A 69,280-nucleotide genomic window follows, 5' to 3' on the forward strand; every position below is an offset into this window, starting at 1 on the left:
TTATTGTGAAGAAAACAATACTGTATATCAATTTCACGGATGTTTTTGCAGGTGTAATAATGTTTTAATAATGATGATTATAATTACATTGAAAAAAATAAAAATGATATTTTACGAATGCAAAACAAAACAGTTTTTCAAAACAAGATATACAATTGAAAATAATTATAATTTAGTCGAAATTTGGGAATGTGAATATTTAAAAGATAAAAATATTAGTGAAATAAAAAAGTAGAAAGAGGAATTTTAATGTATTACCGTTGCATCCACGTGATGCATTATATAGTGGTAGAACATCACCTTCATGTTTATATTATGAAGCGAAAGGAAAATGAAAAGGTTAAATATGTTGACTTTAAAGTCATTATAACCATATTGTTCAAAAAGTATGAATATCCTTTAAATCATCGAAATATATTTAAGAGGAAGAATGTTTAAATATTGATGTCGGAAGTGTGTTTGGGTTAATTAAATATTTATATTACCCCTACTACACTTTTATTTCCTGTTTACCCTTACGCATTGATAATAAATTAATATTTACACTATGTTACACTTGTGTATGGAAAAAAAAATCCCGAAAATGTAATCATAATGATGAGAAGAGCATTAAGGGGTACATGGACTAGTGTTGAAATAAATAAAAGCTATGAATGTGGTTATAGAATAATTAAAATATATGAAATTTATCATTATAAAAACAGAATTAAAATTTTCGGAGGGTTTGTAGGAGCAATTTTATGAAAATAAAACAAAGAAAATAGTGAGTATTCCTAAAAATGTTATAATGAAACTGAGGATGAAACTGTTAATGAGGATGAAAAAAACTGTTAATGAAGAAAAATTAAATGAATTTATATTAGATTATTATGAACACGAAGGAATTCAATTAGATAGAAGTAATATTAAGAAAAATATATGTATTCGTACCATTATGAAAATGATTTTAAATTCATTATGGGAAAGTTTGCACAAAATGATAATGTAGTTACAGTATCATTTATCAATAACATATGATCTACTGTATTTAGCAAACAATCATACTAACAGATTAACTTCTTTAAATATCGTGTCTTCGGATATTTTAAGAACAACACATAAAAATGAAACATGTTCGTCAATTTTACCCAATCGTAATGTTGTTATTGCTTCTTTGTAACAAGTTATGCAAGATTAGAGCTTTTAAATGTATTACATAAGCTGCAAGACAAAGTTTTATATTATGATACCGATTCAATAATTTACATTAGTGTTGATGGAAATGATATTAAAACAGGTAATTACCTAGGTGACCTTACTAACGAATTAAAAATGGTGAATATATTAAATCATTTTTGTTCTACAGGACCAAAAGTTATTCTTTTAAAACAGATAAAAATAATGAAATAGTGCATGCAAAAGGATTTTCCTTAAAGGGTGATGGGAAAAGAAAAACAACATTTGATTCGATAAATGAGTGTGTAAAAGATAATGAAAAAATAATTGAAGTAATTTATAAAGAAAAAATATCACGTGATAACCAACAAAATGTATTTTTAAACGAAGAAGTGAAAAAGTTTGCATTCCTATTAGATAATTTTTTTACAATTCCTTATGGTTATTTTTTAGATTGAAAATATGATATATAAACCAGTTGTAAAATTTCAACATCCTTTTATGATGACTATTTGTGGACCATCACAATGTGGAAAAACACATTTTATAAAAGAATTGATAAAATTTAATGATGAAATCTTTGAACCCCTTTTTACAAAACTTTTATATTATTACTCGTCTAGTTATCAAGAAATGTTTGACGAAATAAAATCTATTATTAATGAACAAAAAAATACAGCCCTGCAAAATTACGAATTTAGCAAATGCAAATTACACATACCTTCTGTAACTGACATAAAACAAAAATTAGGAAATCAAACATTAATAATACTGGACGATTTGATGATTAATGCAACGGATAATAAAGACAATACAAAAAAATTGGATGAAATTGCTACACGAGACTGTCATCATGAGGATTTTTCTATCATATTTACATGTCAAAATTTAAATTACGGTAATACAAAATTAAGAACAGTTAGAACAAATAGTCAATACATTATTGTATTCAATAATGTAGGAGATAATAGGAATTTAAAAACATTATTGTTTAATAAGGGTTTATCAAAAAATTTCATGGAATGTTTAATAGACGATATGAATGAGAATGATCATGGCTATATTGTTTTCGACAATCATATAAATATTAAACATAATGTAAGAATTAGGAAAGATATTTTTCCCAATGAACTGACAACAATATATGATGTAAATATTTAATTTTATTTCTGAAATATATTTTTTATTAAATAAAGATAGTTCTTTTCGCTAAATGACTTGTATAAATAGAGAGTAAATTTTCAAATTATGTATAATACTTCTAACGAAAACATCTTATTTAAAAAAATGATTGTAACTTTTTGAGCATAATTACACTATACCCATTTTCAATTTTGGTGTGAATTTGATGTGTTTGAAGATATAGTAAGTAATATAGGAAAAGAAAATGTAGAAGTCCCATTTGTCAATGAAAGGGACGAAGAGATATATATTGATGAAAACTTTGTCACGACAGTTTGGAGGTACTTTCTTAAAATTCATTGATTCCTGAACGAGGTAAACATTTTGTTTAAATGTGATGAAAAGATTTGAATTGCTTTCTTAAATATTTATTTTTCTAAAGTTCTAAGCAAGCCTGATTTAAGATTACCGAACTTCGTGTTTCATATAAAGATTTTGAAGAAGAAGAAAAGAAAAGTGATGGTTGTCATAGTATTTTACAAGAACGATTATGAAAAATACGTTTTACATTGGATGAAGTTGTATTCTCGCTATTTATCAGAGTATTCATGATGCATCCCGATTTCAATGATTATACAATTGATGAACTTTATGTTATGAAAGAGTTTGTTGAAAAGTTTTGGGACTTATGTATTAGACATGGATATGTAAGCAAAGATATTGATGTAATTCCTGATAAAATGACAACAACATAATTTTACTTTTTAAATATATTTTATAACTACAACATATTTGAGTATTTTTCTTCTCATTTTTACATTTTCTTGCATACACTTTTTAATTCTTGGAAAAACATTTTAGATAAACTTAACAATTTTTATCATTATCTAAAGTCGAATTATGATTAATTACATTTAAAATATTCATTTTAAACATTTTGTAACAAAAAACAAACACCAAACCCCACAAGTGGTTGTATTAATATTTTGACGTCTTTTATAAGAAAATATTTCAAAATTTAATTTTTTATCAGTTGCAAATTTTTTCCATCTTTTATTTTTATAATGTTCTGGAGTTAATCCAAAACTATCAAAAAAATATAAATTTTTCCCATTTTTCCACGCTGCTACCCAATGTTGACCTGGTTTATCGCTAGTATCTGTATTCCATATCCATCCACCTTCTTTAAAATCTATTTTCGGGTAATAATCAGCTGGAAAAACACCTTTGAATTTTTTTTTTATAATTTTATTATTACCCACCAAATTTATTAAATTATCAGTTGTCAAAAACTTTCCCAACATACATTTTATATCCATTTTTTATATATCAAATGTTTGATTTTCTCTTAATGTTTTTCGTCTTGAAAATCTAGAAAAACGATGGGGGGTAGAACTCCCTAAATTTAAAGATGGATCAGGAGTTAATAATGGAGGTATACGTGTAGATGACGATGTCGAAGCAGACGATAGTGGTGATGAAGGAGTAGATAAAATAGGTATTTGTGAACTTTGTCTTCTAGTATTGCTTGCATTAGAATTTATATACATCTCCTTAATTTTATTATTTTTAATATATGAAACTGGCATTCCTTTTCTTTTTAACTCAGGTAAAATAGATCTTAATTCATGTTCTTTGAGATTTAATGTTTTTCTATTAGATATTAAATCATTTACTAAATCAAAGTAGGTAAAATTAAATTTCTTCCCATTTATTTTTAAGTCTTTTTTGTGATGTTGTGCTTTTGACCCCCTCGTTATTATTGGTGTTTTAAAGGGAGTACCACCACCATCTATATTTAAAGTATCACTATCATCCATTATATCATCTGTATCTACAACGTCCTCGTTTTCACTACGTCTTAAATCACTCGCTTTATTCAAAAAATTAATTAAATTTCCTTTTCTTTTATTTTTCTTTCTTTTTTTTAATATATTATATGCTTTTATTACTTCATGTCTTTTTGTATTATTAGTTATCCCATTAATTAAATCATCTTCCTCACGTCTTCTCTTCAATTCTGCTAATAATTTATTTATTTGACTTGTGTCAACAAGACCAAATTTCTCAACACTATCATTTACCATTATTTTTAATTATGTTATAAGCATCTTCTAATAAGTACCCCGTTTGAACATCTTCACATAATAAATGTTTTATATCGTCACTATGTTTTTGTTTTAAACTTCTTAATAACATTTTCTTATGAAATGGATTTATTTCTTCATGCAAAATTATTTTATCATTTAAAATATTTTTTAAAATAAAAATCAAATTTTTAAATATATTCTTATTTTTAATTAATTTTATTCTATTTTCTACTCTAGAATTAATAAATAATTTCAAACTTGGAATAATGTTATTTTTTTCACTTTTTTTCTTTTGTTTTGAAAATTCGACTAATTTGACAATTGCTTTTAAAACCTCTTCATTTAAAATATTTTCTTCACCATCATCATCTTCATCATCATTATCATCGTTATCATCATCAAATTCATATTCATCATCATCAGAATCAGAATCAAATTTTTCTTCATCAAATTTATTTTTTTCTTTAATTAAATTCTCTTCGTCTTTAACAATTTTTTCCGCATTTTCTTTATTATCTTCATTTTCCATATCATATTTTCCCCATTCATTTACATTTTCTTTATCATCCATTATAAATAATTAGGGTTTATTACTGGATCAACGTGTATAATTTGTTTTTTTAATGGAAAATCAATATCAATTACTTTTAAAGTTTTTCTTTTTAAATTTTTTTTCTTTCTCTTTAATTTATATAATTTTTTTGTTCTTCTCATGTTGAATACACAACAATAATAACAAAATTAAAATCGATATTCAAAATATATAGGGATTTTATATCCATAATTCATTTGATTTCTAAATTCTCCAAAAATATCATCGTATGTGCTTCAGTTAATGCTTTTTAAATTAATATCAAATCCAAAATCCCTGTATTCTGACCCGATAAAACTTCGGTGAAACTATCTTGATTAGGAGATAAATCAAACCCGATAATTCCACATTCAGACTTAAATCGTGCGTAATCAAAATTCATTTTTCATTTTTTATTTAAAATTTTCTTTAAATTCCAATATGCTTCTTTTCGACCGTAATACTCATGTGTTACTGCACGGTTAGTACGTGCACAACAATAACGGAAATTCAATAAATTATATAAGTGACAATTGAGTTGATGTGATCCATTAAATCTTGTTGTTTTTGAAAACTATAAAACTCTTGATGGTAAACCCCAGTGAATACATCATAACAGTTGATTGCTTGGGATCCAATAGGAAGAGTTTTTGTAACAACTCTCATATTATTTACAAAATAATGACATTCTTTATTTTCTTGTATCAGTTTATTATTTTTGGCTCTACTCAATTGTTCATTTGGTTTAAACATTCTAGTATTTATCTTAAAATCTTTAAGATGAATATCATAATTTTGAGGATTATCACCAGCTAACCCCATCAAATAATTTGTTTTATCTGCTCTTGCAAATTGAAATTTCAAATCACTAGCTGATGTAATCCATGTTGTTTTACCATAACCATTTATCAAAGTCATATCAAGTTGGTCTATAATTTTGCAAGTCTTATTATTTATAAGCTTACTCGTGCATTTTCCCATTTACATCAGCTCGATCATTATTATTGTATTATCCGCAATTTTATTTACTACATCCATTTTCCACTCCCATCCAATATATCTAGATTTACAGCCCTAAATCGCCACGTGATTCATATGGTGTATATAAAATATTTTTAAATACGAAATTCTATTATACTGATTAGTAATGTTATTTACTAAAACATCATTAATATATAAATTTATATTACACCACATGTTAGTTAGAGGTCTTGGATAAACGCATATGTTTAAATCATTAAATAAAGTCCCACCAGCCATTAATTTTATTCTACCACTCATATCAAAGTCATCAGTTCTCAATAAACCATATTCGGATTTTGACATTATACATTCGAATTTTTTGCATAAGGTTCGTCAGGTTCGGGATTTAAATAAATAGGTCTAAATTCTAAAATGTGTGATTTCGAGGAACTGGTTGAAATAAATTTAAATTACTGCTTACAACATGATCATTTTATCAATTTCATTTTCACTAACGCTTGCCATTTTTTATTATTTTTGTTAGTTAGAAGTTCACACTACCAACAAAAGATATAAAATGAAATGATAATTTTTAATAGCTTATAAATATATATATATTTACAAGAAATTTAATTTATTTCTGCAAAAATTCAATAAATCATCATCAATTCTCTTTCTTTTCTCTTTGGAAAATCTTTTTATTTTCCTTTTCTTTTTCTTTTACAGTATATTCTGATAATTGTTTTTTAATAAATTATTAAGTGCGACATCAGTTAAACCCGTAGGTGGACAAATTCCTTTTTTTTCAGTAATAGAAGTAGATTTATATTTTATATAATTAAAATGTGGATTACAATATTTCATTCCATTACCCTCTAATACATTTTCATAATATTTATACAAATCATTTTTCTTTCTTCATTCATTTTTTCTTCAAATTTTAAGTCCAGAAATATATCTAGTTCTTCGTCGGTGATATAGTTATTATCTGAATCATCGTACTCCAATTCAAATAATATATATTTTGAAAATAGAATCGAAGGAGCTTTTTCATATTCCATTATTTGCATTGATTGCAAATTAAAATTAGCAACAGCATCTAATTTGGCTAATCCTCCATTTAAATATAAAAAATTTTTATGCATTAATAAAAAATTTAATATTATTCGGTTCGTTATTAATATTTTTATACTATCTGGTATACAATTTTTCACATTAGTTAAATCACCAAGATCTGGTATTTTTGTACATTTCACTTGTATTAGTAAAAAAATCATATGGAATAACTGAATAAATATTTAATTTAAATCCTCCTTTTTTGAAATTTTTTGGTTTTAAACTCTTTATTCGATATAAAATTTTATTATTTTTACTAATTCCTGATAAATTAAATGGATATAATATATCTATATCTGGCCAAAAAAAATTTCGAGATAAAGCATGATTATGATTAGGTATTTTAATAGGTCGTAACTTAATTTCCATTTTTTTCAATCAATTTGGCATTCCAACGTTATATTTCCAGAATCAAACGGTATATAGTTGCCCTGATGATCCAACACTTTTATAGTTAAATCTTTAATAAATGAAGAAATTAATTGTTTTTTTATAATTGGAGGGTTGTACACAAACAAGTCGTCTCCACTTTCATCTGCATAATGTAAAGGGACAATACATAACAATTCACTTCTTGAATCACCAACAATTTCACTATCAATTTTATCACAATATATAAACATTTTATTTAACCCAATTGTCTCATCAGGAAGATATGGACAATGAAATAATTTAATTTTTTTTAAAAATTTACGTTCGCTAGAATCAAATCCAGAATCAAATGTATATTTTATTTCTTCTTTATCCAACCCCAACATAAAACTTAATTTTTTTGAAAAAGTCAATTTAAATTCCAAGGTATTATTTCCTGTAGCATAATCAATATATTCTATTTTGTTCATTACGGGTTGTGTCCAAATATAATTTTAAAATCATATTTTTACCATTTTTGATATAAGATTCTTTCCCCTGACCATAGTAACAAGTATATTCATTTGTTAAAATTATATTATTTTTCCATTTTATTATTAAAAAACATTAAAATCGTTTAAATAATCATTTAAAAGCGCTAAAATTTTTTTATTGTTATATATTCCAGATGGTATTTTAATTCTTGGTAAATTAAACTTCAAAATTGGATATAAACTTTTATCTATATTTTTAGTGGTATCATCCGTTTGAATAAAGTATTTTGAAAATTTTAATTCCAAATCACACCAGCATTCATCTTCATTAATATTTTTGCTGTTTTGGATAAAAACATTTAACACAGATATGTATTTTTATTATTTATTGCATCAATTTGACCTGGTAATGTTGTGGTAAAATGATTAATATAATTTTTTCACCATTTTATTATTAACATTACTAATTAATGTAATATTTTTCATTTTTAAACCTTTTTAATTCTTCACGATAAAACTTCCTTGAATTTCCTCACCGTTGTTATCACAAAGCTTATAAGTAACAGGATCCGTCAACAAAACTTTATTTATATAAAAATCTCATTAACCCACTGTCTTAAACTTTCCTTTTCAAAATATTATTTTTAATTCTTGAAATTTGCACTTTATCATTTTTTTAATATATTTAAATTTTTATCCCTTTTTGTTTAAAATATTAGACAGTCTTTTGATGTAATTTATTTTTTTCCACCTAAATAGACATCATATGGTGAAAGATTATCGGAAAGTAATCCACGATGAGGAGATTCGTTATATCTTTCCACAATTAAATGTAAGTATTTTTATAATTAAAATTTTTTTTCACTTCTCGTTTGCAACAAGTCAATAGTTCTTCTAATCATCTGTTTTATTGTTCGTATAAATCTTTCAGCATGAGTAGCTTTAATTTCACGATTATAGGTATTATAAATTGTAAAATTATATTTTTTTGATAATTCTTTTCGAATCCCTTGAAATTCACTTCCCTCGTCCGATACTATTTTTTAGGAAATTCATTTTCTTTCAATAAAATATCTTCAAATTTTTTCATAACATTTTTACTAGATTTATTTTGTAATAAACGAACAAATGCATATCTTGAATAAACATCGACTACACATAACAAATATCGCAAATTATCATTATATCTTGCCAAATCTTTCATTTCAGCTAAATCAATACTCCACAAATCATTTTTTTCCATATATTTATATTTAATCGATTATATTTTTCTTTTTCTTTTGATACAAATTATATATATTTTGTTCATTATCTTCTAAATGTTCACCTTTTAATAATCTTGCGGCTTTTTTTATAAAATCGTCATTAATTAAATTAGTCTTCTTCTTCGTTCTCCTCATCGTCATCATTTACAATCGTTGGAAGAGGATGGTGATAATCAAGCACTGAAAGAAAAATGTCATTATATATTCTTTCGATTTCATCATTTCCATATTTTTATAAATTTCTACAAAATCATATTTCTTTCCCATTTTTCCTCTAAAATTTCATTCATAATTTCACTATGATAAACAACGCAATCATATATTGAAATATCCAATTTATTAGAAAACTCTTTCAACATATAAATAGCTTCAATATCATTATCAATTTCAATGTCATTACCATTTTCAATATCATTTCCATTTTCATTCATTTTTTTTTTTTCTTGGTACAGTTTTCGTCTTTTCTTTTTACTTTTTTTCTTTAACTTCCTTTACTTTGGTTGTTTTCTTCTCTTCTTCACTTTTTAATAAATCACGACAAGATGCAACAAATTCTCGCAATTTTGTGATATAGATTTTAAGTCGTCATCTTTTCTGAAATACACTTTGTAAAATTCATCCGTCCAATCAATCATCGAAATATCATTTAGATTGCTTCGTTTGAAACATTCATCCCACTCATCATTATCATCATCAACACAAATAGTTACACTTTCATCAACAGTACGAGATGATTTTTGTGTTTTTAAAATAAGTTTTCCTGATTCACGTTCCAAAATAACACGTTTTCGTTAGATGAAAACAAAACTTCATACAAATCTTCACCTTCATCTTTATTAGCAATTTTATTCAACACGTTTGCTAATTTTTCACATGCTTGCAAATTCATTTGCAATTCGTCTTTAACACAACCCATCATTGTATGGAGAGTAAACAGATTTTGAAAAAACATAACTTACTAAAACGATTAAAACTGCATACTTTATTTCCAAGGATTGCTTTTCCATTAGTATAACTTTGTAAAACTGTTACCAAATCTCTAAAAGTTTTTTATAAATGGTAAACTCTTGAGCCATTTGTTTTATCTTTTCCTTAAAAACTTATATCGATGTGTTGTTTGAAAGTATATGAAATCAAATGATACAAAACATGAAAAATAAGATGAATATATACCCTACAAAAATCGACAATTTTTATTTTTACAAAAATCAACAAATTTTTTACAAAATTATCAACAAATGTTTTTCATTAATCCCATTCCATTTTGTTATATTAATATATGGTCCCTTAAAAAATATAATTCTTTACCAATATTTTTTCTATATATTTTGTTCATTTATATAAATATTATTATAGTCTCTGAGATATGATTTATATTTTAAAATAAAATTATAAATTTTTTTGATCAGTAATTTTCAACTCGTTATTCTTTGATAAAAGTCAACAATATAATTTTTAGAAAAATTTTTTAAAAATTTTCGTCGAATTGAAACAAATAAATTCCATTAAAATAACAATGAATTAAATTATTCCCATTCATCATCACCACCAATACAGATAGTTCCTTCTTCTAACAAATACGTATTTTCATAAGTTCCTTTATCTCCAGAATTTTCTTTTCTTGGTATTTTATCTTTTTCATAAATCCCTCTTCAATAATATAACAGTGATAACATATATACCATGATAAAATTATTGAAAAAAATAATATTGTAAAAAGAAATGTTATAACCAATTCATTTACAAGCACGTCCATCAAATAAAATTTTTAATTCCTTGATATTTTCTTCCAATATCTTTATCTTGCTATTAAAAAATTCCACTTTCGTTGAATGTATTTTGTTCAATTTAAGAAGAATACAACCAGATTTAAGTAAAAGACAAATGTAGGAATCATCCATTTCTCCGTTCTTATTACTCTTATTGCTCTTTATATAAACATCCAAACATAAATTAAAATAGTAAAAATAATACATAATATAAACAAAAGACAATTATAAATAGTATCACAATCATCATGATTATTTTCCATTTTCATTCAATATTTTTTTTCTTTCTTCTTCTATCAATTTCTCTAACTCCATAATTTTATTTTCTTTTTCTTTTATGATAATATCTTGCTCTTTAATCTTGTGGTTAAGAGTTTCAATATCTAATTTTAAAGCAGTCACTTCTTGAGATTTTTGTATGCAAAAAATAAAATATAATCCCCATAAAATTGTTGTTTATTCACATCCATCATCAATTGAATCGATAGTTATAAAATGTTCATAAGGAAAATTTTTCCAAATAAATTCATGATAAAATGATCATATTCCAAAACATCGATTCTTGCTTTATATGCTAGATTTAAAGTTATTAATTCACCATTTTCTTTTCTAATTTTTTAATCTTGAGACTAATAAATGGTTTTGTTCTTGAACTCTTCCACATTTTTCTGCATCATGTTCATAGTTTTGAATATAATGCAATTTTTTCTTAAAATTTATTTTCTTTTTGAATATCTTTACATAAATTTTTTAATGCAGCAAGCGTAAAACTTTCGTTAACATCATCCATATCAAATAAAAAATTATAATAAATTTTCTTCTTAATACAGTTATGAGTATATATATGTATTAATCGACTACTAAGACATCGTCTTTGTCTTCAAGTTTTTTTAACAATGATTTATTTATATCAATCAATTCATTTTTTTTCACATAAAGATTTATTTACTATTTTCATTTCTTCAATAGTTAGAAATAATGTTTCTTCTCTTTCCACAAAATCTTTATTCTTTTCTTCAGCAATTCGAAGTCTTTCTTGTAAATCCTTTATCTTTTGTTCTGCGATATTTTTTTCCAACACGTAATTTGTGATTTGAACTTGATTACCATAATTTTCAAGCAATATTTCAGCTATAATTTTTTTATCTTTTTCTCTTTCTATAACAGCTTCAAAATATTCGTCAAAAAAGCGTTGAATAGGCTCACGAAATAAATCAAAAAATCTATTCATATACATAATATTCTCACAAAACTCTCTTCATTATCCATATTTAAAATATTTTTATCTTCTCTAATAATTCCTTCACTGTATTTAAACCATGTCTTTTTGTTTACAAATCCAAGCGTTCTCTTTATATATACCAGTATCGTCTATAGATTGCATACATATTTTAAAATAATCATATTTTTCATCATTTTTATGGTAAATTCTATAAAAATATTCGTTGGTCAAAACACTATCTACAAGTAAAAAGTTCTCATCCATTTTTGTTCATGTTTTTATTTGGTTGTTGATCTTTATACGCGGGATCAGAAAACCCAAAAGGTAGATAAATTTGATTTTTTTCATTTTTCTTGAGTGTATTCACGTGCATTTGAGAATAACTTCCAACAATATTAGAGAATTTTAAATCCTCTCCATGCCATTTTTTTAAATCATTATATAAATCAGAAGAAACTAACGAATCGTTTAACAAATCAATATATCCATGAATTAATGAACATAAAGTAACTTCATTTTCTAACACCACTTCTTTTAAAAATGTTTTTCTCTCTCTTTCTTCTTCCTCGTAAGCTTTATTTATTCTTTCCAAAGTTTCTGGAGGGATAGATGCCATTGATATCTTTATATACAATATACAAACCAAAACTTCATGCAACGATACTATTGACATGATTGAATAGTAAATTTCACAACAAATGTTTATAACAACAACCAACCAAGTAAATAAATACTTCGTTATCTACGTTTTTCTTTAAAACAAATCGTGTTCATTTTCTTCATATTTATTCAAGTCGAAAACCACCTCTTCGTTTTTTCTTCATTATACCATGGTGTATTTCTTAAATCATTGTACAATTGTTCATTCTTCAAAATATATCTAATAATCCGAATATAATCATGAATAGAAGAAACCAATTTCTCATTACAAACAATCATATCTTTTAGAAAATCTTTCCTTTTTTTCAGGTATTTTTCCCATTCAGAAAGATATGTTTGTGCTCTTTTAAATTTTGTTCCATATTATATCAATAGAGTTAAGAGAACACACTTAAAATAAAATGGGTAAAAAGTGAAATAGGTAAAATTTATGAATTTTAACTGAATTTAACTGTAGTAAATGTATATATATATATTTTTACCAAATAATTATAAATATATAAGTGAATTATCTTTTAATGAATTTATTATTAACCATATAAATCATATTGAATACGAAAAAAAATAAATAAAAAATTCAAAAAGAATTTAAAAATGGAAAAAAAAAAACACTTTATATTATTACAAAACTATATAAAAGTCTGTAGTGTAAAATTTTAAAATCAAAAATAGATATGGCATATGAACACATCTATAAACTATACAACAAATTACATTATAAATATTGTTTTCTTGTACATCGTGCCAAAGTCATAAAATTAAGTTAATTTGCTTTTCATACACCATTATCAAATGAAGATGCTATCAAGTATCATGCAGAATTTTGTGTAAAAAGAAAATGAAAGAATTAAAGAAAAAGTTGAAGAAGAAATTAAATATATCAGAAGAAGAAAAAGAAAAAAGGAAAAAATAAAAAGAATATACAAGAAAGAACTTAAAGAAATAAAATGAAAAATTCCTATTTAAAACCTCATGTAAATTTTTTTAAAGAGAAAAGAAAATATAGATAGTTTGCTAATAGTAGTATTAAGTATTCATTACTAATAGACAGGTTATAAAACTTAAAATAAAATGTCTATTGCTAGCATAAATGCAATATATGAAATCTATTTTATAATTATTGCTTTTCTTGTAAAACGTGTCAAAAATATAAAAATTCATCATAATTTATACTCATTTCCAAGTCAATTACAACGTATTCATTTTCATTGACAATTGCTGCAGAAAACAAAGAGAAAAAAGAATATTTTGCAAAGAAACTAGAAATAGTTGATGAAAATATAAAGAAACTAAATTCTAATAGAAATAAATAAAATAATAACTATACCCTATGATCACATCTTTAAGCTCTACATCAAATTACATTATAAATATAGTTTAATTGTTCATTTTGTCAAACTCATAATATTAAATTATTGTGTTATGGACGTGCGCCATTAACAACTGAAGATTCTATCAAGCATCACGCAGAGTTTTGTTGTGAAGAAACGAAAATTAAAGAAAAAATTGAAAGAAAATTAATTTATCGAAAAAGAAAAGAAAGAAGGAAAAAAAATAAAAAGCATACAAAGAGAAATAGAAATTAAAAACATGATAGTTTATTGTATCATTAAATTATAAACTTTATTCATTTTCATACTAACATTTAGTGGAGAATAAGCTGATTTATTTTGGAAAAATGGATGAAATTAAAAAAATAGTATTGCAAATGAAAGATATAGAAATTATTTTACAAATATTGTTTTTATTGTAAGAATATCAAAGATATCAAATGGAGGCTTTATATAGTGCTTCATTACCAAAAATCCAACACATTGTGTTTTTCATCATTTGTATGTTTGCTGTAAAAGAAAAAAGAAATAAATTAGAAGAAATTAGTTTTATTGAAGAAGAAAGGAAAGAAAAACAAATGTCATATAAAACATACCATACAAGCAAAATCAATACAGAATACAGAAAATTGTTTTATAAATATTGTTATTATTACAAAATATGTTTGATTACGAAATTTATTTGAGTTTAAATTTATAACACCAACTAGAGCAGAAAGTATTGATTATCATGCAAACGTTTGCTGTAAAGACAAAAAAATTAAAAAGAAAAATTGAAGAAGAAATTCAATCGATAAAGAGAAGAAAAAAGAGGAAATAAAAGATAGATTAAGAAAGAACTTAAAGAAATAAAAAAAACATTATTCCTATTTTTTTTTTCTTTTTTTGAGAAATTTGAATTTTGAATGGAAAATAAAAAGTGATAATTTTCTTGAAAATGAAAGATATAAAAAATTATTTTATAAATATTGTTTTATTTAGTAAAAATGTCAAAATCTCAAAACTTTTAAATAACGCATCATTACCAGTTACCCATCAGTTGTATTTTTTTATCATACATATACTTGCTGTAAAGAAAAGAGAATTACAAAAATTGAAAAAGTTAATTTTATTCATAAAAGAAAAAGTATACAAGGTAAATATGATATTAACAAAACTCAAATGAGAATATATTCATTTTTAATCCAACTTTTGTTGTGTTACAGAAAGAAAATACAAAAAAGAAAAAATGAGATGATAAGGATATAAAAACAAGACTACAAGAAATATCTTTATTTATAAAAACAACAAATATGTTAGTGCAAAAAGAAATTAAAAGAAATAAAAGATATGATTACAAAATTGAGGAAGAAAATGTTTTATTACATTTGAAATTACTTGATAAAATTAATGTGTTAGAAAAAAATAACAATGTTGATGAAAATAATAAAACTGAAAAATCAACATTTGTTACACCTACTGGATTATTTGGAAAATCTACTGCTAAAAAAATCAAATTGATTTACTAAGTAGGAGGAAAATCCATTAGCATTTGATGCATCTTTTCAATCAAGATTTGGTGATGTACCATGGGTTCATTTATTAAAAGAAAAAACCACCAATCATTTGGTGAACCTAGTGGTTTATTTTAAAAACTTTTTTTAATATAACATTTAAATTGTAAAACATGTAATAAATTGTTTTTCTTGATTAAAATTGTTTTGCAATTTTTACATTTTTTCATTTTTACATTTTAAATTTATTTTTTCAATTTTTTCAACTTTTTCATTTTTACAATTTTCATTTTTACAATTTTCTCTATATTTATACTTTTTTATATATCTACTTGTATCATAAATATTCAGTCGCTCAAAGAGAGATGTCTTTCAAAAGTAGAATTAATTCAATTATTCAAGATCTGAAATTTTTTGGAAATATGATGGTCAATATCTTCATAATAGGTCTTCTTCATATTGGATTTCTTTTCTGTCTTCATAAAGCAACAACGTGTTTGGTTCAACCATTAATATGGTGTTTGTGATTAATTTTATCTCAATTTTTTGGTGCATATTTTTAATTTTTAATATTTATTAACATTATGACACTTACTTGTTTATCATCATTTTTTAGAAAGCGTAACAATTTGTATCATGAAATAAGTTGGACTTTGGACTCCATATTATCATTTTTAAAAATTGGACTTTGGACTTTCATCAATGTAATTATTTTATATTGTATTTGAAATATATATTTTTTATAAAATCTTCTTGTTTATATATTTTATATTACTCTATCAATATTCTAATATATATATGTATATATTATCACAGGCTCACCCTTCTCTATTTTGTGTTTACTACCGCTGACTGCCTCAAAACGATCCCCGGTTTTTTATTATAAGATATTATGACTATTTTTAGACATAATACATTTTATAATAAAAAACTTGAACTCACGATGATATATATATATATATATATATTAGTTAACTACTATTTTTCCCCTTTACAATTTCCAGCATGTCGCCTAAATGTACCGACAGCATCATTCCAATGACGAAAAGGTTAACGAAATAGATTCTTTATTCTCGAGCATTTACTGGGGAATTGATGTCCAAAAAGAACACATGATAAGCAATAAGCACCATCTTCTTTTGGTGAGTACTTACAGCCAGGTAAAATCTTTGAGCCATTTCATATTTAAAAGACCTTTTATTGTTTCTCCTCCAAAGGAGGAAAAAGTGTCATTTTCATCAGGTTTTAAAACATTTTAATAGCAGCAAACAAATATCAGACATTTTCAAACCATTAGCTCTTTTGTAGTAGGTGGCGCTACATCAAAATTGTGAATAAAGTTAGGCTTTACCTGTAAAATCTTCAATGGTTGTTCATTAACCCTAGCACAGAAACCTCACTTGTGATTTCTGGTTTTCCATTTTTGAAAAAAAATTACTGATATTCCCAGACTTTTTTTCAGCTTTTGCTTTTTTTGACGGCACTGGGCATATTGGACCAGAAATTGTCCTTTTAATTTTGCTAGGAAAAAAAACTAGAGGAACAAAATGATTAGGTTGGAAACATTGATCTGGTTTAACTATCCCTTTATAACAAAACAAAAGATGAATTGCATCGGCTGATTCTTTAACTATTCTTCTTGGACAAACAAAGAGAGTTGAATATGATTTAGGCTTTCTCTCTCACAATCTGGTAGTAAGTAAAATTTTGTCTCAACACAGAAGAAAGAGCTAAAAATGCAGAACGTGTGACTTATTCAAAAGGCCTTCTTTTGACAAGATCAACACCTACAAAAACCAGAATCTAGACAGTCTTGAGATACTGTCAAAGGTAAATATTCTTTGAGGTGTTGTTGAATTCTTTATGCTGTTCAACAATTGAAATACAAGGATGTTGGCAGTAAAAGTAGCATTCAAAACAACTCAAGTGAATGTTAACTGCCTCAAAATATACAATAAACTGTTATCACCTGCCAAAAGCAATGACTGAACTGTAGATAGGTTGCCCAGATACTTCTGATCTAAATTGAATAAATAAGTCATTGTTCCTATAAGTCCTCCAACAAAATTTAACTAACTGGCCAGGAAATAATCAACATAGCAACTGTAGTTACATGTAGAAGATAATTCAAAGTTCAAATATAAATTCACTATTCGCTGAATTTATGCCAATATTATAATAAAATTAAAGCCCAAGCCGTAGATCTTTGGTATACACTGCATTTAATGAAATCACCTTCATTAAATTTATACAACAGTCCAATAGACATAAACCACATCTCATAGTCGCATAAATTGATATTAATGGTTTGGATGCTTTAAAGCCATGCATACATTTCCTTGTCCTCGTGGCACGATTTGGGGATGTAAATTTCTGCTGAGAAACTCTCTGCTCAATGATGTTTCGTCTTTCAAAGCAATGATAAGGAATCCTCTCTCGACATTTTAGTGCCCACAATATTCCTCATTCAAACGCAATTTAAATTCATTCCAGAGATTTATCATTCTCTTGCGAGTGCGTCAGTCTGAACAGCAGCATACATATGTATTTAACATTGTAGTTTGTAAACGGTGCAAATAAATGCAATGAAACAGATTTTACAAACCACGCTATAGTGAATCACAACGTGATGATCTATCTCTGCCTCAGACACCACGCTTGACTATGTGTTAGCTCAGAAGGCTATCAGTCGAGAATCAGTCAAACCAATCACAATAAAACAAAATTCAAAATGAGCCAATTGTAAGATAGCAATTGGACTCTTATAGGTCCAGCCACCCCTATTATCGGTCAGAGATTATTCCAGACTGTCCACTGATCTGGACGTGACCAATAAAATAGCGTTTCTGGCGTTCATAGACTCCTCTATATGTCCAACCAGTCAAGCCACCCCGCTTATCAGTCAGTTATTCCAGGTCAATTAAAATTCAACTGATCTAGTTTACCAAAAGAATATTCATTGGATTAGTCATTAGTTTCAGCCAATAAATAAAGCTGGATTTTCATCACGAAGTAAATGCGATATTAAAGTAAGAATAATTAATGAATATTTCATTAATATGAATAGGTAATTTTTGAATTTCAAACATCAGTCGCGCGACGGATTTGACATACTCTAGATAAGCCCCTGGCCGTGGCCGCTGGTAAAAGGCAATTCGTGAGACAGCTACAGCAGCCAAAGAGGCTGTTATGTCGACTGCGAAAGAGCAGTTCTCGCCTGAAAACGTAAGCAGTCTTGTTGCCGATCTCGCCCGCTGAGAGTTTAAAGGAGTGGCAAGAAAAGCTAAATCACGTGCATCTAAAAGTTTCAGAATGTCATTGCTATTACATGTTATTTCATCAAAATGGACTACTGGATACTAAGTTTATAAAAGAGTCAATCAATCATGGAATATGGTGACTAACAATAGCATTTTTCAGCAATAGGATAAAGACAAATTTCCCACCTATGATATAGATTTTTGTCCACGTGCAGACACAATTATTTGTTCACTTGGACGAATATAAATTGGTTTGTTTTGAAACAGGCGCTGTAGTAATGCCCCATCAATGCCCTGTTGCCCAGGTGCCAAAGTTGGAGCAACCAAAGATGTATGCATGGACATCAGTATTTCGATATCAACACCTGGAGGAACCTTTCCATCAAATGCCCCCATTACGGTGATATCTACTTGTGCTGCATTCATTCCTCTAGTGAATCTACATCCTGATATCACATGCCCTTTCTCCATTAAATACAGACGCGCTCCCTGACGTGGGACAACAACTGTGGAAGGTCCGTCAAGCAGTACCAAGTCATGCATGAAGGTCCCGAAGGACGTTGTCCTTGAAAATTGTGTCTCTGTACAAAATTTCTGTTATTTGGATAGGTTGAATTTTGTCTTCCGGTTGCAAGCCTGGAAGACGATGCTTGTGATGTTGAAGAAGAAGTTCTTCTTCCAGTAAAAAGACGCCTGACCTCTCTTTCACCAATTTCTTGGGGAGAAATGCGCGAAGACAGTTCGTCCAGTCTTGTAAGAATATTTTCTACAATATTATTTGGAACGCCATTTTCTTCAGCCATTGTTTACTGAAGACCATGTTATGTTGTATGGATGACACAATGTATTATTAATATACGTTTTGCAACCGCTGTCCAGTTTGCCAGTCAGAAATCTCGACGTATGGTTGATTTTCTCAACACATGCTTGTTTTTCTCATGTCACTTATGATTCTCCACTAGTGGTTGGAATTCTCCATACACTTTTGTTATGTTTGGCGTGCCATAACGTACATCGGACTTACAGAAAACAAATTTAAGACTCGACACAGGAACCACACTGCCTCTTTTCGCCACAAAAAACTAAAAAACTCCACCGAACTCAACAAACACATATGGTTTTAAAAATAGCTAACATCATCACAATATCTCATGGAACATCATTGCTACAACAAACCATTGCAACAGCGTAATAAGATGCAACCTATGCCTGAAAGAACAATTCTTCATCACCAACCACAATATCATCACTCAACAAACGTAACGAACTCATCTCCTCTTGTCGCCATATAGACTACAGGCACTTTATCAATTTGTAATCGTACGCACTCAATATATTATGTAATTCTATCTTAATTTTTACCCTAACTTCCTCTTGTATATATAATCTAGCACATGCTTTTGTATTCATTTAATATTATCCCCTGAAGAGTGAGAAATCACGAAACAGGCTTGTCGGGATAAAATTGTAGTTTTTGTGTAATTTTTTCTTCTTATCAATATTTACGCTCTGCTCTTAAGCATCGAGCACTGTACTTACAGAGATTCAAATAAACAAAACTTCCTATACATATATATATGATAATGATAAGGATTCTCTGGATTTGTTTTAAATTTTTATTAAGCTTTCCAACTCGGTGTGAGCCTTCGTCAGAATCTTGATAATATATTATTTACAAAGATTTTGTAGGCGTTTTGGAGCGTCTGATTGGTTGGTTAGTAGTTGAGTTTTATATTATTGATGGTATAAGATGCGTTGTCATGGTTACAGGTGTATCGATTACGTTAATGAAATTCAGTGTTTTATTTTTAGTCATTTGTGTTATTAGTTTGTTGTTTTGGTTTGTCTTTAGTTGTGAATAGATGATGGGATGTCAATATGTCTGTTAATGTGTTTGTTGTCTTTGCTTGCTGTACCATGCCTCTTTGAATTCTCGTGCGTGTTTTGTCTGTGCGCGTCCTAGAAGTTGTGTTTGTCCTAGTCAAATGTGGGTTGGTATCGTAGGTATGTTCTGCTGGTAGTGATTTTTGGGTCTCGTCATTTGATGGCATTCTTGTGTTCAGTGAGTCTTGTTTCAATTTTCTTGGATGTTTGTCCTATGTACTGTTTGGGGCAATCTTTACATGGTATCATGTAGACCGCGTTGGTTGTGTCGAATGTCGTTGTTCGGTCCTTATGTTTAGTGAAGTATGATTTGAGTGTGTGTGTTGGTTTATGTGCGACGTTTATTTTGAATGGTCGGAGTAGTCTTGATGTCATTTCTGATGTTCCGTCTATATATGGTAATGTCACATATTGACATCCCCATCATCTATTCACAACTAAAGACAAAACCAAAACAACAAACTAATAACACAACGACTAAAATAAAACACTCGAATTTCATTAACGTAATCGATACACCTGAAACCATGACAACGCATCTTATACCATCATATAATATCAACTCAACTACTAACCAACCAATCAGACGCTCCAAATGCCTACAAAATCTTTGTAAATAATATATTGTCATATATTCTGACGAGGCTCAAGCTTGCCAGGTTGAAGCTTAATAAAAAATTTAAAACAAATCCAGAGAATCTTATCATTATCATAATGCCTGGGTTGCAATTTTCAAATACATATATATATATATATATATACAAAGTGTATAACAATGTTACTCCTCCGGCTATCACCATAGTAAAATGGTGACTCCTGCTGGGACACAGGACGTACGGTTACACATTGTATGGATTGGCAGTAGTAGAGTCACCAGAGCGCTCAAACCTATATGGGTGAGCAATGCATAAAGCGAATGCGGTGAACGTCTCTTTGGAGACTCTCTACGCAATCGAGACCGCTCAAACTGCGCAAGCGCAGTGAGCGTCTACACACTTATATATATATATATATACTATACAAAATTAATGTACAATGTGCCTCCGGCTATCACCAATATTAAAATGGCGGCTGCAATTGGGACACAGGACGTACGGTTACACATTATGGACTGTAATGTAGAGTCACCACAGTGCTCAAACCTATAAAGGTGAGCTTTGCATATCGCGAACACGGTGAACGTCTCCATATGAGACTCTCTACACAACCCGACAGTGCTCAAACTACGCACGCCCAGTGAGCGTAATATACAAAGTGTATTACAATGTGCCCTCCCGGCTATCACCATATTAAAATGGCGACTCCTGCACTTGGGACACAGGACGAAGTACAAAACTATAGCAATGAGTACGGACATCATATCTCCTGCACTTCGACTCTTTGACGAGCCTGTTGTGGATCGCACTATTTAGCGTCTTCAGTACACGGAAATTGCTCCCCGCGATCAAGATTACGACAAAAAACATGTTAATATAAACACGGAAGAGACTAACATGCTTCTGTGGTTTCACAAAGCCGTCCTTGAGGTTAGGGGTCATGTAGTAACAAGCGCTGACGCTGATTATAATAACGACGACAACGTCGCTCTAGCAAATGGTGGCTGGAGCCTGTTTCAAACGGTTCAGCTCCAAGATAACAACAAGACTGTTGAACAGCTAAATCAGTTTGCTCCAATTGCCAACACTATTATGCAGCTTGTGACGGTATCGAACGATTTGTCCAGGAGCACTGCTACAAGTGCTTTCTGGTACCGCGACACTGGGACTGGTGCACCTGATCCTAATAAGTGTGTGAACAAGAACCAAAAAGCGCTCAGGCAAAGCAGCTGCTGGGTATGCCTAATGTTACTGGTGTGACTGGCGCCCTCTTTCAGAGATCTTACTTTAACTTAGATCTTAACGCAACAGAATTAACTTTAACATTGGGTTTGCTGCTCGCCGTCAGCTTTGCGCCACAATTTAAAGACGATCCTGCTGATCTTCCTCCGACATCGGAGGCTTCGCAAAGACATTGACTCAGCTTTCTTGATGTAAAGTTTACTTTGAACCTTACTCGCGAGCTGCTGAAAACACACTTCATAGAGCAGATATGGTTGGTGCTGGAAAATTTAAGATGAATATCGCTTGGCTTGGGTTTCCTTTCATCAGGCCTTCAATCGAAGTGAGACTCGATAGAAAGCAAGTTGGTCGCTGGATACACACGCATGCTGTATTTCGAGCAAAGTCGTATTACCCAAACGATTTATTTCATCGACAATTGGATCGTGGTTTGTAACAACAAGCGGTAGTGAAGAGCTACCAACTCATTTTTTGTGGCTGTCCAAGACGCTGAACATTTTAACAATCAAGAACAAACTATACATGTATGCTTTGACCATGCTAAAATTTAGTCAAATTTATTTTGAGATCAACACTCAAAGTATCCTGATAAACCGCTTGATGTTGTTCACTGGCAGCAATTACAGCATAGCCTACATGATGTTCAAGACGCTGCGATGAAGTACAGCGATCAGATCAGGCTCAAGTAAGCTTAGGAGACTTTGCAAGCCTGTTTCCTTTACCATTTCGATGTAGTCATCATGCCGTGTTTTTAGAAAAAAAGAGGCAAACAGCCTAATTCGAACAGACTTCAACCAAGCTTTTCATGGTGTGGTGAGCAAACGCTAACATGTTCGCTTGGTGGCGAACATTTTGTTTGATGGGATGAACGGTAAAATGGATATAATCGTTTAGGCTGTTAGTCTGATGTGATATGTGATATGTTATTATTTAAGATTAAAAAAAAACAAAATTTTTTCGACTGTTTATCTTCGCAAATTGTTTTGCATGTGCAAAAAATGTCGGACATTGATAATATTCGTTAAAGCTCTCAGACCCGCCATGGAGCGAGTAATCACTCAGGAGTTTAAAGGCGCTGGTATTTATCTTCCTGGGTCAAGAAGTATAGAAGGTGGTGGCTTTATTGGCAATCTTGTTGGAAAACTCATACCTACGGTCACTAAACTCATACCAAAAGTTTTACCGTCTCTAGGCCTAGCAGCTGTATCAGGTGCTATCACCGGCAGCACGCAAAAAGCAGTAGCTGGTAGTGGTATAGTTAGAAGAAGAGGTATCACACCATTTAATGGACCTGAGTATAATAGCATTCTTCTTGGTTTTGGTAGTAGCTCTGGTAAGAAAGGTCGTTCTGGATACACAGTTCACGTTGTTAAACGTTCAAAAGATCAGAAAACTACCTTGGCAAAAGCAGTTAGGGACAAAAGTGGAGTAACTTTGCGAGTTACCAACAGCTCACTTGAAGGTCCTGATATGCTTAGGCTTACTAATACACAGATCAAGCGAATAATGGTGCAAGACCCAAAGGATCTGGAATCGATCTAAAATTGTCTAAGAGTCAGATTACAGCCATGACGCGCGCGCAAAAAGGTGGATTCCTTGGTTCTTTGCTTGCAGATATAGCTGCTCCCATCGTAGCGCCTGTCCTAGGAAAAATCTTTGGATTTGGAACGTCGGGAGAAGGAGTATTTCTCCCCAGGAGTGACGCGGGTGAGGAAGTGGAAGCCGCTATCAAACAAAGATATCAATCGTATGGTAAATGGTAATCTAAAAGCAGTAGCTAAAGGCTTTAGGGGGGTGTTCTCAAAAGACATGCTTCCTAAAGAGCCTCTTAAAGCTGAAGAAAGTGTTATAAGCAACTTACAAGACTTTCTCGATGGAGGTGGGACTCACTGGGTTTGCACCTTTGCTGATGAGTTCTATGTAGATTACTTTGACAGCTTCTGCCTTCCACCACCTGACATAGTTAAAAAGTGGATGGAACGGTCAAAACTTGTTGTTCGCTATTCTTGCAACGAGATACAGGATTGGCGCTCCATTATGTGTGGGTGGTACTGCCTACAAACACAACACAAAGTCAAGTGAAAATGACGGTCGCGTTTCGTATGCGTTGCAAAAGACTGCAACCAGTTATAAGTGGTATAGTTGTAACTGTATAGGTGTATGTGGTAGTGCTGTTTCTAGGTTTCTTTCCCAAAGTGAATCTCGTCGTAATGTAGGAAAAATAATCGTTTCTAACGGAAGCGTTGAGGAACGCCTCGCAGATTCGTACTACAGCCCTGCGGGGTACTGGCGCGGCCGTGCTGCTATTCCAAGGCTGGATAAAGAGGAGGGCGTCGGCAAGGATGTGGCTCATGAATGACTAATAAAACAGGCCATCTGGCAGATCTACTTGCCCGCACCAGCGCGAAGTGCTATCCCCAGACCTAAGTTTGAAATCAGCACCACGAATGAGGTCCACCAGGCCGATCTCTTGTATCTCCCTCACGATCGAGTTGGAAGACGCACATTCAAATACGCATTGACGGTCGTCAACATAGCAAGTAGGTGTAAGGAGGCCCAGGCGATCACAGACAAGACAGCGACCCAAGTTGGGAAGGCGTTAGAGTCTATTTATGCCCGTGGGCCTCTTCGATGGCCTAAAGTTTTACAAGTCGACCCTAGCTCGGAGTTCCGCGTGGCTGTGCAAAAAGCTTGTGATAAAAATGGTGTTACGATTCGACGGGGTAGGGTCGGGGTTCATAGAGATCAGGGAATCGTAGAAAGATTCAACCGAACTTTGGCGGAGCGATTGTTCCGTTACCAGTATCATTGCGAGCTGGCTGAGCCCGGAACTCGGAACAAAGAATGGTCATCAAGACTACCTGAGGTGATTAAAGCGCTCAATAATGAAACTTCCCGATTGAAAGGCGAAAAGCTCTCCCTTGCGATTCGGAAGAAGAGCGTCAAGGCCAAACCCGCTGCGCCGGCGCTTCATCCAGTTGGTTTCGAAGAGCAACGCTAGCCATTGGATGTTATGGTGCGGTATTTGTATGCGCCTGGCGAACTCGAGGGTGGCGAAAGGCGTAGGGCGACCAATCCTATCTGGAGTGTGACCTCGCACCAGATCGAGCGGGCAGTGGTTGAGGACGTGAAGCCCGTGTTGTATTATTTTAGCGATGGGCCCAAGCGCGCGTTTGTGCGCGAGGAGCTCCAAAGGGTGCCCATTGATACCGAAACACCGCCGGCTTAGCCGTGGAAGGCATTTATTTCTGTAAGTCTAATGTAATGATGATTAGTCCAATGTGATATTCACCTGCGCACCGGCTTCCCTATGACCGTATGATAGGGTAGAGATCCCATCGGCCGCGATCCAGTGCTTCGTGTCCAGCGGGCTCAACGATGTCTTGCTGACATGCTCACCGAAGATCTGATGCCCGCGACTGCGCAGCATATCCATACCATGGCGGAATCGCTTTGCTTCGAAGAGCGCCTCTTTCTACTGGGCATGACTGATATGCTTTTTCATGAGGGCCTTTTTAACACCTTTGGCTTCTTCCGGAAATGGATGTTTTTCCGGATTTAGGGCTCCATCCATGGGCTTTGATCGAAGCGGAGTGCCATGTGGATCTTTTGCAGGCGCACGCCAAGCTGCAGATAGAGCTGCAGATTCCAATAGTGCAGGACGTATCGGATCTTGTCGCGCAGATTGGGAACCAGCCTTTCGACTTCGTGAGACGCACCCCCATACATATCTTTGAGGAGATTTCGTTTATAATTCGACATCCACGCGTTGTCGACCTTCAGGCGTTCTGGCGCTAACGGATATGAATTGTGCTAGTCGTGCAGCTCTTCTGGGTACTCTAGATCGACATCGAGAATGTAACCCTTCTATGCATCTACAGGCTGGTTCAGGGCCGCCTTCTCATACTCTTCGGCGACCTACTCGAACACGCCTGTCGGCAGCGGCTGCGACATCGCCCAGCCGTACAAGTTGTTGGCGTCGTAGTACTGGATCCAGCTTTGGGGCTTCTTCGAATCGTAGACTGGCACTTTGGTATTGTTGGCCATGGCGAAGCGCCTGCTGGCCATGCTGATGCCGCCGTACAAACCCTTCTCGATGAAGAGATGCATGTTGATGTTGGCGAGCAGCTCGAGCTCTACCCCTGTGTGCTTGAGGAGAGCGTCCCAGCTTAGGTCCGGGCTCGTGTAATAGTGGGCCGGGTCTAGCAGGTATCGCTCGAGGCACAGCTTTCGGAAGTTCTCGAAGACGTCAGCGAGGAGGAGGACATTGCTCAGAAGGTAGAGGTCGTGGTAGTCGCCGAGACTTGTCTACCGAAGGCGTCCCAGACCTTTTTTCCGTGGGTATAGTCGTCATTGGTAATGCCTTCATCGGAGAGCTCCTCGTCGGGAGAGCCTCCTCGTCGAATCGTGGCCAGCCGTCCATGTACTCGTAGGGGTAGATCCCCTTCCGGAGCAAGAGGGTACGCCTCTGGAGAATCGGCTCGCAGTCTACTGTGATGCGCTTGTCTTGCGGGTCGCTGGCTTTCACCAGGTCATCCTGGCTTGAGAGCATTACCTGGACGGTGTCAATGAATCGGAGCTGGCCGCTACTGAAAGAGATGTATTTCTTAGGGTTGTTGGGGATGCAGGTGACCTTCCCTTCAGTCTCTGCGATAGTCTGCATGATGAGATGGCTGTCGTAGCCCCGCAGGTTGTGAAAGACAACCGGTATGGTTGTCGTCTTTGGGCTAAGGCGCAACTTCAGGTTGGACTCATTGTAGGCCGCACCTTGGTACTTGCCATTAATTTGGCAGTGAACTCAAACGGAATCGCCTTCGAGGGGCTTGATGCAGACGTGGCAATTTGTGGCTTTCTTGTGGCTTCCCCAGTCTTTTTCTGTCATGTGCATAGGCTCGGGGTTAGCCAACACCGTCTTGATCTTACGTTCCTCTTCTTGGAGCGCTTCCAGGAAATGCTTAGCCGCGTCAGGCCCTCGGTAAAGCTGCGGCGGCTGCGTTTCCCCGTCGGAACGGACGACTATTAACGAGTAGCTGCATGCCTCGTGCCAGGAGGGTTGCTGGGTTCCGCTCTTTTTACGGTTAAGCGCGGGGCCCTCAATTTTGCAGACCAGACTCTCAAAGTCGGAGTAGATTAGGAAGGGCGCTATGAGCTGCTTGTAGTTCTCAAAGCAGATTTTGTCGTTTTTTTCTGGGGTTGGCATTCTGATAGCAACCGCAGCCTTGTTGATGCCTCGACATTCAGACTTGTGCTCTTCCAGCAAATCCTGCCTGGTGAAGCCGTGAAGACAATGCTTACAGAAAAGAGGTGATGGTGGCCACTCTGGTTCAGAAGGCGGTTGAAGTCCTTGACCCGCGCGGGGGGGGGGTGGGGCGGCAGTCATTGGCTCCAGCCGTTGTATTGGGTTTGACCTTCGCCGTAATTATGCTAGCATAATTACAAGAAGTATGTACGAGAAAAAGGGCTTGGGCGCTTAGATTTATGTATACTCCTTCTCAAACTGTGAGGTGCGCCAGAAATGACGCTTTCCCAAGTTGAAGTGCGCCAGCGGCAACACTCTTTAAAGGTGAAATGCGCCAGCAGCAACGCTCTGTATACTACTTTTGATGGGGACATAGCCTCACCAACATTAAGGGATAGTGATGGGCACACTGTGCATTGAAGCCATTTATAGAATTCCTTCGAAGGTGGAATTTTCCAAAGTTCATCATCTTCAACACAGCTTATGCCAAAAATACCATTCAAGCAAGGTTTATCTCGACTTTCACTATCTACGTTCAAATCCTCTGGTTGCAAATGAAAATATAATTATTCTTCTATTAAGTCGCCCATATAATTAGTATGTTTCAGGAAATTTTCGCAGATTTTTGGGTGAAATTTAAAGACTCCATTCACTAATTCCATTGGCTTTGGAAACTCCTCTTTATTCCATGGAAAAATGATAACTTGGATTGGTTCGTCGGTGTCACTATCTGAACATTGCAGTCCTTTAAGTGCAAGAAAACACAGCCAATCTCAAAAAAATCACGCTAGTTAACTGACTCATAAAACTACACATTTCTCGAAAAGAAAACCTGTTTTCTTTCTAGACCAGGTTCAGTGGAACCATTGTATATGAAAATTTTTCAACAGATTTGTTCAGATGAACTTAAACACTCCCTCCTAATCTGATCTTTACAACTATCTAAAGCAGGTGGGAGAGGTTAAGCTCATCAGACCACATCTAGTAAACAAATCGCATAAATGGGTACACTGACCAGACCATGGTTGAGGTAAGTAGATCCTGCTGCTAGAGAAAATGACATGCAAGATTTCTTTATTTGTAGTTGTAGTCTAGAACCATAATACAACATTTAGTTATTTCATAGATTTAGTATTTTTAGTATTTATTATTTTCTTTTCTCACATGTGGTACTCACTTCAACAACAGCCTATTCTCAGATCTGTTCCGGGAATATTTATTGAGGTGAGGATGTGTATTCATGTATTCAGTTGTGTTTGACTGACTTAATTAGACAGTAAATTGCTTAGATCTTGTATGATCCTAGAAGATTTTGTAGGATCCTGAATAAGATAAATTTAAACTTAACTAAAAATTTCACCAAGGTTGACGTGAGAAGCTCAGGTGCTAAACATTATAACAAATTATAGTACTTCCATATTGTATTTTCACAAGTTTAACTGAAAGCATATGCTCTTTCAAGACAAACCAGCCACAGTTATGCAATTATTCCATTGGATAATCAAATTTCAAATATCAAGAAGTCTTCATTTTTTGTGTTTAGTAGTAACCAAAATGCAACAGAGCATAAAAAATAAAATTTTGAATTTTATGTGCAAATAAGCACAACTATGGAGAAATTTGTTACAGTGAAACTGAGAGTTCGGATACAAAACTGAGAGCCCAAACATAGTACTGATATGTAGTTTATGAGTGACTGATACATAACAAAACCTCAAAACCAATGAACCAATTGGTTAGGACATAAGATAGTACTATTGAATATAATCAGTTTTAAATTCTACAAACTGTAATCTGCTCATATTTCTCATAAATTAATGACAACTTAATGAATTAAGAATGCTTAATGCCTAAATCGCCAAGTTCCTAAATATTGTGGATTGTTGCAATTTTGATTGTAAGAAAAGTGACAGACTACATTACTATACATGAGAAAAATTTCTATTTCAAGGATCTTGCAACACAATAGCTATTATGTAATACAACAATAGGAGAAATGCAAAAGTCCATCTGAGTAAGAATATAAGTATGATATAATAAGTGCATTTATGACTCACCACAGTTGATGTCAAGACGAACTAATTCACTTTTCATATAAGTCAAAATCTCAAGAGATCTAATTAATCCTTGTATTGTTTCAGCATCTCCAGCAAGAGGATCCAATCCATACGGGTGGATCACACCACAATTCCACATTGATGGAAAAGGTCGAATGACATAAGCATCATCTCTGTTGTTGTAGTAACAATACCTAAATAAATATTATGGCTGTAAATATGCCTCTTTTTATAACAAATAGTTTTACTAAATGTTTCAAAATCCAAATCACTTTGAATTATACGAAAAGTCCTAATTCGAAAAATATATTTGTAACAATCTCCCAAATGTGAATGCTTTCATTAAAGCTCTCACCATCTCACCAACCAGAGGCGGCTATACCCACAGTTATTGGCTTATTTCAAAAAAGATAAATTACATATAACTTACCAAGATTCCGGATATTCTTTCTCCGATGCCTTGGAAGCCCACGTGGCCAAAGGATACTCGTTAGAAATATCTGATTTTACATCAAGATCAAAGTGTTTCACAATATAACTTTTCCAAAAACTTTTCGTGCTCAACATCCTCTAAATAAAAAATGAAGTAGAATCGAAGTACTTTCGGTTTACATTGAAAGAATCTCCGCTCACCTTCCAAGCTTTACACACCAACATACAACGAATAACATCTTTGAAAGGCAGATGTAGCAAAATGCAGCGATAAATTTCTAATGGCAATATGATGTTTGGGTGGAACATGATTATACATGAATCGAGGAAAAACACAAAACTGACCAAAAAGATTCACGTTAACGGTAAACGTAAACCTGAAAGTTCAGAGAAAGCTGGAGTCAATAATTAATAATTATTAATTCCGTGTCTGTCACATTTTAAGGAGTAAACAGTTTGAAGATCCATTGAACTGAATGTAACTGGGAGAACACTTCCCGCCAAAATTTAAAGGACGCAATATGAGCAATGTCACTGAGCTGCCAATAAATGGAGAGCGAAGTTGCGCCATGCAGGATTTTATAAACGATCATTTTTCAGGCTTAATTTTCTAGGATTATTTCAATTTTCTTTTGATACTTCATAAATTAATTTTCAAGAACTTTTCTAAGAGAGAAAACACTAACTAAACTACACTTTTGGAACACATAAGTTATTTCAGACGCGTAGTTGTTGCATTGAAATTAGTATCAACAAGAGCATTAACAAAAACATACTTTTCATGACACTTCTTGAAAGCGAAACTAAAGTTTCAACATATATCATTCATACATTATTTTTTATATCAAGACTCTGAAATAACTCAATCCAAGATTGTCAACAATATAACCAATTAGATTAATTGATGTCTTTAACTTAAGACATCTTCAGATTAATTGATGATGTCTTTAACTTAAGAAATCTTCAGATGTCTTAAGTTAAAGACGAAACGTTATTAATAAATCCTTCTCTATTTTGATATTGTGATGGCTTTTTTAAAAGTATTATATTGGGCTATTATGTTCATATTGAAAATTCGCTTTCCGCCTGGCAAATCTCTGGCCACGATTTTAAATAACCAAGTTTGTGAAATAATTATTAATTTTGCAAAATTTCAATTCAAAAAAATGATTAAACCTAACATTGCACAATGCCCAGTAAAAAGTACAATGTGTTTTGGTATATGCAATGTTAATGACGTAATTTTTACCACGTTACGTGGTTGTATACTTTCCAGATCAGGTTTTGGCTCAGCATTTTTCACTTCCAAGGAAAAGCGTCGTTAAAGCGATAAAGAAGGTTCGAACTTATCAAAAGTAGCTGAACATTCGCCTAAGCCATTCCAAAGCAAATCCTACAACCTTCACTAAAGGGAACAAACTGAGGAAATGCAGACCAGCCCACAAATTTTTTTTTATTTCCATCTATAAAGCGTTCCGGTCGGAATTCCTCGCTGTTCTCCCAAACCTTTGGATTGGGGTGGACTTGATAGAAATTGGCAAGAAGAGGAAAATCCTTTTTAATCGTGAAACCATTTAATACTGTATTTTTAGTTGCACTACGACTTGTCATTGGAAGCACGGTTATATAACGTAAAACTTCGCAAACTGTCGCTTCTAACAACGGCATATTTGAAGCATCTTTTAAAGACGGAAGTTGATCACGGCAAACCACGTCGTCTACTTGCTCCTGAATTTTCTTCTGCAAATCAGGTTGCAAAATCATGATGAGCATAAACCAATCCATAGTCGTTGAGACTGTATTTGTACCGCCTATTAAAGCATTCGGAATTACGTAGCTCACAACAGTCATGTGGTTTTTTTCTTTGCTGTCGACTGATGCTCTCAATTGTTTCTTCTTGTTAATAGTAAATATCCTACAGCTCTTTTGTTAAGTTAATTAAACGCTGTTTAATTAAATGCTCCATGTTCTCTAATGGTGAGCAAATGGTGTGGTTGCATAAATGGTTGCAAACACAGCCACAAATAAAGAAACTGACATGCTTTGAAAGACAAAACATGCCTTCAAGTGGTGAAAACATAATTCTTCTAATAGAAAATCACAAAGTCCCTCCCAAATTTATGAAATCATTGAATTGAATATCTAGCATTACAATGTAGCACGTATAGCTGGTTCCAAAAAATTGCCGAAAAAACGCTGTAGCCTGTATACTCTCAACGTACAATGGTGTGTGTTTTGGGGAATACTTTTATAGTGAATTTTATTATGCAAAATACGCAGTAGCCTGTATACTGATGAAGTACTTACAATACAAGCAACCACACTCAATAGCCAATAAATCCCCGCTATTTGAGTGAAAATAGAATCATATAATTATATGTTTGTAAATGTAGATCGTCCAGGTTGGTAAAGTCCTGAGAAGGACTGTTTTTGTTGTTGTTGACTGACGTTTCGACAACCTTAGCGGTATTCATCTTCAGGTTCAAATGAGGAGTAAGCGTCAGGCTAGCCGTATTTGTTATCTTGTTCTTACTTCATTGTATTGTGAGTACAGGAAACGTGTATTGTCATTGTGAATTAGTGTAAAAAGAAATGTTTTTAGTTGTGAAGTGTGATTTAGGTGTGAAGTTTTTCGTTGTAATGTGTGGGTTTCAATTGTGTATTGTCATTGTGAATTACTGTTAAGGGTAATGTTTTTAGTTGATCGTTTGTTTTTATTGTAAATAAGTCGTTTGTAAGGTGCCGGTAATTGCTGTGATCTGTTCAGGGGGGTTTGTTCCAAGTTGGTATACCAACTTTCTAATGTAAGCCGTTGTCTATAGTCAGTACTGTAAGTAATACATTTTGCCGAGTCCCACTCAATGTTGTGCTTTGCGATTCGGAGATATTCGGCAATGTGATTAGTTTTGTCTTGTTTCTTAGTAGCTAGTTGGTGTTCAGTAAGTCTTATGTTTAAGTTCCTGCCGGTTTCCCCGATGAAGGAGGCGTGGCAGTCGCAGCAGTTTATTTTGTAAACTGCACCTTGTCGTTCGTTGGGTTGTTCTTTGTCCTTTATGTTCGTTAGTACTTGTCGTAACGTAATTAATTTATGTGCGACACGTATGTTGTATGGTCGTAAGATACGCGAGAAAGTCCCAGACGTACCTTTGATGTAAGGTATCGTTGCTGTTGTCACTGAGATGTTCGTTTCGTTGGGTTTGTAAGTGCTGATAAAGTCAGAGTTATAGTTGTTTTTGTCAAAAACACGTTTGAGATAGTTGTTTTTGTTGTGTAGAGCGTCCGGTGAATCACATATGATTTGTGCACGTCTTGTTAATGTTCTGATTGTGGTGGCTTTGTGTGATGTAGGGTTGTAAGATGTGGAGGAATGGGGCTTAGTAATTCAAGTAAATTTAAAAAAACTAGAGCTGGACACCATATTCCACCAATTGTTTTTTAGGCTTACCCTCATGAGCCTGAGCTCTGTATCGTTTAGCACCTAACGGAATACATCAAGCGAACAGAGAATTTACGAAGTGAAGAGTGTTAAAAACTTTTCCTAAGTTATACGAAACCGTGCAACCTGTCTCACGTGAGACAATATTGCTGTGGTGCAAGACAGTGTTATCAGCAGCTGGTATTTACAAAGGAATTTGGCTGTCACAGTACCAAAGCAACCTCTAGGTCTTGTGTAGGTCATAAATTAGGGGACATCAATCAGAATATTGAGTCGGTTGGCTGGTCAAATGCCACTACTTTTCAGACATTCTACCATAAACCCATCAAAACTTCATTTAATCTTGGCTCGATAATTCTGACACCGGTAGACAATAATTAATATGTTTTGTTAACCTTTAATATGATATTTAACCTTGACTGCTGGAATTGTTGTTTTTTCTTTCAATGAAAAAATTTAAGTCTGATTATATCGTTCACTGTAAAATCTCATACAACTTGATACGACCTAGGCTTATGACGTAGTAAAATTTAAAAATTAAACGAGACTTACCTTAAGTTGAAGTTTAATTTGAATTCTACGAGTTATCAGCCGGGAGTGGTAGAGTTGTATGACCGAACCCATTGCTCTACAATCACTCCCACCCAACTCTTCTACTCGATCAATGATCTCAGACTTCCTTTGAAATGTGGCTAACTTGCGCATGCGTATGCTCTCTCATACAACATTCCCACTCCCGGCTGATGACTCGTAGAATTCAAATTAAACTTCAACTTAAGGAAAGTCTCGATTAACTTTTAAATTCTATTTCGCATTTACAAATTACATGACGGATTGGGATAAAACACAGATACGGATGACACGGATACGGATGAGGGGATAAAACACGTATCCGATAGCACTGATACGGGATAAAACACGGCCTGCTTGAAATCTAGTTACATTCAAGCGGCGATGTTTAGCAAAAATAGCATGAAAACGTTTGCATCAATATTGTATGTTTTTGTTGAACTTGTTCCATGTGGGCAAATTGTGGGAAAGTAAAACCAAAATGTCAGGCAACAGAGCTCGGAAAAAGTGTAATTTGTATGTGAATAGCTTGCGTACAAGCTCTCAGACCGCGACAAAGATTGCGACAACAAGAGATTGTTGCCTGCACAACGTCTAGACTGGCTGTAGAAGTCGAGCGTTTTAGCAGTTAGCTACATAGCAAAGGGAAGTGCTTTATGTATCTCTCGTCCGCCAAAAGTTGCTAGGTAGAGTAGGCCAGCCTTAGGCCCATATCTTGGTGAGCAGCATATCTGAGTGCTTCCTGTTGAAGCATATGTATTGTAAATCATCTTGAATAAAGTACTTCAAGACAAGTCTAGCAACTTTCATATGTAATGATTGCGTAATATGAATATCGAAAGAAATTCTTACAATCGTGGCTATTTTGCACTTACTGTCAAAAGTTTTCTTATTTCGGCTAAATTTTTCATTTTTCGGGGTAAACTTTCCGTGCAATAAGCCTGAAACAGAGAGAAAAAAAAGAGAAAGATAAATTGCAAATAACGTCTTTTGCTCTACGGCTATCTGCGGCTAGAGATAGAAACATCTAGCAATGTGTAAACAAGAAATAGCGTCATTTTTTCACAAAAAACTGACAAATTTTGACAGAGATATACATTATGTGTAAACACCCTCAAAACTCTAGCGGAATTCAAATGGATCACTTTAAAGGCAGTCAAATTCTTCCGTAATTTTTTCGCTTTGGAGTGGTGAGTCATAATGTTTGCACCAGTTTCAAATGCTGCAATTTATATGAGCCAAATGAATTTAAAACAAAAAAAATGAGGAATTTTATCTCATTTTCTTTTTAATGTATTCTGCGCATGTAAAATTCAACGTTTGAAACTAGCTTAAAATTAGACTATGATTTATTTCAATCAGCCCACATATTTCAATCCTTCTATGTAAAGTTCAGAACAATATCATTATTCAATTATTTATAAGACAATTGCTTCGCAGGAAAAATTAGTGGACTTGCGTGAAAAATTAGTTACTTCATGAGTAACAATCGTTTGTCAAATCTACATGGAACATAATGTACACGGAACATTTGCTAAGAATTTCCTTAAAAAGTTTTCTTTGAGGGCTCTATTGTTCAGTTTCTTTTATTATAATAAACGTACTTAAAAGTAGTTAGGTTAGAAAAATTCTCAAGAATGAATGAAAATATTAACAGAATGAGAAAAAGGTCAAATGCGTGGTTTAATGAAAGGCCATTGAGTTTGACTCGCGGATGAAATGAATATTCGTATTCCTATCATGCACTGCATAAAAACCCTAAATGCAAGTAATGCAAAGGGTATTTCCAAACTGAACATCGTATTGAATAAAAAAACTTGAAATTGCAGTAAATTTAGTTTGTGTGAATTTTAAGAGCTTTTTATTTTGAAAAGAGAATTTATTAACTTGAATAAGATTTGTGAACTGACAATTTAGCACATCTACCAATATTTTCTAAAATCATATTTATATAAAATGTTTCTTAATAAAGTGAATGGTTTGAACCTGAGAGTATCGTTGGATGCTTGAAGATGTAGATCGATAAAGTTAGTAGAGTCCTGAGAAGGATTTTTGGTGTTGATGTTGACTGACGTTTCGACAAACTTTGCAATTGTTGACTAACGTTTGGAAAACCTAATAGCGGTAAGGTTATCGTAACATCAGTCAACATCAACCGTCTTCCTCAGGACTCTACTAACCTGGAGAAATCTCTATCCTAGAATCTGCATCTACAAACATGTAAAATATATGTGTTAATGATTTCCATAGAAAATATAACTAACTTTCCACTAACTTTCTGATACGTCCAAATGACTTTTTAATTTCTTTCTTATAATTTGGCAATTTTTGTTGCAGAGCTTTTTAAAAACGTTTTTTAATGATTTAAAACTGTAAACTATTTTTACAATTACACTTTCTTCTACAAACTCGACTCTAGTAAATTATCCTTGTCCTTTGTCTTTTGTGAGTGGTCATTACAGTCATCCTCTCTGCTTTGTGCAATCCGTTCTGCAAGCACTTGCTGAAACGTTTCTGGTAGAAATAAGACTAAAATACTGCTGGACAGTAGTAGGATGCCCGTGATAATGTAAGGTATTACAATTGATGTCTTTTTACCCTACAATGGAAACACATTATACTTTTCTGAGATGAATTCCTTGTTTGATATGCTTGCATAGCATAGCTAAAAATTTTTAATGTGGTTCCGATATGATCAATGAATATCATTTTGATAAGCCTTTTCGCTTTACTCACACAATCAAATAAAACACACTAACTCCCACCTCATACCATCTTATCTCATATTTGCTATCACGTTTTCATCCCACCATGTAATTTAATATTATGTAAATAGGTATTATATTTATATCCCTTAATACTTGTAATTTAATAATGTCGGATGATGTCTTGAGAGTCAAGACGAAACGTTACACTTCTAAATAAATATTTCTTTTTATATGTTATTTTGTAATAAATGGCGCTTTTAAAAGCACTTTGCTGGGCTCTGATATTTATATTAAGAAAACACACTGAATTAATTTGGATGATTACAGCATCAGCCGTTAGCAAAGCAAGCCGTATGAAAAACAAAATTTTGTACGTACGACAAAGAAAAGCTGTGGAGCAGCCATGGCACCAAGACGACACCAAAACATAGCCACCCCAAAACCAATATTCCTGAAAAAAGTTTAAATAACTTATTTTTTACAAAACAAAGCACTTTTAGACTAGGCTGTTGGCATCATGCTACAAATTGTGCAAAAAATACTTACAAAAAGTAAATAACAATGAGAACGTATAAATATGACAAAGTTACCTTACTTAACAAGTTTTTCGCCATTTATCAATTCTTTTGTCACAAGGTAAATTCTATGATTAATTACATGCAATGAACTCGAACTCGAGCAACGTTAAAGTGCCGACTAGTAGCAAAAAATATCAGCGTTATTAAAAACAGGTTCCATTTCTGGCGGTTTAATTTTTAAAGTGGGATTTCAGTGAGCTTTTGCCTTTGTGGCATAAAGTCTTGGTCTAGCCAAATTTTGAATTCTTTCAGGTAATTGTTATGTATATTTTACATTGGCGAGTCCCTCACTTGACGTCACACAAAAAGTCATTATAGAATTATCTGTTTACGACAATGTCTAACAAAAATTACGCTTTTATCAAATTGAACCCGCCATAAAAATGGAAAAAGTTGACCAAACTAAAAAAACCTTTTTTCGCTGATACACTAAAATTACACATGCATAAACTTAATGCAACAAATAATTTTTTTGGCATGAAGGGGCACTTTAAAACACTCTTAAAGTGCCCACGTTAAACTCGTCTTTTTAATTACGTTGATGATCTTTATCTACAATAAGAAGTTTAACAATTGCAAAAAATGAAATTTCAAAAGAACTATTTTATTATATGATATTTGCTTTCGCGAGCCTTGTGTTAATGGAGTTAGCATTTCACCCGTCTTCAATATGTTACCTGAGTATGGTTGAATAAATCTCAGCCGTGTACAATATCATAACATTAATGCAGTTCAGTGGTCTTCAATATGTTACCTGAGAATGGTTGGATAAAGCTCTGCCGTGTACAAAATCATAACATTAATGCAAGTCCCTGAAAGAGATTTTCCTCCAAGCGCTGCTATTGTTCGAATTAAGTTTACATTTTTCGAATCTACAAAAAACAGCTTGACGTCTAAAAATCCACATGTTCTCTAAATCATCCAAATGCATACATGTAGATTTCGAGATTAATCATGTTTATAAAATAGCCTTTTAAAAACACGAGCACTGATCATTGAATAATAAATATACTGAAATGATAATTCAATTAAGAATGCCCTGTCATTGGATGAAGCCAGCATACGTATAAAATCCTCTAACCCCCCCTGAAATAATGCATATTTTCTTGGCGATAAAAAAGCGAATATTTTCGCGCAATTTTTTGTTTTTGTCAGATAATATTTCAGAAACTAAACAATCTTTTTAGTTACTTGAGAAAAAAATATAATGCCTCTACTATATTTTCTCGTGAAAGGAATGTAATATGAAAAAATGTTTTATGCAGTGCGGAATGTTTTATGCAGTGTAAGAATGTTTTATGTAGTGTAAGAATGTTTTATGTTGTGAAGAATGTTTTATGTAGTAAAGTTTTATGTAGTGAAGAATGTTTTATGTAGTAAAGTTTTATGTAGTGAAGAATGTTTTATGTAGTAAAGAATGTATTATGCAGTGAAAGAATGTCATATGAAAGAATGTTTTAATTTCAAACACCGCACTGCCTCTACTATAGCTAAATATTGAAGGTGTTGAACAAAAAAGGGCGAAATTGCGATATAAAAGTGCCTATTTTTAGAAAAGGTTACAAAGGACTGGCACTACCCACAAAACACGGCTTCAATCCTCCCCTTCCACTCCCCAAGTTATTATTCCAATACATTTAAAAATCCAATGGCATTATAAAGTTTTCACGAATTATTTCTTGACTAAGCACAATTTTGTTGTCGTACTACGAAGCGCCATAATGATAAATATAACACCTCAATTATATATTTAAGAAACTATTCCTAGAGACTCGACTTTGTATTGCTTCCAGACTGAAATAGAAATATGTTAGATAATCCTCTGATTTTACATTGATTTAATCGAATATTTCTTTTAGATATTATAATGTTAATACTTTACTGGTACAAATCTGTAGATTAATAATAAACATAAGTTTGTTTAACTATTAAGCGTCTTAAATAGCGTTAAAATTATGCCAAAAATGCGCGATGTTGTGTTGTTGGATGTGAAAATGATGAAAGATATCCAAACAAGTTTAAAGTCAGATCGCATGCCAGTACAACTAATTCTTTTTCAGATTTACTCGGAATGCATCCAAAAGGCCTGTTTGGATTGCAAACATATCAAAAGGACGCGAGAACTTAAATCCTGGTAGTGGAACTTTTGTCTGAGCAAATTACTTTGTTGATGGAAGACCAACTCCAGAAAACCCAAATCCCACTCTCTTCCTTACTCTAACAGAAGAAAAGGTTGGGCACACACCTACTAAGAAAGACGGTCTCAGCAACTATCTAGAGATGATTTACCTGGAACCTGTGGTGAAGTTAATTAACAACAGGATCAAGAAACAGGTGATAAAGATGAATATGAGTTTCTTAGTGTAACGCAATTACAAAAGAAAGGATGAAGCCAGATCATGTTTTTGGAGAAGTGATTAAAGAAAGAATGAGTCATTTCTACACCGGTTTGCCTAATACAGAAACATTTTAACTCCTTATTAACTGTACTCTAAAGCTATTAATATGATGCACTGGAAGAGAGAAAGGCAGGTGCAAAAAGAAAAGACAAAAGTAGGTAAAATGTTTCAACTGAAAAGCAAGTTTCAAACTTACGAGGATGCTGATATAACATCTCCTCCATTAAAGCCAGGCCCTTGGAGAAAACTCACACTTGATGATGGATTCTTGGTAACATTAATAAAATTTAGACTTGGTCTTCTTGTGGATGATTTATCATTTCGGTTCAAAATCTCTAAAGCACTTGTTCCTGAGATATGTGCAACGTTTGTCCATTTGAGGTCGAAAGAATTCGGGTGGTTATTAAAATGGCCAAGGAAATGGCAAATAAAGCCGCAATTACCTGAATGTTTTAGAAGAGTGTATTCCAATGTTAGATGCCTAATTTCAGTGCACTGAGGTGTTCACAGAAACTCCTAGTGCTCTGGATGTGCAAGCTACACTGTGATCAGAATATATTAGCATCACACAACAGTAAAGTTTTCAATTGCTGTTACCCCAAATGGTTACCCATCTTATTTCTCTCCTTGTTATGGTGGACGTACAACTGACAGGCTCATAGTGCAAGTGTACAAACAGTTAAAGCACTAAAATCGTCGTAGCTCTCCATCCATTAAGAAAAAATCTAAATAATAAAAAATGCTTACAAAGAGCGAATAAGAATAACCAAGAAAAAATGCACTTCGCATTTTTTATTGTTAAACATATAATTCTCAAAAATAAACAGAAAGATAGCGCGTGTATATGATTGAGGTGTTATATTTATTATCATGGCGCTTCGTAGTACCATAACAAAACAGTGCGCAAGTCAAGAAATATTTCACAAAAACAAAAGAAAACTTCACGAAATCTAGAAAAACATCTTAACTTTCCAAAAATATTTTTTCCTTCTTAACCAAGAAATCAAAAACTTGTCTTATTTTCCAATATCGCAGAACAACAGACCGTTTGTGTAGTGATTTAATAGTAATTTCTGTTACGTTTAGTACATTGAAACCTCCTTAACCTCCGTAACCTTTATAACCTCCCCTGACAATGCTTGCCAAACCGTCAAAATGGCGTCAAAATCCGTAAAAAGGTCTATTGGAGCATTACACATAATTTATGAAAAAGCATAAGTTAAAAATAATCCATTGCAAGCGGCCGTTTACTTCTTTCATGAATTAATTACTCGCAAATAGTGAAGCTTTCCAAGTCGATATGTTTCTTGATGGTTAATGCTCGTGCTCCAAATTAAAGCAATTTCTTCAGTATAAACACAAGTTAATAACTAGACTACCTATATTATAAATAAAGTTGAGTTACCCTTATTTAAGCCAGCAATCACAGCGCATGTTACCAAAGCAACAGTACAATTAGGTAATATAACCAGCAACGGTTTTCGCCGTCCAAACCTTTATAAAAAATATACGAGTGGGAAAAACTACTTCTGACACAACAAGTAGCTCGATGAACGAGATAATTTTTATATTTAGAATAACAAATATGCCATTTTTGTCCCCAAAACTAAGAAACACTCTGTGCTTGAAGAGATTATAAATAAGACTAGAGATGGCATTGAGTACGCAAGCTAGGAGGGAAGGGATAGGGTTAGTGTTAGGGTTAACGTTTGGGTTAGAGTAAGTGTTTTTGCTCTTTAGTACCAACATCAGCAAATTTTATCGAATTTAAATCGTTAGTAAATGCTTTAAGCGAGCTGTTATTATCATTATATGTTGGTTATATAATCTGTAGGTCTTGTATGTTTTAATTAAACTATACGCGATATCATGTTGTTCTTGCTTATTTTTCTGCTTTAACAACACACATATTCATATGTTTTAACTTTTTTTAACATTTTTTTCCGTTGTGGGTGAAAAGTAGAACATTTTGAAGTCTTTAAAACTTGAATTAGAGACGAAAAAGCTTTTGCAGCAAGCAACACTCACGACTTACTGAATAAATAAGTATGAATAATTTATCAAATATAAATATTAGAGCCCAAAAAATAATTTTAAACATAGTCAAAACAATATGGTTTTATGAAATTTATTAAAAGTGACGTTTCGTCTTTACTCAAGACGTCTTCAGACTAATTAGGAAGTTAACAAGAATATAGATATATATAGAGCTATTTATATAGTTTGAGGTATCAGATTACTGTGAATGTGTAAGTGTGATGTAATGTATTGTGTGATGTAAGTGCGATGTAAGTGTGATGTATTGTTAGGGTGAGGTGTTGAGACTAGAAAAGCTTAAGAGGGATGGAGCTGCCTTGGGGGTTAAGTGAAGGTTTTAGTTTGGAAATGAGGAGGCTTTCGTGGATCATGAGGTCAAATGTGTCGGAGCAGGATGAGACGATTTTAAAATCGCCTGGCGAAGCAAGGTAGTTGGAGGAGTTACTATGAGAAAGAATACTTGACATTAATGGGTTAGTATAGCGTTTTCCAGTCAAAGGAGAGATCCCCAAGTGTTCCGAGATTCTGGTGTGTAAGTGGCGTGTGGTTTGACCCACATACGACGCGGAACAGCATCGATACGTGTATAAATCAACAACACCAGATCTCAGAGACTTGGGAATTATATCCTTAACGGGAAAAAATGAAGATATTCGTGTGAGGGTATAAGTAACTCCTCCAATCACCCTGCTTCGCCAGACGATTTTAAAATCATCTCATCCTGCTCCGACACATTCGACTTCATGGTCCACGAAAGCCTCCTTATCTCCAAACTAAAACCTTCACTTAACACCCAAAGCAGCTCCATCCCTCTTAAGCTTTTCTAGTCTCAACACCTCACCCTAACAATACATCACACTTACATTACACTTACATCACACAATACATCACATCACACTTACACATTCACAGTAATCTGATACTTCAAACTATGTAAATAACTCTATATTTATCTATATTCTTGTTAACTTCCTAATTAGTCTGAAGATGTCTTGAGTAAAGACGAAACGTCACTCTTTTAATAAATTTCATAAAACCATATTGTTTTTGACTATGTTTAAAATTATTTGTTGGGCTCTAATATTTATATTGAGAATCCATTTCCCGCCTGGCACTTCATTGGCAACAATTTATCAAATAAGTATAAAAGCCCAACAAACAACTTTTGCAAAATACGAGTGGTTTCAATTATCTAAAATAATGATATAAAACATAGTTCAAAAAATTGCTTGTGATAAAATTTACTATAATATTTTAAGGATGATAGATACAAAGAAGTCAAAGTATCATAATCAGTCACGGTAGCTAACATCTGGGACTTTATTTTGCTCCCTCAAAAATGCATTCCCTTTTTTGTTTTATGAATATAATGCAATTTGCAAAGACAACTCTAGGTATAGTATATAATCTATATGCTTGTGTCCGTTGTCACAAATTCAGAAGCAAAATGAAACAAAATGAAACTCGTCAATGTGAATCAACTCAAACCTTAAAATGATTTGTTAAGCTTATGCACAATGTAACATACTTGCTATCTACATATATTTATATAACGACAAAGTCGGTAAATATTTTCTTGTGTATAGGATAAAGGGGAGATTTTTTAGGCGATTCTATAATATAAAATAGTGTGCCACTATTTTCGTCGATCACAACTAGTTTTTTATAATACGGTATATACTGCTTTCCATCGGCTCCAATTAACTCACAGCATAGCTACTTATATAATATAACTTCTTGGTAGAGATAATCAATTACTGTGCGGCATACCGCACCATATCACACAATCATAAGCAAAATAATGCTTACCTTGGAAGGGACCACAACAAAGATGAAACCATCAAAACGTCAATGACTTGACCAAAAATAAAGTTGAAATATTTGTTTCCAAACAAGAAAGATATATTAAATGATAAACCGTAGAACGTAATCGTTATGCTGAACCTGTGCAAAACAAAAATAAATACTTCGTTTAGTGAAAGTATGGGGAATTTACAAAAGGTACACCTTATGGGTGACTGGCTACTGTATATATATATTTGATCACTGGCTGTCATTAGCAGTTTCATCGTTCTTATTGGTCAGAAAAAAACAACAATTGACTGCATGGCCGCCAATATGGCAATCACAAGCGTAATAAGACATGCGTAACACGAAAAAATTCAATGAAATGGCTCTACTGTGGTACAGTGTTAACTAACATCAGAAATGATCACCTCATAAAAACGCACGCGAGTAGTAGATCCAGTGATAGTCAAAGAAAATTACCGCAGCTCTCTTGTTAACTCAATATAATTTTACGAATATTAATATTTGATTTATGAATATCTGTATGAATATTGAACAGTATTTTGAGATACGTGCTAGCCAACAACTCCTGCTGATCTTTTATATCACAGACATTTGTGTTTATAGTGCACTCACCAAACAATAGTCAAAATAAGAGATGTCATGCGCAATGAAGGTTCTCGATAGATGTCGAGTATGCTGGCTGTATCTTTTGTTTTGGAACTGTTTATTTCTCTCACAGATTGTTCTTTCACGTTTTGAAACGTCTCCTCTGGAAAATCGAGTCTATTTGCCTTTGTAATTCTGCGAACGACTCTTCTAGCTTTTATAAAATGGCCATGCAACATGTTCCAACGTACTGACTCTGGTATAAACCTGAAAAGTTACATTATGACTGTAAATTAATGTCATGCAACATTAAGAAGTGTAGCAGTGAAAACATTGCATGTGTAACTTCAAAACTTTACAGAATAATTTCTTTAAAATTGAATTGAACGATGTTCTTTGTTCTCAATTGAAAAACAAGATGTTATGAGAACTCTCATATAGGTGCACCCCTAAGCCTTCGGTCTCTTGCTTGGTTTGATCTGCTCTCAAATTCTCCCAGAGGTATCTTCGACATGCATAAACCTGTAAAGATTTCGTTATAATTGTACTAATGATGTACCATAAAGAAAACATCTGCATGAATGGTACAACAGATAGCACCAGTTGAAGATATCTCCAATCTTTGATGATGAAGGCAAGTACTCCCAAACAAAGGCCTCCAATATTGGCTATTAGACCACACAATGCACCAATATGGCTGCGATATCTTGTCGGAAAAAGCTCCATGGCAAGTACCACACTGGAGCTCTGAAGACCCTGCATGGAGAATAATCAAATCAATATGGCCGATCTTTATAGCCGAGCTAATTTTATTCATGTCACTTTCAATGAACGTAGTTGTGTCCATTTGGCATTTGTTCGCACATTTTCCAGATTTAAAATTGTAATCACAAAAAAGCTCATCATATTACTTAGTGTATAACTAACACGATTTGCGCTAAAAAACAATTTTGCTTCAGTTTGTGGAGATTACTTAATCAAAAAGACGTTTGTGTTAGTACATTTACAAAAATATATGTCTTTTTGTCTTCTATGAAAGTTATGCCGAATTGCTACCCATTAAAAGACAACACGTGTAAATGCATGACCAAACACTTATTCAAAATAAACGTGAAAAAATATTCAATATTGATGTTCATGTTAAAAATTTGTGTTAAAATAGTGTTACCAATATCCAAGTAAACAATGGAGAATACACCGTTACCTGCATGCTTAAACCAAGAAAAAATCGAAAGATAGCGAAAGCAATATAATTTCTGAAGATAAAGATGGCGACGTTCAGAACTCCTGCCGCTAATAAAGTAAAAGCGATGACAGGTCTTCTGCCAAACTTGTCCGCAATGACACCAAAGAAAATTCCACCCAATGTAACGCCAGTGAAGTAAATTGTTGTTGACAAGTCCACTTTGTATGCATCATCACACACCAGGTCAAACTGACTTAAATTATAAAAGAAAACTAAAGCCTGGTTCACATATGACTGAGACATGACTGAGGCATTATTAAGCCAAGCCTGAGATGCTTGCTGATCTTGTGTCCGAGGCAGGACTGAGGCATGCCTGCGATGCTTTTCAATGACATAATTCAAATCGCCGATAACTCACAAAAATTTAGCGGAAGTTTGAATTTGACAAAATAGTGCTTCGAAATTTGAAAATAGCGTTACTATTTAGCAAATTATGCGAGTTTTTGGCTATTGCAATGTGCAGTAGCACCAATATACGAAAGTATTAATGTACAGCGTTTATACAGGGTGTACAGAAAAAACTTCGAACCCGCACAAATAGTTATATAAAATCTGCATAAGACAATTTAGGCTATGTTTCCACGAGAACGGATATGTTTTCGCCCGCTCAAAAACTTGCAAGGGCGACGTTGTTTACACAGGTCGTTTAAAACTCGAGCGTTTACGCTTACCGTTTACACACTATTCAGCTTTCAAGTACTTCCTAATTCTAAATTAATGGATAAGAAACGGTTCGTGGTTCGTTTTTGAGACACTTTTATGATAGCTTGTGCACACACCCGCGCATGTGTAGTACATTTCACTTAAAACATAGTGTTAGTGTTGTTTATAGTTCATTCGAAAAGGACCGCAAAAATCAGGGGCATAGTGAGGGGTATGGATCGAATCCGATCGAAAAAACAACTGGATTGTGTTTACACAGTACTGCCAAAATATTCATCCGCACAAGTTTTTTATTTGCACGCTTTTACAGCAGCACGAATATTCGTTGAAATACATGTTAAAAAATTAGTACGGATGCGTATTGTAGTGTAAACGGAAGGGTTAACGACGCCAGTTTTTGAGCGGACGAAAACTTATCCGGTCTCGTGTAAACATAGCCTTAGTTTGCAAAAGATATTTGTTCAGCCTGGTCAATTAAGTCACACTTTTTTCTATGTTCGTAGCAACTTATGGAAAATATGACTCTATTTATGTGGATGGTGTGGCTGTTTTAACTCAGTTAATGCCGCTTTGATGTTACACTTACAAAGTTTTGGCGTAATAAATTTAAGATGATATTCAGCGTGTATAAAGTACTTTTAATTTGTTTTACTGTATAAAGAGTTTAAAACCATATGAAATCCAAGAGGCACAGAACTGTGATATTGATATTTGTGATACTTGTGGTATTATTGATAAAATCACAATGCATTTACAAACAATTTTATTTTATTGTACGTTCTTTTGGGACACCCTGTATTGAGGCTCCCTGAGGATCAATAATTGCTTAATCATGTTAATTCCAAATGTCCACAAATTTCAAAGATGATCATAGGCTTTGTTTACATTAGACCGAAATTAAGTAAAACCGGAATGAAAATCGGAATTGGTTGGATGTTTACATGGGACCGGCACGAAATCACGACAAATCTAAATTCGCGTAATGCCTCTTTTGAAGACTAATTTTACGCTCGCTAGTCATTTTGCTTTTGTAATTTGCTTTGTGCGCATGTGTTGATGCCATTTCAGACCGGTCTGAACTTTAGGCTGGGTTTACACAGTAACGGATACGTTTTAATCCGGATAAAATCTGTGACCCTTCGTTTACACGGATCTGCTTGGATCCGTCCATGTTTTGTATCGCCCAAGTTGTACAATTTTGTACCTGAAAAATTGAGGTACATTTCTGTGCCGGTACAGTTCCATTCTATATCAGTTACAGTGTGAACGGTTTAACCAGATAGGTATTTTACCGTTTTCAGGTGTATTTGACTACGAGACAAAACAGTGTGTCAGTGCTCAATTAAGATTTTAACTTTTATACTGCATTTTCCAACATGAGAGAGATTCCTATGAGCATTTTTGCATTCATTTTTGGTGCTGTGGCGACGTTGAACGTTGTTTATGAACTGGCGTTGGTAAATTATCGAGGGCAAAGACGAAGGTAAAGGCTTGATAAACAGAAGATGAGCAATATGTCGTTCTTTGCATCTAAATTACAGCATGTGTTTTGAATTTACGGTAGAAAATAAATAATGCAGTATTGTAATCCATACATATTATGTTTAAATGTACAAAAATTACTAACTTGTACCCTCATGAGTTTGCTTCAGTTATTTTCAAAACGACGTTTAATACTCTTTTTTAAGTTATGCTACATTGCTGACACAGTCGTCCATCGTTACAGAGATGAAAATAAGAAGTAAAAGAAAGGCAAAAGGATGTTGGGTGAGACTTGGGAGAACATCTCTGTGGTGGGAAAATTTCTTTTCCGGTGCTGTAGTAGGTCGTGAATGGAGAGAGAACTTCAGGATGTCACAAGACAATTTCATGAAACTGTGAAACGAAATCATAATCCCATTTCAAAAGGAAGTCATGAATATGCAAGTTCCTACATCTGTTGAGAAGCAAGTTGCTATGACTTTATTCTATCTTGCTGATGAAGGAAGATTATGAAAAGTTGCAAATGCATTTGGCGTTTCTAGATCAACTGTATCGTTGGTTATTAGAAGAGCATGTTTTGAATATTGTATTAGGTCCTGAGTACATCAAATTACCTCAGACAGAACATAATGTTTTTGAAGCAGTCTCAAATTCTTATGAAAACCAAAGCTTTCCACAATGCATTGGTGCTGTAGAGGCATTCATATCTTCATCAAACAACCAGCCAACAATGCAAGTGATTTTAATGTGCAAGCTATTGCAGACTTCAAGTATTGTTTTCTAGATGTTGTGGTCAAATGGCCTGGGAGTGTGTATGATTCGAGGATATTTTGTAATTCAAAAGTAAATGAGATGTTAAGAGAAGGTGCAATTCCCAGCTTGCCAGAAGTCTTATTACCAGGCACTGAACCTGTTGGAATTTGCATTCTTGGAGATCCAGCATATCCTTTACTCCTTTACTTGATTAAAGAATCCCCTGGTGTGGCCGCGTAAAATTCTTTTCTTCTGACACAAACGGTTTTCTCCTCTTAGTAACGGTAAACCAGTGAGCTCAAACTTTTATTTTTCTTATATATGTACCGGTTCAGTGTAAACATAACAAATCCGTCACAAATTTCATCCGGATTAAAACGTATCCGTTACCATGTAAACGCAGCCTTAATTTGAGTTTACATTGATGCCGGTTTCAATTCATACCGCTCTGAACTCAGTCGGATCAGTTCAGCAGGAGGTTTGACTTCAGACTGCTCTGAGTCATTTTCGTAACGGTCCCATGTAAACATCTACTATAAATAATATTATGACCGACACGAGCTGGTAGCGGTTTGACTTTGTTCCGGTCTCATGTAAACAGGACCTTAGTTTTTTTAAATACCCTATTCAGGGTGTATAAAAGAATGAGCACGTTTAGAAATCAATGTACTGTTATAATTTTATTGCCAATCACTATATGCAAAGCACACTGGTGTATTAAGTACCTCGCGTTGATTAACATTTAATTGATTTAAATATATTGGTTAAGTAAGCAAATTGTAAGAAATCGGTTGTAACTTCATTTTGCTGTCCTAAACATACTTTATGTAATTTAATTTTTGTTTTGGATAACTGCTTAAATAAACATACTCTTCGAAGCGACAGAAACAATTTGGTATCTTAATATCCTTTCATTTAATAGCCGGACATTTTAAGTTAGCTATACAAAATAAGACAAATACTACCGGCTGAACGGCGATTCCATTCAAAGTATGTTTTTTTGTTTTAGCTATTTGTTAATGAATTTCTTTGGATTTGTCAACAACAACAGGTTCAATAACGAATAAATGCAAGCTTCTGACCTCAGAGATAATTGTTCTTTCATTGTCTTTCATGATGTAAATCCAACCATTTGTACACGGTGTCTTGTTCGAGTTATTCGTACCCTCAAACATATGGCAGCTATCGCGTTCTTTGTTGTTACTTTGAGTGTTGAATGGTATAAAATCGCTGACATTTTTATTAGCATCAAGCTTACAATGGTGCTCCGTCTTTGCTCCATAAAATATCATGGAGAAATGAGCAGATAACATAATCATTAAATTAACGCTTATCAAAGAGAACATAAACACTTGAAACTTCCCTGGATCTCCTATTGCTCGTATCAAATTCTCCATGTTGTATATGTTATTCTTTTAGCAAGCTTAAAGCAAATTTGCGAAGTGTCAGTGAACTGGAAGCTCAGTAGTGGCAGTGGTAAATGGTAAACAATACACGCTGCAATCAAACTTTATGACCCTGGCATACACGTGACTACGAACGTGGTGAAAACAGCACTCATGCAGCTCAGACAAACAAACCAAAGAAGTTACATAAGTATTATATTACATTAACGCACATGTGGAGAAGGTAAAGCGCTTTTTTTCTGTATTTTTATTTTGCGAACTAAAGAACAATGATCAAGCAGTAATAATAAATTGGTTTTGTATGTTTTAGTAAGAAACGGCTCTTAAATTTCCTTTGCATTTTCACGCGTGTCTACTAAGTTTGCCCCAATGATGCTTGGCTGCTCATTTTACTGCTCTGTGCTCGCTTTCAAGGGCGAAACTAGAACGGTAATTGGGGGTAAATATTCATATATTCAGCTCTGCCCTGCTGACTTCTTTTGAAACTTATATCGCAAACAAAAGAAATCAGCAGAGCTGAGCTGATTATATCAATATATACCCCCTCCCCCTATAATTAACGTTCTAGTTTCGCCCCTGTTTGCTTTAGCCAAGATATATGCTTGGGTTGGGGTTCTTGTAAAACAGTTTCTCGTTAGTCGTTACCCTGATCGCAAAACAACAATAATTATAAACCATGATTAACATCTCGATCAAAATTGACTTTTGACGACGGATTAGTATTTCTGCATAGGCTCAGTCGTATAAATTGTTTTAAATAGTTTTCCATTGCCTATTCGTTCTGTACGAAACTTGCAAAGACGTTTATTGACGATTTATTCTCGCTTTAAAGCGAGATACTTACTTGAAGCACAGCTCGAAAGTTCTACTTCAAACATTCGTACGAATATTTCAATGTCGTTTTCTAGTTCGCATACTTAAATGATAATTATCTGCCGGATTGGTCAATATTTTTTTTATTGTTATGTTAACCAATTAGATCATTTTTCGTTACTTCAAACATGCATAATTGCATAAATAAAGTAAATATGTCTGCTGTCTTTGATTTCCATCCGAAGGAAAAGCAAAGAGTATTTCGTCTTCAATCGATCAATCTTTAAGGGTAGCGAGAATTCATGTTAGATGAATCCCAAGCACATATCTCCACCGTAGTGAGCCGAGTCAAATGAGCCGGGCAAAATTGGACAGGAGACACGCTTGAAATGCAGTGCAAAAATTAATGAGACGTTTTTACGAACACATGGAAAACCGAGTTAACTTAACTGCGTGATAATTATGCTTTTTGTTTGTATGACAAAAATATGCGAAAAAAACACTTTTTTTGTCCACATGATCGCTAATATTATCATACTTTATATAACTTCTTCGATTTGTCATTTGCTTGTTCGAGTGAATTCAGTTTTTACTACGTGCGTGGATACGTGTATTGTGCTAGGTAAATTTATTGGCTATTTATGTACTGAGCTGCTTGTTTTTGGACTGTCAAAAAAAAACTATAGAGAATGCCAAATATCTCATTAAATCCTTCAATAAATTTAATGCTAACTTTAGAGCATTACTCTGAAGTTAGCATTAAATTTATGAGAGCTAACTTTAAGGCTAACTTTAATGAAAACGTCTGATGCTATTGTATGGCTTACAATTTTCACCACCGTTTGCCCTTTTTTTTTTAAAAATGTTTGGGAATAGACATGTCTATATGTTAGTTTTAAACAGCTGCGCACCAATTAGAATCATTTAGACTGAGCTGATAACTATTTTTGCATGATGAACTGTTCCCATTATCAAAACAAAAGCTATATTTTATCAAGTTTCTTCTCACTCCATTTGTTATATAATGCGTGTTGAAGAGGAACAAGATTCCCTTCCACGTTCGACAAATGAGACATTTTGTACAAAAGACTAAGCCTTCAAAACAGCTTTCAAATGCTGGATTCAAACTACGTCACTTTTAATCTGATTTTCTCCGCATCAATAATTACTTGCTTCAAATTTTATCATACCAAGGTTCACTGACCGAACGGCAATTCGTTCACCTTTCATGCAATAGTCGCTGAACTTTTTCTAGTCAGTAAAATACATCAACATTTACTCAATTTTGTTGTAAATTCTATTCTACATATTTCTGATTAGTCCAAAAGACCAGTAAATTCTTTCTAAATTTGGCAACTTTCAAAAACCTATTTTAATGATTATTAAAATGCAAATTATTTTTCCAATTGCAATTTCATTCACAAATTCGACTCCAGTAAATTATCCCTGTCCTTTGTCTTTTGTGATTGGTCTTTACAGTCATCCTCTCCTTTTTGTCCAAACCGTTCTGCTAGCACTTGCTGAAAAGTTTCTGGTAGAAATAACACTAAAATACTGCTGAACAGTAGTAGGATGCCGGTGATAATGTAAGGTATTACAATAGATGTCGTTTTACCCTACAATGGAAACACATACATTTCTGAGCTAAAAATATGTTTGATGTGTTTGCATAACATATAACTAAAATTGTTAAGTGTGGTTCTGATATGATCAACATTTTCATTTGATCAGTGTTGTCAGCTCTCTCACCCAATTATTTAAAACATGAAGTGAACTAATGAATCGATTTAAATCCTTATGCAAGCTTCTTCCCTCAGTAAAGCAAGCTAGCTGTGTGAAAAACAAAAATACGGTCATACGTACAACAAAGAAAAGTTGTGGAGCAACCATGGCACCAAGACGACACCAAAACATAGCCACCCCAAAACCAATATTCCTGAAAAAAATTTAAATGACGTATTTTTTAGTAAACCAATTTTGTTAGCATAACGCACGATTCTAGGAATCAGAATAGGCTGTTGGCATCCTGCTTTGAATCATTCAAAAACTGGCTACAAATGTTAAATAATAAATATGACGAAAGTAAATCATATTTAACTGTTCTTTTTTCACATTAGTGGACTATCGTAAATTATTTCAATGTTTATATGTGCCATTTTTAATTGATGAATTTATAATTGAGTTGAGATCTTTAGAAGTGAATCCAATGATGGCTTTAGGTTAAAATAAATAGGGAGGGCTGAGACTTAGCAATGCAGGCAAAGTGACGCCTTTTTGGCGGGGAGGGTTAAGATTACAAATATGTCTGTGTACAATTTCATCTTTGGAAATTCGCTGCCAATCTTTTAGTTTCTTACTGAACAATAGTGAAACAGAAAGATGCGAAAGTGATCTTCCAAGACTGGTGGAGGCAAACTGGGAGCAGATAGGAGTAAAACAGGGTAAAGGAGACACTAAGGCAATAAATTTGAGCAACCTTAAAACACTGAGTTGACAGCTAATAGATAGCTAAATGAAACTGATTTTTATTTTTCGTTTCACGTGCCCTTTTTCCTCACGTCGATAATCTTCTTTTACAATGAGAAGTATAACAATTACAGAAAATGAAATTTCAAAGAAACGATTTGACTATATGTGATTGCCTACGATCTGATAGCTATTTTGTTTAGCTTTCCCTAGTTTTATCTCAATGAACAGCTCAGCATCTTTTTGTAAAAATCATATATAAATATTGTTTTTAATACGATACCTGAGTATGGTAGGATAAAGCTCTGCTGTGTACAATATCATGACAATGATAAGAGTCCCTGAAAGAGATTTTCCTCCAAGCGCTGCAATCGTTCGAATCAAGTTTACATTTTTCGAATCTGAAAAATAAATCGTCTAAAAATCTGAAAATTATCCAAATGCATAAATCTAGATTTCAAGCTTTTCCTCCATATAATTAAACTTATTGCATAATCAAATCACGCATTATGTATTTGTTTAATCGACAATTTCTACTTGATCAACTTTTTTCGCTGAAACCTTTCCTTTAGTTTTGGAACCAGTTGTGCGCGTAAAAAAATTTATGGTCAAACATGCATTAAAAATAATCCATGATACACATTGCAAGTTACATTACGCCTTTCATGTATTAATTGTGGACAGATAGTTACATTTTCCAAGTGGAAAAATTCTTTTTCTTAATGTTTCTCTTGATGGTAATTGCTCGTGCTCCAAAAACAATTTTTTAGGCATAAACATATACCTGTTTGTATACATTACAACTAAATGTTGTCTAAACACATTACAACTAAAAACATCACACCTAAATCACACATCACAACTAAAAATAAAAGTATTTCACTTCACACTAATTCACAATGACAATACACATTTCCTCTACACACAATACAATGACGTAAGAACCAGATAACAAATACGGCTAACCTGATGTTTACTCCTCATTTGACTCTGAAGATGACTACCGCTAAGGTTGTCGAAACGTCAGTCAACAACAACAAAAACAGTCCTTCTCAGGACTATACCAACCTGGACGATCTACATTTACAAACATGTAACGATACTCCCGGGTTCAAACCATTTACTTCATAAACATATACGTTAATGGCTATACTACTTCTACTGTATACGAAGTAGAGTTACCTGTATTTGTACCAGCGATCAAAGCGCATGTTACCAAAGCAACAGTACAAAAAGCTAACATAACGAGCAATGGTTTTCGCCTTCCAAATCTGTACAAACAATATTTGCGAGGGAAAAATTGCTTATGAACATGATAAATACATAAAATCAAATGAAAATGCAATGTATAAAGATTAACAAGTAGATTATTTTATTCCGAAATGATGTAACATTCTAGTGCCGTTGTAACTATCACAAATCCAAATGAAACTAAATCTAAACAAAATTGGACCTAAAACATTAACCTTATATGTAAAAGGATAACATTTACGTGCCTTGTAGTAAAGCCTTACGGCATTTTGTCAAGCGCAAGGAACATGGGAAATTTTTTGGTCGAATGTAATAACATATCCAGTGCTAACATTTTTATGTATGACGCTATTAGTTCATAATCCAGTATATATACTGCTCTATTTTGACTTAAATTAACCCATCAGCATACTTATGACTTTATAGAAATTAATCACGATGCGGCACATCATCACCATATCAAAACATCATAAGGGGAATGCTTACCTTGGAAGGGACCATAACAGAGATGAAATCATCAATACGTCAAGGACTTGACCAAAAATAAAATTGAAATATTTGTTTCCAAACAGGAAAGAAATGTTAAAGGATAAACCATAGAAAGTAATCGTTATGCTGAACCTAAGGAACATGAACAAGAATAAATACTTCGTACAGTGTTAATTAGTTGATGCCACATGCCAGTAACAGATCCAGAAATACTCAAAGAAAATTACGTTAAATACATATAATTTTTTACCTAACAATGCTGCTGTTTTATGAATATTGAATACTAAAATTTAACCGATCGAACTGTTTAGAGGTATTTTATGCAACACACATTTATGTTTAATGCACTTACCAAACAACAGTCAAAATAAGAGATATCGTGCGCAAGGAAGGTTCCCTATAGACGTCGAGTATGCTGGCTGTATTTTTTGTTTTGAGAATGCTAATTTCTTTCTCTGATTGTTCTTTAACGTTTTGAAACGTCTCCTCTGGAAAATCGAGTCTATTTGCCTTTGTAATTCTGCGAACAACTCTTTCAGCTTTTCTAAAATGGCCATGTAACATGTTCCAACGTACTGACTCTGGTATAAACCTGAAAAGTTACGTTATAACTGTAAATGCAACATTATGTATGTCATGCAATAATAACAAGTGTAGCAGTGAAAACATTGCATGCGTAAATTCAAACACTTAAAAATTACTACAATCATTTTCTTTATTCTCATATTTATTGACCATGCAAGAATTTTCAGCATTAACCATGTTTTAAGAGTATAATAACACCAATGGAGTGGAGCACGTGTGCTGATTGGTCTGCTGCTGATTTTGCATTAGACTGTGCAAACCAATCTGCTCTCAAGCAATTTTATCAATCAAAGAGAATTTCCAAGTCAATCATAAATGCATGATAGAGTTGAAAAAATTAAAACTTTTGTTTTTAATTTATCTGTTTCGCATTACTGTTATTTTCTTATAATATGAATCCTGAATGTAAAAGATGTAATATAATAAAAAAGATGTTTCTCGTGTTTGCACTGGCTAATGAAAAAATTTGAGAGGTCCGCTCTGATATGCTTTTGCGTTCTGTCGAAGGTTTCTTTAAGTTGCATAAGCTTATGCAAGCACAGTAAACATCTTTTCTTTCTTAACTATCATACACATGTCATGAAGATAGACCTGGTTCTCTGCAACCAAAACGTGGTATTAAAGCAACTGTAAAAAATACTCATAAACCATAACCTACATGGTACTCACGAAGCGCAATCAGTGCTTGTAAGCGATAACATTACGACTCGTAAGCCCTTTAGGACATGCATGTTTTTGAACCATTAAACAGTACTTGTGAATCTTAAAACTTGGTGCTTTATACCATACCACATTACTTGCTAAACAAAATGCATGCTCGTGAATCATAACATAGTAATGGTTAACCATATCTCATTTCCATAAATTATAACTAGTATTTGTGAGCTCTGACATTGTACTCAAGACCTCAAATATGGTATTTGAGGACCATAATAGGGTATTTATGAACTACATCATAGTGCCTGTACAATACAGCTAGCTTATCATGAACCAGGCACTTGCATAGCATAATAATGTGAATTAGAAGACTTGAATAACTCTTGCAAGCTTAAATAAACTAATTTGATTTTGTTATTATTGTACTAATATTATACCATAAAGAAAACATCTGCATGAATGGTACAACAGATAGCACCAGTTGAAGATATCTCCAATCTTTGATGATGAAGGCAAGCACTCCCAAACAAAGGCCTCCAATATTGGCTATTAGACCACACAGTGCACCAATATGGCTGCGATATCTTGTCGGAAAAAGTTCCATAGCAAGAACTACACTGGAGCTCTGAAGACCCTGCATGGAGTAAAATCAAATCCATATGAATAATCTCTATATAGCAAAGCTAACTTTAGACTTTATTCATATTTTTTCATGGTTTGTGTTCATCTGGCATTCGTTCTCACGCTTTGCTCTTTAACAATTGTAATTACAAACAAGATCATGCTATGAGTTGATGTACACGATTCGCGTTGAAAATATTTTGTTTCAGGTTTGTGGAGCTTACTTATTCAAAAAGACGTCTGTGTCATTCCTTGTGAAAAAAGACGTATCCGGCTGTTTGCATTAAATAAACGTTATGTTAAAATCGCCAGCCATTAGTAGAAAACACGTGCAAATGACCAAAAACTTGTGCAAAACTAAAATCCTTTTTTAATTTACTCTAATAATAAATTATTAAAAAACTATTGCATTCAAGTCTCTGTCATTTTTCGCTGCGGCGTTTGGTCGGGGTAAATTCAACAATACATAAGGCCTGCAAAAATAGTTTTTACGCAGCATAATGTTGTTTCGTACCCCTGAGTCATCAACTTCAATAGGTCATTAGTTGTACCATGTCAGGCTGATTTCTTTCAAAAATGAAGTTTAGAAAGTAGCAACGCATTATCAACATATATGCATATAGTCCCCACCCTTAATTAAAATAACATTGGCAATAGTGATATTAGGGAACGTGTTGTTCACAGTTTCCATTTCTCATAATTTCAACAGCAAGAATTTCTGGAAAAAAAACTGTTTGTAAATTGGCTATCCCAGATTAATTTACCTAATTGGTTTTCTTTTCTCTTAGTCAAGGTAATGCATGGGAATTTCATAGTTACAAGACGATGCATAGAAATTACATAGTTATACCTGCATGTTCAGACCAAGAAAAAATCGAAAGATAGCGAAAGCAATATAATATCTGAATATAAAGATGGCGATGTTCAGTATTCCTGCCGCTAATAAAGTAAAAGCGATGACAGGTTTTCTGCCAAACTTGTCAGCAATGACACCAAAGAAGATTCCACCCAATGTAACACCAGTGAAATAAATTGTTGTAGACAAGTCCACTTTGTATGCATCATCACACACCAGGTCAAACTGTTTCAAATGATAACAACAAAAATTAGCGACGATTCAAAGTAGCTTAATTAAAATAATTTTGATTGGATGCGTCATAAGTCGGAGTCTTGTTGTAAAGTTTTGAGTGGTTTGTTAAGTCATTACAACAATAATTTCCATTGCCCAAACACCGACAACCTACTGAAGAACAAACCGATGTCATTTACAAAAAACCCTATAAGAGAATGCGATTGGAGTTTAATCGGTAAAACAGGCAGATGTTTCCAGACATGAAAGAAAGAGCACATGAGGAATGTCGAATTGGGACACATTCGGGGACTATGCATCGCTGTTCATGCTTGCGAAAATAACCATATCATTCAAATAAGTGCCATTTAAAATTTGCATGACTCAGCAGTAATTGATTGTCGATGAGTCAATTTGTATTATCATACTCTTGCGGTGATTAACAATTGATTAATTGATTTAATATATTGGTTAAGTTAGCAAATTGTAAGAAGTCGGTTGCAACTTCATCTTGCTGTTCTAAATAAATCCTATGTATATAAATTTGTGTTTTGGATAATTGTTCAAGTAAATTAAACATACTTTTCGTAAAGACAGGAACAATTTGCATAAAATCCTTTAATTTAGTGGCCGAACATTTTATTACACCTTTTGCCTTTCATTAAACAAACTTCGATTTTTGGTAACACAATGTCACAGCTTCAAAAACTTAAATTATAATTTAATTAAGCATTACGTGAAATAAAATATGCCTTAAATCATATTCTATAGTAACGATTTTGCAAGAAAACTGAAATTCGATAAAAATACAATAAGAATATATCGAACATTCAAAAATTGTGAATGTAATTACTTGTGAATACATGGAACTTTCATAGAGAGAAGAAGGGATGCTCAATAAAACCACTTTTTTCTGATTTTTATGTTAAACATTATGAAATTACAGCCGATTTAAGTTGAGCGTTGAAGGGAAATGCTTTTGTCACGTTCGTTGAAGCCGTTGAAAAGTGACGTTCCCTTGCACAGAGTACCATTGCTAACGTTTCAGATCTTGGAGATGAATTTCACGGGCTGTTATTTAAATTTCTTAAATGCATACTGACTCTGCTAAGAAAATAAGCTATATACTGTTGGCAAATCTGTAAAACGCTGCATTGACGAGTTTAAAAGTTAAATATCAACAACGTATTATCAAAAGCACATCGTTCCGTTTGATAGATAATAATAAAACACTTAGAACGTATATTTATGTCGCCTGTTTTCAATTGCTTTTGGCAGGTGTATGACTGATGACCTACTTTAAAAACACGCAGCCAAAGCTAAATGGGCATGCTATTGTTGTTCAAATGCGCAAAACTATGACATTTCTCAGAAAGTCGACCATTCTTTCGTCAATGCGAACTCCCGTAGTGTCTTCACATGTAATTGAATTTATAATTTTTGATTGTTTGATGTGTTTGTATTGAATTTCCACATTTGATTAACGAATTTCAGGTTTTATATACGATCGCTATAATTTTCGCTGTTGAATATGGAAATAAATGATGGATTATAACGATAGTGTATTCTTGAAGCTGCCACATTGTGTTAACGAAATTAGAGTTTTGCTAAATACAGGCAAATGTGTATACAGAATGACACATACACTAAATATGATTCTTTTGTTTTAGTTATTTGTTAATAAATTTGTTTGAATTTGTCAACAACTAGACTTTTAACAGACGACAGAATGCAAGCTTGCTAACCTCAGAGATAATTGTTCTTTCATTGTCTTTCATGATGTAAGTCCAACCATTTTTACACGGTATCCTTTTTGAGTTATTCATACTCTCAAACATTTGGCAGCTATCGCGTTCTTTGTTGTTACTTTCAGCGTTGAATGGTATAAAATCGCTGACATTTTCAGCAACATCAAGCTTACAGTGGTGCTCCGTCTTTGCTCCATAAAATATCATGGTGAAATGTGTAGATAACATTATCATTAAATTAACGCTTATCAAAGAGAAGATAAACACTTGCAACTTTCCTGGATTTCCCATCGCTCGTATCAAATTTTCCATGTTGTACATGTTGCTTTTTTAGCAAGCTAAAAGATAAGGATATGTGAAGTTCTTTGTTATGAAAGCACAGACTTAGCGTCCACATGCACGTAGCCGAATAAAAAAGTCTTTAATCTTCCTCACGTAGCCGGATATGAAAGTCTTTTCGATTGTCTAACGGAGCTGGATATGTCTTTGATTGTTTACAAGGTCTGCACGTTGCCGGACGTTAAGATCATCGACCGTCTGGACGAAGCCGGTTGTGAGAGTTTTTATCTTCCAGACGTAGTTAAATATTGTTTAAAGTAGATTTTATATTTATAATCTAGCTAGAGTTATGATTTATGAGTCTACTAAAGTCACTTAACCCTTTACTGCTGGAAGTTTTTGCCATGGATTTCCATCATGTTCATAGATTGTTGCTCTGAAGCAACATTGCGCAGTAAGGGTTGAGCAGCATATATCAAAAGCTATTTTGATTCCTTACTTAGAATACATAAACAGCAGTCATTTTAAATAAAATCTTACCGGGAAGAGAAGACATTAATGACTGGAGTTCAAAAGACTACCATGTACTTTTCGCGCGGGAAGATCAATAAATTGAAAATTAAATCCTGATTTCCTGCTAGGGACTATAATGTGTTGAGCTGGTGACAATATCTTCCTGCAAGTACCAATGATGTTCAATATAACCCTAGGTTATAAACTTGAATGGAAATATAATAAACCAAATTTTAAATTTGAGTGGTGAATGCTCCTTGATACGTAATATTTTATTAACAATCTCAACCTACAGTAGATTTAAAACTTCATGAATACACTACGAATCCACGTATAAGGTTTGAGAATTCTTGATATCATGCAAAAACTAATTTCATTGGAAAATATAAAAAGGAAATACCATATACTGATAATTCTATCATCATACAATGACAGTGCCGTCTCGCAAAACATTGAAATTATCGTTAGGTGACGTAATATTTTTTGACAACTCTAAACAAAAAATGTATTATGACAGAATTTTGCTTAAAAGTTATTGAGCAATGGCTTTTATAACATAACATGCTTAACATATGCGTGATGTTCACACCTGTCAAAAAGCTTCCAAATTTCGTGCCCTGTAACATGGTCGACAACAAACTTGAGCTTGTATAAAACAGTTTTGTCTGCAATTGATATGTTAAAAATGTACCTCTTTAAGAATGGTTTATTAAACTTTACACAAGTTGGATCTCAATTTACACAGGCTGAGACCGGACAACAACTTTTAAGGCCACTTTTCAAAAAATTACTTTAGTCTAGCTAGTGTTTTTAATATACAAAACAGAAAAAACACCATACCTGAAAAAACAAAACTGAAACGATTAAAACGATTTAGGATTTTACGAGAGGCTTGAGAATCAACTTTTAGCAGAGCAACCATGCAATATATTAAGAAATTACATGGTTGCCTCGGGATCTTATGTTATCACAGGGACGTTTATTGACGTATTTTCCTCAATTACAGGGATGAGGGATATTTAGTTCTAATTATCCCTCATCAATATATTCATCAGGAGCGTTTAGACTAAATATCCCTCATCAATAATAAAATAATACGCCTTGTTTTCACACTTTATTTTCATCATGTAGATATTGCTTAAGCTTACATCTTCACTTTTCCACTACTGAATCATTTACATTTCTGCTAAATGAAAAAGGTCAATAGCACGATGTCAGGTCCTTTGAAACTACAATACTTCGAGGGCAAGTTTACCAAGGCAAAAGTCTTCTTGCTCGACTGTTGTTACATCGTTATTTCTTTAGATTCAGACACGAGTAAATATTTCGCCCTATAGTTCAAAATCACCAAACGTGCGTTATTGTGAATGCCCTCGTTTTGTGTGATTATGTATGGAGACTATACATACATGGTGTATCAAAAAAAAACAAACTGGACAGATAGGAAAACTTTGCTAAAGTTGTCAGCGCATCAAATAATATTTATTTACAGAGCAATGTCGAAAGCAAATAAAAAAATTTATATAATGCCTAAAAATTAAAAGCTGCCTTAATGAAGAATGAAAATATTTAGTAGGTGAACACATATAACTTTTATCTAAATGAATTCAACCGATTTGCTACTTTTTATATGCTTTAAAGCTGAAAACTGACATCAAAAACAAATCACCTTTTCTCAATGTGTGGTTGCACAGACTTGTCGATAACATATTTAATACCATGGCTGCCTCAATTTCTATTTTTCTAGTAAGACAAAATAACAACGTGTTTAGCTGATTAGAACTCTCTTATTTATTTTTAAAAGTTGTATTACAAGTAATGTAATGTCTGTTATGACTTTTAAAGATGCAGTTTTTTCGTCTCACAAATCGAGAATCTTAGTGAATAAAGCGTATGGTTCATAAATTATTTTCCTTCTGTCCTATGGACAAAGAGCAATCTCGCAAATTAAGACGAAATTGAAATGTGAGTATTGAATAACGTAATAACGTACTAATAAAATTTTTGTGAACACTCATTAAATTATTAGTTAGCAAAAGCAAAACAAGGACGCTAGTTGAGGGTTGTGAATATTCATCTATTTACCTTTGACGATTGTATTTTTTTATATTTGAATTATCAGTATACAAATAAATTACGATTAAACCGATCATTGATTAGCTTTATTAGTTTGGATATTTTGTTCATGAATTGACCTCGTTCATATTTTATACTTAAAAGTGCACTTTGTGATAAAGAGAGCTGAGTGTTGTAAGCATTTATACTAGAGATTGTTTGAGATTTAACATCAACAAAAACTATAAAACATCTTACATGACAAATCATTTAAATGAGATAAGAACAAAGCAATATACATTTTATATTTCTACAGCAATCACAGAATCTAAACTGTTATTTGGTGCGTACAGTTTTTAGTTTATTATTCTAGCGAAGATTAATACTCCCTGAAGGATTAGAAACACTTTTCTTGTGATTCTGTTGGTCTTGGCCACATGGATCGTGTGTTGGCCAATTACCGTTGATGCTGCCATCAAAGAAATAATAAAAAGTACTGGCTGTCAGGTCGGGGCCAACAGAAAGCCATCGGATGGACGAAGGAACGATTTTATTACATGCAGAAGCAATTTTTTTTGATATTTTGACATGATATATCTCCATCTTTCTTTGTTACCAAATTTCCTGTTCCAGGTTGACAAACGATCCAATCATTAATATTTGACGTCACAGGAAACTCATTTCCTATGTCTTTTCATAGCTTCCAATCCACTGCTCCAAATGACGTTTTGTTGAGTGGAGAAGTCTTTGAAACTGGGACGGTAGCCCAACTAGCAGGCCAGCTAGGTCGGGGAGTTACAGCATTGCTAGCTGATGTAAAACTTTGGTAGTTTGTGAAGGTGTAACTATAAACTAGGGTCCAGCCTCCTCCCTGTGTCTCCATGTCGCAATACACTTCAAACGTCCGATTCGTTACGTCGATCCAGTAGACTCCAGATATTGCAGATGGGTATTTTGTTAAAATATCTTTGCATGACTTTCCTGTTTTAGATGGTAATTTATCTATAAAAACGACAAACAGCTGTTGAGATGCGTCTTAATAGGACGAGTAAAACATATGAAATCAAGAGCAAATTCAGGATACACATACTGTGACTGTTTTTGATTTAGTTGTTGCCTAAAGATTGCAATGGAAACTCTGAATAGTAAAATTCTTAGGGGTTGTTTATATGGAAGCCGAGCTGGCCCGCTTACCGACATAGCCCGTTTTTTTCATGTAAACACTCAAATGCCGGGCCAGCCTATTTGCCAAGCTAAATTTTAACTACATTACCAGAAATGTGGGAGATAATGGCGGATAAGAAAGCTATTTTTTTAAAATGGCGTCTGTTTTTTATTAGTAAAAGAGTGGTGAAAATTTTAAAGTTAAAATTAGACTTGCTAATATAGCAAATTACCAAGCTGCCACACTCAATAAATTTTGTAAAACTGCCAAACATCATAAATAACCTATAAATGATGATAGAAAACGAAGTTTGCATACTTCCCTTATATGTGACGAAAACGTTTATTTGCAGCTTGTGTTTTTATTGCGATTATATGAGTATCCCGAAAATCGTTAGCGAACTCAGGGAAATAGTTCCAAAAGAATACTTTTAGAATAGCTCCCCGATAGAATACTTCCAAAAGCTCTTAAACTTTCGATAAATTTGCTTGAGTAGAATAGTGAATAAGATTGTCGAGTATGAAAATTAATTTGTAGGGAGAACAATTTGTATCAAAAATCACATTAAAAATAAATAACTGTTTAAAGAGAGAACAGCACGAACGTTGTTTAACTGTTGTAGTGCTATTGTAAAGGCTATGAGATACAACAGTACATACCGCCATTTTCTCTCAACTTCTCCTTATCGGCATGTACCTAAAGTAAAAGATGCTAAAGTAATCAATGACTTGATATTACAGTCTTTAAAACTGTACAAACTGATCTTTAAAACCTTTCTCTGGGTATCAAACAATTCGTAAAAACACCATGTTTTATAATTGCATTTTTCATAGCTCTGTGGTCGTTTGCTGACCAATTGACAATTGACATTTTCCACCAATGTATCTTTTTGAAAGTTAATCCTAGCACACATTGGCTCTTGTAAACATTTCAATGAACATGAAAAGTGTGATGGGTACGTGGCTTCAAACAAGACATCTTGAATCAGTTTACATGTCCCTAAAAAATTTGTAAATACAATTGTATGAATATTGTCAATGGAAGTTATGGAACGTTGTGCAGCGAGCACTATATTTTTCACTGATTACATGAAGCCGGGTAGCCTGGATTCAGCCAAGCGTTAAATCATTTTGGCGAATGGAAAAGATTAAATACTTCACAACAAAAAAACTTATTTGAGCAATTTCTCTATGCTCTGACTTTCTAATTTCTTAAAACCTTTACAATGAAAACAAATAATTTAGCCTGATTTGAAGATTACAGCTAAAAAGACTTCACTGTAAAAACGGATAAGTTAAAAGGAAAATTGTTCACCTCAGATTCATTTAACCACTTTAACCAATATGGTTATGGTTACTGTAACCAATTATATGGTTATTTTAACCAATCGTTCTTTACAGTGTTATGACACCTAAAAAACGGTTGTAACTTTTGCACTTAAATTTTTGCCTCCTTTCAATAACTCAAAATCATTTCACGCCTCTTTGAATCCCGCTTACCGGGCTTACGTGCTCAGCCCTTAGCATATTGTTGACAAGACAACAACAATGGAGCTGAGCAAGCATCATTGCTGCAGAAATATACAATATCGACAATATTTATATCAAAATTTTTTTTTGCAGACACGGAAAAGGACAAAAATGTCCTTTCTAAGATTCGAGTGAACTCTAAAATGACTTTTTTTCCTCAAAAATTTGCTCGATAACTTAACGAAAACTCCCCCATATTAACAGCAGCTGTACAATCATAAAGTTTGAATATGATAATGAAAATGTTGTTTATATTGGTCCTTACTCCTTGGTAACTGTAATGTTCATATATGACATGAAGACAATGCTCTAACTCATTAACTCCATACGTTATTCTATATCTAATTTTTAATATTTATAGCTTGTACTTTTAACGCCTCCTTTTGTAAACTTGACTTCTTTGAGTTTTCTCGTATGTTAGTTGAGCTTTACATGGTCATTGTTTCTTGTTTAGAAGAACTCAGTAATTGTTTCTCGGAAGCAATTGTGGCTCGTAGAGGGCTAAGTCGTTGCTAAGTACGTTTCCTGTTTTAAAACTTTCAACATTGACATAAAACATCGCAAAGTATAAAACAATAATGACTTTCATTTTTTTGTAATTCCAGCTTTTTGTGTCTTTGGCAGTCATTCGAGAAAAGAAGTTGCAGTTATAATAAATCCCACCCACAAAATTGTTGTAAAAATCACCAACTATATAGTTTATCCTCATTATCTTGATCATTTTTCAAAAACCTTGGTGCACCAAGCATATCGATCGTTACTGTCATATAATATTTTAATTTTGAAATAAAAAAATGTTTTTGTATTGAGCAATGTATACTTTGTATAAACAGTGTACACTTTAAACACAGAAAATTTTAACGCCTAATTTCAAACATCGACGATTGTATAACATGTAGTTTTGCTGCACTTTCCAAATTTCCCATCTTTGTCAAATCCTGTATTTTTTAAGTTATATATTTTCAAATAAAAAAATAGCAACAACTACAGTTGTATAAGCAGTTGAATATGATACATCACAAAAAACAAAAATCTTTTAAGCATTGATGAAAATATTACAAAATATGAAACGCCAACTAACCATTTTTTAGCAAACGCAGCTTTGTCCTCTCTGTAGGTTTGCCACACTTTTGCATCGTTGCTATGATTGATGGAATTGCACTTAAGAAAAAGTATACACATAGAATGTTAAACATATTTGAAGACGAAATAATAAATATCTTTAAAGGCACAGGTATATATAGATAGCTTCACCAAGTGGGAGACGTCAGACTTCTGCTTATTTATATTTGTCATTTATAATATGATTCTTTTTTACCTTATGCATTATTAAGCTGTTATTAGCAAGGCGTGATGTCTTCACTGAGAAATTTAGAAACTTCTTTTGCAAACCTCATCCTACATAGTCGATCTAAACAGAAAGACCTCGCTTCGATATTTATCTGTAAAAAACCGATCGAGCAAGGTTGATAACTTGCAGGATATATCAGTACGTTTGCCTCAGGGAATTTACTTCCTTTTCTCACAATGAGCTGCTGGTCTATCAAGAAAAGTAATAAACGTTCACAAAATACATGATATCACCTGAAATTACGTTTGCCACGCAAAATATACATTAAACATGTCAGGCAACGTTTGCATTAGTAAAAACCATTTCGTACAAACTTTCGTACCACAAATAAATAACAATTTTTTTTAGGAATATTTTTGCTTCAATGACCCAATATACAGAACTTTAATTTACTTTATTTAGAATAGTAAGGCTTGGTGATATATATCTATCAGTTATAAATTTAGTTTAGCTTCATTAACTATTAATGACTTTACTTAGAGTGTTAATTTATGCCATTATCTTGTTCTTTTAATTAACTCAATTCAACTTCAAATTGCCACAAGCAGTTTGAAGTCGAATGGAGTTAATTAAAAGAACAAGTACAGCCGCTACAAGGGCCATTTAATATTCTAATTTTGACATGCTATACACAATTGTTGAATTTTCTTATTTCTTAACATGCAAAAAAGTTTTTAGTTATAGCTTTAGTTTTTTATTTCATTGATAGATTTAATTTTCCCTTTCAAGATTTTCAGTTAATAAAATACGATTTTCAGTTTTAACAAGAAAAAACTTTAAAGAATATTCCTTCAATCAGGCGCATGTTCTTTGTACGGAAGTTTAATTATAATATAACTTTAATAACATATGCAAAACACGTGCTGTGATTGGTCGATTCCAAAATTAAATTTAACATTTACTAAACAGTTTCTGTGTTTGGATAGCCTGTTCTAAACCACAATATAGAGATCTACAGTAGGTCCCACTTCGTGTGCATTTGGCTACTGATATTTAATTAGAGTACTGGCTGCAGTTAGCCATTCCTTCATTCCTATAGGTGAAAAAAGCTGACTGGCTGCCACTATGATGGTTGCATGCGTAATGAGATATGCGTGGCAAAAAAAAATTCACTGGAGTGGCTCTACTGCATATTCACTATACTGAGATCTAAATACGCGAGATTTAAGATAGAGCGAAGAAAAGCGCGCTGTTCACCGCTTTTTTAACCCGATCAACATTCCCAAGTGTTTGGAACAGGCCTTCTAAACGTATGAAACCGTTCAGTAAACAATTTACATAATGACAACCAGAGGGTAATGTAGTAATTTTTATTTAATCAAACGAAAATAAGAAAGCAAATTCTCCCAAGCGAACAAAGCCGTAAAATTTAGTAAAGAACGAAGTGTAAACTTCAAATACGTAGATTCGTCAGTTTCATTATGAGGAAAAATCAAATCTAGCAAACAATGATCTTAGCAATCCACCTCTGGATAAAGTAAAGATTTCCTTTACATATTTAATTCTACACATTACACAAAATCATACTAATAGCCAGGCGAATAAGTGAAGAAAATTGAGTAAAAACTTACCATATCTAAGGGCAAATTCATTTTATAATAGAATTGTAGTTAAACAACTTTAAAACCATCTGAATAAGTCGGCGAGCAACAATGTTCTTGAGAAGACCGACTAATAGTTTTTACTGACATCGTTATGTTTGTTTTGAGAAGCGCTATGAGTTTTGAATAATTCTGCAGGAATGTTGTATTGGTTGCATGTATTGTCTGACAAATAATGTCCAGAAAACGAAAAAATATACCGTTTGAAGTTGATGTGAGTATTTCACCGTCGAAAGCGCAAAAACTCTACATCAAATAAAACATTTATTGGGTGCATTTTTCAGTGCAGCGAAAAGAGTCCACGTGAATCGATGATTAGGTTTAGTGACACGTCCAAAAATCTATCTACAAAGCTGCAAAGCAACGTGAGGATAAGAAAGTTATTGCAATGATCGATTCTTTTGGGGAAGACTTTCCCTTGCCAAAGTACGAGTGTCATCAAAGATGTTATAAAAAAAATACTCACGGCAAGTTAAAAGTCAAAAAGCCAATACGTGAGTGACAGCAAGAGTCAACAAGAAAAACAGATCGAAGAGGTATAATTCGCGAAATTCTCTTTATCAGTAAGACGCTAAATATAATTAAAACTTACAGTTGATTAAGTAACTTGTGTAAAAATATGTAGGTAAGATATTGGCAGATCACGAGTGTTTTGTGAATGGAAGAAAAAAAACCAACAAAAGGTGGAAGTGGTAATGAGCAAATGGAAAAATGCGAGGCTGACAATGGTGCACGACCTTTGAAGGATGCTGCTCTATCATTCGATTTTCCACATTTGCAAACAGAAGTTGGGGGTTCAGAATGGCAGACAATCTTAGCAAAGGAGTATTTTTATCACAGATCGTGTTATAGGGAAATCTGCAAAAAGCGCAAGACAAAAGCAGTGTTTTCAAGCAATGCTAAAACCGTTTTTCAGGAGCTATCTGCAGTCATCGAAGAGAAGGTAATCCTTGGGTGTGAAGTTTGGCGAATGGTGGATTTAACTAAGAAATCTTTGGAAATTGCAGAACGTTTATTTGGTGCTGAACATCAGCTTAGCTCACCAAAAGTACAAAAGCTTAAAGATAAGATCCAGAAATATTTCGGTTCAAAAGTTGGGTT

General features: G+C 33.2%; 4 protein-coding genes across 6 annotated transcripts; all 4 read right to left on the reverse strand.

The window, feature by feature from the left end:
* Positions 1–29,748: 29,748 nt before the first annotated feature.
* LOC124449385 lies at positions 29,749–30,638 on the reverse strand. The gene is made up of 3 exons (XM_047000308.1): positions 30,514–30,638; positions 30,311–30,450; positions 29,749–30,074 (listed from the first exon to the last, which is right to left on the reverse strand). The coding sequence occupies exons 1-3, from the start codon at positions 30,619–30,621 to the stop codon at positions 29,870–29,872; spliced, it is 453 nt and encodes a 150-aa protein (XP_046856264.1). The 5' UTR covers positions 30,622–30,638; the 3' UTR covers positions 29,749–29,869.
* A 1,045-nt stretch (positions 30,639–31,683) lies between these two features.
* Positions 31,684–32,163, reverse strand: LOC124449092 (cytochrome P450 2U1-like). The gene has a single exon (XM_047000037.1). The coding sequence runs from the start codon at positions 32,161–32,163 to the stop codon at positions 31,684–31,686; it is 480 nt and encodes a 159-aa protein (XP_046855993.1).
* Positions 32,164–36,593: 4,430 nt separating this feature from the next.
* On the reverse strand, positions 36,594–50,084 carry LOC124449127 (solute carrier family 22 member 8-like). 3 transcript variants are annotated; one of them, XM_047000076.1, is made up of 9 exons: positions 49,664–50,084; positions 45,642–45,872; positions 44,997–45,193; positions 44,465–44,704; positions 43,850–43,984; positions 41,409–41,497; positions 38,359–38,476; positions 37,405–37,477; positions 36,594–36,832 (listed from the first exon to the last, which is right to left on the reverse strand). In XM_047000076.1, exons 1-9 carry the CDS (start codon positions 49,976–49,978, stop codon positions 36,734–36,736), a joined length of 1,497 nt encoding a protein of 498 aa, XP_046856032.1. In that variant the 5' UTR covers positions 49,979–50,084; the 3' UTR covers positions 36,594–36,733. The 3 variants fall into 3 exon arrangements, with proteins under 3 accessions (XP_046856032.1, XP_046856031.1, XP_046856033.1); XM_047000075.1 differs by having other exon boundaries at positions 36,594–36,917; XM_047000077.1 differs by having other exon boundaries at positions 36,594–36,917; positions 45,642–45,876; positions 49,664–49,897.
* A 1,832-nt stretch (positions 50,085–51,916) lies between these two features.
* On the reverse strand, positions 51,917–60,019 carry LOC124449566 (solute carrier family 22 member 8-like). The gene is made up of 9 exons (XM_047000506.1): positions 59,684–60,019; positions 57,720–57,950; positions 56,686–56,882; positions 55,359–55,598; positions 55,004–55,138; positions 54,449–54,537; positions 53,550–53,667; positions 52,664–52,736; positions 51,917–52,416 (listed from the first exon to the last, which is right to left on the reverse strand). Exons 1-9 carry the CDS (start codon positions 60,005–60,007, stop codon positions 52,219–52,221), a joined length of 1,605 nt encoding a protein of 534 aa, XP_046856462.1. The 5' UTR covers positions 60,008–60,019; the 3' UTR covers positions 51,917–52,218.
* Between the last annotated feature and the right edge of the window lie 9,261 nt (positions 60,020–69,280).

Source organism: Xenia sp. Carnegie-2017, unplaced genomic scaffold (genome assembly GCF_021976095.1).
Source record: "Xenia sp. Carnegie-2017 unplaced genomic scaffold, XeniaSp_v1 HiC_scaffold_23, whole genome shotgun sequence".
Taxonomy (NCBI): domain Eukaryota; kingdom Metazoa; phylum Cnidaria; class Anthozoa; order Malacalcyonacea; family Xeniidae; genus Xenia; species Xenia sp. Carnegie-2017.

Excerpts from the sequence above, each read along its gene's own strand:
- LOC124449385 (XM_047000308.1), bottom strand. The coding sequence starts at position 30,621 with ATGTTCCACCCAAACATCATATTGCCATTAGAAATTTATCGCTGCATT. Across the intron at positions 30,451-30,513 it reads TGGTGTGTAAAGCTTGGAAG|AGGATGTTGAGCACGAAAAG; the intron begins GTGAGCGGAGAT and ends TTTTTTATTTAG. Across the intron at positions 30,075-30,310 it reads AAAGAATATCCGGAATCTTG|GTATTGTTACTACAACAACA; the intron begins GTAAGTTATATG and ends ATATTTATTTAG.
- LOC124449092 (XM_047000037.1), bottom strand. The coding sequence starts at position 32,163 with ATGACTGTTGTGAGCTACGTAATTCCGAATGCTTTAATAGGCGGTACA.
- LOC124449127 (XM_047000075.1), bottom strand. The coding sequence starts at position 49,978 with ATGGAGAATTTGATACGAGCAATAGGAGATCCAGGGAAGTTTCAAGTG. Across the intron at positions 45,194-45,641 it reads TTCTTGGTTTAAGCATGCAG|GGTCTTCAGAGCTCCAGTGT; the intron begins GTAACGGTGTAT and ends TTCTCCATGCAG. Across the intron at positions 41,498-43,849 it reads TTGTTGTGGTCCCTTCCAAG|GTTTGGACGGCGAAAACCGT; the intron begins GTAAGCATTATT and ends TTTTTTATAAAG.
- LOC124449566 (XM_047000506.1), bottom strand. The coding sequence starts at position 60,007 with ATGTACAACATGGAAAATTTGATACGAGCGATGGGAAATCCAGGAAAG. Across the intron at positions 52,737-53,549 it reads CTTTATCCTACCATACTCAG|GAATATTGGTTTTGGGGTGG; the intron begins GTATCGTATTAA and ends AATTTTTTTCAG. Across the intron at positions 52,417-52,663 it reads CTCCACAACTTTTCTTTGTT|GGTAAAACGACATCTATTGT; the intron begins GTACGTATGACC and ends TTTCCATTGTAG.